Consider the following 72,089-nt stretch of genomic DNA (forward strand, 5'->3'; position numbering starts at 1 on the left):
TGGATTGTATTGGCTAAAGGTTGTCATGTAATTTATCTAGCCAATTTGAGAACTGATTAAAACCGAACCTGCGAATCTCTACTTATTACTATAACAATAACATGCTGGTGCCTAAACCATTTGTTTTAAGCTCCATATAATACACTAGTAAGCTTGCTCAAAGCAAAAGCTTTGAAAGCTAGTTTGATACGTTCTGTTTTTGTGCATGTGTGAGAAAGAGATGTAGTTTCACTCTCTGCCAGCAGATGGCAGAGTTTCGGAGACTCCTGGACACTATAGAGCAGTGATGACTAACCTTGACACTCCAGCTGTTGTTGAAAAAAAAAAATATATATATATATATATTATATTTTTTTTAACTTGCCATTAAGCCACTCAAATATGGGTGAACAAATTGGTCTGATTGTAGTGTGTGTGTTCAATTCATGTATGATCCACATTTGATTGGGCAGAATGAAAAGTCTTGTCAATGACAACAGGTGTTTCATCTAGCTGAGCTTTACAATGCCGATGCCACTCTGCATATAATCGGACTACCAGACGTTTGTTTATAAATGTATTATTTAGCTCTAGTTGTTAGCTAGTAAGCTTGCAGCAGGGCCCTCTAACCTCCATGTTTGTCTGTTACCCAGTTTTTTTTTTTTTTTTTTTTATCACTGTCTACTATTGTAAAGTGCAACGGAATCTGCTGCGCTATATAAGAGACTGTAAATAAATAGTTGTTGAGCCATAGATACGTTTATTTCAGTTTTACCTTTAGAAAGGCTAGGAACCAGTACATGATCTGTTAGCAATAGAATACCTGTCCCTTATTTATTTTTGGAGTCAATGTGATTAGTTAATGTAATTTTGTTGGTTTGAGTACTGCTTTATATTGGAAATTGGAAAATAGTATAAGCTATATTTAAATATGCTGCCTTTTTTTTTCTCTTTCAGGAGTGAGATGCGGTGTGAAGACTGAATTGAGGTATCCTAAAAAAAAGTGTTGTATTTTTATATACTGAAATGTTGTTGAAAATAAAGTCTAGAATTCTATCCCATAACATGGAGCAGGTATATACCGTGTAAAAGTGATTTTGAGATTTCAGGTGCGGTTTTTTATTTATTTTATTTTTTATTTCTTACTTTTCCCTGAAATGGGCGCTTTTTCAGAAGACCTCAGTATGCTAAAAAAATGACAACAAAAAATACATTGGTTCCTGGCCGCTTTTTACTACCATTACTAAATTAACTTTTGTATCTGACAACTTTTAAAAATACTCAATACTTTGCTTATGGCCAGTAACTGTTATGTTATTTGGCACTTGTGGGGCATTCAGGGATTTCTCCCAGAATTAACATGCGAGGACTCTTCTCTGAATAGGGCAGAAAAGAAGGTATTGGACATGGCTTGTTTAAGTATAGAAGGCTACTAATGCTGAAGATACACCAGACAAATTTCTGTGTGCAGTTCAGTGACAGCTGTGAAGCTGTAGTTTGCCGCCTACCTTTCCTTAAAATAGAGATTTGGAGCCCATATACTGCTCATGCTGTTTGAGGCCAGCAGAATCTTAGATGTTACTAAAGGTGTCCATACACTGTCCAAATCTCATGCGATCGGGACCTAGTTCAAAAAGTACATGCAGCACATACTTTTTGAACTGTACGATGGCTTGTGAGCATACATTGCACCCGCGAATCAGTGTATGGGCACCTTAAGACTGAATATGCAACCCGCACCATCATTCTTGCGATTTAAGACTAGTACACAGACATTCATTCATAATGCTTGCTGCCCCAAGTTTGTGAATTAAATACCAGTTTGTAGGGAAAATTATTTTACACCCAAGTAACTTTATTTTTTACAGTTTCTTATATAGCAGCAGATTCCATTGTAGACGGTGATAAAACAAGCTGGGTAACAGACTTGGAGGTAGGAGAGCCCTGCTGCAAGCTTACAATCTATAGGGGGGAAACACAAGGACAGGCACCAGTAATAGCATAGCAGTCCCACCAAGTTGCAGGACCAGAATGGAAGCTAAATAATACATAAGTGCCTCAGAGGGTTATGCGTGTGGTACTTGTATATTATAGGCTTGCCTAAAGAGGGTTGAGTTTAGCTGTAGAACTGACAGTTCCTAATAACCAAATGTCCAGCCTGATCGGTGTACAGTGTGTTTTTGAGCCCCTTGCATTGTAAACCCCCTTGTTGGATTTGAAGAATAGTTTTTTTCTTCTTTTCATTGACAGATAAAAACATTGATATTTGACAACATATTAAGATCTAAGTTCCCCAAAAATCTGACCTAATTTATCACAGGAAAGTCCACATGAGCTTTTATGATATATTTATTACCAGTAATATAGCACACACATATTCCACAGCGCATTAGAGAATATATGGCCATTCAGATAATTCCCTGCACCAATAGAGCTTACAATCTATAATCACTACCACATGTACACAGACATTCTAGGGTACATTTTTGTTGGTTAGTTTTTTGAATTCTGGGAAATAACTGGTTGCACATAAACAGACATTCTGCACAGTTAGGACCATAATGGGAATTGATCCTATGACCTCAGTGCTGTGAGCCAGTAGTGATAACCATTACACCGTCCGTGCTGCCCCACTTCCGATTTTATGCACCCTTATTATGAAGTGAGTTAGTATAATAGTTCCCTAAGCATGGCGAGCACACCGGTACACTTAAACGGTTTCCATGTTGGCAGTTTTCGACATGGACTCATGTCGACCTTTTGGCTAACTGCGTTTTGACCTAGTATTATGATCTAGTGCTGAATAAGAATTCGGTCTCCCTCTTACAATGTGGTTCCTTAAACTACCTCCATATCTCACACAGTGATATTCTGGTGGATACTTGGCTTTCTAATATTCAGTAATCATTTTCTATTGTTTTTTCCCTATCATATTCCATGTAATTTGTAGGTATTTGGTACTACCCTGTAATAGGCTTCTTTGCATTTAATGTTATGTGACCTGTTGCAGCTCACTAACTGTTTTGTTATTTCTGCACTGTAATAATCCTGTGTAGCTTGTAATTTGCAAATATGGAACTTTTTGCAGCCCATTTATAACTGGACAGGACCTAATAATAATTTTAGTCTACTCTGAAGTTTGTATAACTACTTTACCGTCTACTCTTGAAGATGTTCTCTACTCGTATGCATAGTTCTTCATGCAGCAAACTTATGTTGATTAGGACTGCTTTTGCAGAATCTACATGAAGCACCATTTTCACTATGAAGTTCTAATTTTATACTTTTGTGCATAGCCTGAAGCCATTTGAGACACCTTAAAATTGTATCCAAATCTTACTTTTTTTTATTTTTTTGGTACTTGTTTCCTAGCACGGCGCCCACGATTTTGATCGTATTACATCTTATACAATCGCATCGCATGCAATATAGCGGCATGTGATTCGATTTTTAATTGTACAAGCACCCTGATGGGAGCTTTCAATATTAAATGCACCCCCATTGGCAATGCCACCCTCAATATCAACGCCAACAGGAAGCGTGGCGAGCCCGCGTCCTCCGACCTTTTCATACCCCCACTATCCACATTGGCGTGGAGTTGCGAGGGGACACGGATTACTTTACATGTATTACGCGTCCCCTCACTTGGCTCGCTACGCTTCCGGCTCCTATTCTGCTGGACTCGCTGCACTCGCCACGCTTCGGGCTCGGTGGCTTGCTGTGCTCGCCACACAATCTAAAATCAACTCAAAGCTGCCATAGATAGTGGGGGTATGAAAAGGTCTGAGGACGCGTACCACTGTGCTCGCCACACTTCGGGTTGGCGTTGATAGTGGGGGTGGCGTTGACGATGGGGGGTGCATTTAACATTGTAAGCACTCATCAGGGTGCTTGTACAATTAAAAATCGCATCACATGCCATTTGCTGGCATGCAATTCTATGTGATATTTCATTGTACAAGCACTCCTGTTAATTTAACATGAATATCTCTTCGCAAACCACTAAGTATGGTATGCGATGGGCGCCGTGCTTGGAAACAAGTACCACTTTTTTCATTTATGCTGGGGTATAGTACCGAAAGTACAGGTGTCTAGAATTGGATATGTGCCCATATCAGCCAAACAGATTTAAGGTATGTAAAGTGCTAAATAAATAAGTAGAATTCAATTGCTGTTGGCAACATCACTACTTTTTTCAAAAAAACTGTCAGTTAAGTAACTATACCTCCCGAGTTTTCTCATACCAAACACTAACTGGTGCTTTTTAATGACTTATTGACTATTATACGCTTTATAGAGATCCTACTGCTATTCAGGAATTACATATGTAAAACTCCCCCTCTCCTAAATTTGCGGTCTCTTTCCACGTTCACTCAGTCTTAACTGAATAAGACATTCAGTGAAGTCTGTTCTACTGCATAATAATAGGAATCTGGGATGTTGCACAGTGTTTTTTGTGTAAACAGAAAAACCGTATTCAAACTTTTGAAAGGGTATATGTGTACCAATAACCATACTGAGAAGACAAGTACTGCAAAATAATATTGCATTATGTACACTTGATAAAGTATCTAAAGTTTTCAAAAGAATGTTGTTGGTCTCTTACTACTCAATTAGCCAGAAAGGTGCTGAATACTATAGGACTGTATTTTGAGATTCTTTTGAGTTTGAAATGTTACATTTTTATTTGAAAACTATGGGGTGTTCAACTCCTTAACTAATTGTATGTAGGAAAACTAGCTGTAGTGAACATGATTGCGCAAAGTCAAACATCAATGTGGAACATGGCATTGAATTAATAATCTGTATTAATTGTATATCCTTTATCAGACTAACAAACTTTTTTTTTGTTTTTAGCATCTGTACCTTTTTTGTATATGAATTTGTCATATTTTAATAAACCTGATCTATGCTTACAAAATTGGCGGTTTCGTTTAAAATATTATTTTTTTTCCGCCATTTGCGTTAGATGATTTTTTTTTTGTGTTTTTTTTATTTTTTTAAATGGATTTAGGGGTACATTTCTGTGGATAAAAAGGAGTTATCTGGCTTTTAATGCCTGTGGCTGTTCAGTTACATTTATGGCATGGATTCATGGTTAAAGATTTTTTGTACCCTTTTTAACCAGCTGTTTTTCCAGGGAGTATTTTTTATTTTTTTTGCCTCCTGAGGTGTAAAAGTAAATCTGATAAGAGCTCCCAGTAGGGTCTAATTGATTTGCCCCAGAGAATCTATTAGCCCACTGTAAATTGTAGTAGAATTCACAAATCCATTATCAAAGTCTAAAACACAGCGCTGATATTGCATGGCTGTTATCCAAATTATGCAGTTTTTTACCACACCTAAAGGAGCTATCCAAGTGTCCCTAATATGCAGCACTTATCTGGGATTGGGCCTCAGGCCACGATAACAAGCTGCAGCAATACACTGGATTGGGAACTTATTCTGAATCCCACAATTTTAGGTGCTTTTTCAGACTAATTAAAACTGACTGTAATTGGATAACGTGATTTTTGACCAATAGTCTTAGGTACGATCTGTTTTCAGGCAATAATAAGATACTAGACTTTTTCTTTGCGTCTAATGCCACTAATTTTAAACCTGTGGCTATGCTGATCATTAATATGCTCATATATAATTTTAAAGTATTATGCAATCGCAACCATGCCCTAGATTCCTAGAACAACGGATTAGACCTAAGAAACCAAAACCAGTGTCTTCTTACAGTAGTGATTGCTCTGCTCCCAGTTTGCCAGCTCTGGATTTACTAGCCTCTGTGCTCTGGCCAACACACTCATCTTCAACTTTACACATACTTTGCATTTTATATTTAATACATTTTAGATAAGCCATTTGTGTCCAATTTTAGTCTAAATAGTAAAATAAATAAATTGGCCACTTTCAAGCAGAAGAGCAGCTACAACAGCAGAGTTCTAGCTTCCGTTTCAACAGCCTCTATCCAATGCACCAGGTCTCCTGTGATACAAAAAAATAAAATATACTACCCTTCCCCTGTAACTCTTTATGCCTCTGGAAGGAAAAAATAAAAGCTAGGGAATAAGAAGGTACTCTGTATTAGCTGGATGGGTATCTTTTATGCAGGGTTAGATTTTTGAATGAGTTACTGCCCAGTTTTGTGTCTTTCATTTGTCTGCAAAATCTGCTTGTATGTGTTTTGTTTAAAAGTGTTTTTCTTTTTGCAGCATGCAATGTTTTGGGCCCTGTGTGTGGTGGTGGTGCTGGATGCTTTGTGGTGAAGTAGCAGCACATCATGGTTTGTAGAAACACGGAGATACAGACCATTCTGAGCTGCCTCTTTATCTCAGAGAAGAGCCGACTTGCCCTCCCATTTTCCCAACACCTAAGGATACCTGACCATCCTTGAGGAGCTGTCTTGTTTAGGTGGATGATCATCCAATATGAGCTTAAATGTCATGCATATTTTAGAATTTTTAAAATGTGACCTGTACCAAATGTTAAATGAAGGTATTTGTGTTTTTGTTTAAAAAAAAAAAAAAAAAAAGTTAGCTAATTCTCATACAGTATAGTGGCATAATTCCCAAATACAACAGTTGGCTTTGATATTTGAATTAAGTTAATGCCGGTTTATTATAAATCAACAGAAGCAGACACAACATGCAGTTTGGCAGCCTAAAACCTGTGTAATTTAGAACCTTACAAAAAGCTGGGCTACTGTTGAATTCACTCTAATCTGTTACACACATGATGAAATATGACCTACATACATTGACTAGTCTATCAGTAGAAAGCATAGTACATATCGCACCGTATGTTTACAGCTTGCCCCCAGAGTCGGTATAGAAATACTTTTGGCTAGAAATTGTAAAATCTATAGTAGCGCCAACATGCACCTTAAGGGGGAAGGGATTAGATTTATTAGAGGTAAGTTACTGTGGTTGAAAAATGGAGGTAGCTGTGCACTTCAACGGCCAATGCGATTTAAATTGAATGCCCCTTTTTCACACAAGGTCCTGCTTAATGTCTTAAAGTAATACAGGTTAACAATTGGTGGCACACATTCTTCTCTGAGAATTCATGGACGTGGCACCCCTTAACTAATGGGGCGTACACATGGTTTGGACACCTTTTTTTATTATTTGATTTTGCTTCTAGAAGCAAAATAGAATCAAACATTGCCTGCCTTCAAACTAGATTTGATCCTAATGAGAGGTAACGGGATCAAAAGCAGAAATAGACTTGGCTAGGGCCTTTTTTGGGCCCCCTCCCCTAAGACTGTTGGGCCAAGTAGTTATTATTGGTCATCAAAATCTAGGGTTCGATGGTCTATCTTAGGGGCAGCCAACTCCAGTCCTCGAGAGCTGCCAACAGTTAATGTTTTCCATGTCTCCTCGCAGAATCACAAGTGAAGTATTTGGTTCCACCTGTGGATCTTTTAAAATGTGTCAGTCAGTAATGAGTGTACCTGTGAGGTGAGCTGGAAAACGTGAACTGTTGGTAGCTCTTAAGATAGACCAGGAGTAGCCAACTCCAGTCCTCATCTGCCCTTTTTTTTAACCTAGATTATCCTATAGTCCAAACTTTTTGCAATGAAGGCCAGATTTGGTAAGGCGAAAATGTGTGGGTGCCGACCATTCAGCCTGACCTTCTTTGAACCATTAATCACATCAGAATGGTCCCCCACTCTGCCCCCATTCACTCTGTCCCCCAGCCTGCCCCCATTCACTGCATGTCCCCCACTCTGCACCTACTCTGTCCCCCAGCCTGCCCCCCTTCTCTGAATATCCATCACTGCCCCTTCTTCACTGTATGTACCCCATTCACTGTATGTCCCGCAGCCTGCTCCTCCACTGTATGACTGCCATTTCATTATGTCCCCCAGCCTGCCCCTCCTGCACTGTATGTATCCCTGCCTGCCCCCACAAGTGGCCCCTTGTGTGAGCCATAGGATGGAGAGGCAAAGCAGGCACTGCAAGGACAGGAGACATGTTTGGGGTCCCACTGCTGCCCTTCTCCCCTCTACATGTCGCAGGACCAAACTTCCACCTTGCTGCCCCCTCTCCGCACACAGCTGCCACTGTGATTGCGGAAGAGGGTGATATGATTGTAGCAGCAGGGTTTCTGCCTGCTTCAGGCTAGAGGCTTCTATAATCAATCTCAACCCTTTTTTTGGAACATTCGTTCTTTGTAAGGATATTCATATGCCAATCCCAAGCATGTTTAAATTGCTGTACTGTCTTCGCTTCTGCCACCTCTGATGGGAGGCTATTCCACGTATTAACTACCCTTTTTGTCAATTTGTTCCTCAAATTTCCCCTGAACCTACCTCCCTCCCATTTTTAGTGTATGTCCTGGAGTTCTAATACGACTTTTAAATCTATTTTGTATATTTGAAGTATAGCAGGGAAACATTCTTCAATTTTTATCATGTTCCATTTTTCCCTTCTCTGCTCCAAATTATACATGTTAAGAACTTTGTAGTCTATGCACCATTTTAGTTGAGCTTCTTTGTATGCTGACTATATTTATATTCTTCTGGAGATATGGGCATATATTCAATTGATGTTGAAACTGCTGTCTTGCCAAAAAGATGTCAGTTTTCGACTAGAATGGGTTGAAAGGGGTTCTTACCTATTGACTGCTAGCTGGACATTTCTATAGGTCGAAATAGCTGAAAATCCACCGGTTTTTGATGGAAAAACAGCCAAAGCCAAATGGTTTAGGCCACATTTCCACCAATATCATTCTGACATAAAATAATGTCTGGTTGAGGCAGGGAGGACGGTGCCTGGTAAGCAGCAGCAGTTTAGTAAGCAGCAGCAGTTTACATGGTGCTATCCATCCGTCCGTTGCCTCTCGCACCCACCTGCCGTCCCGTTCACATGTCTCGCTGCCACTGCGCTTACCCGGTCCCTGTGCCGGTTGAGTGAGCATCAATCAGCGGTCAAATCCGACTTCTGGATTTGGCTGCTGCATTGAATAGACCATCTCGGATTCAATCTGACAAAATAATTTCGGAAAGGATCTTATATCAATTCAATATACCCCATGATCTTTAGGACTGGACCTAGATGATGACCTAATGCCAATGATCTATACAGTGACTTATAAAAAAAAAAATTCATGCTACTGAATCATCAATCCCTTACGGCAGGGCAACACCGGCCCTCCAGATGTTGATGAACTACACATCCCAGCATGCCTTGCATCAGTTTCAGCATGACCACATAGCAAAACTAATGCAAAGCATCCTGGGATGTGTAGTTCACTAACATCTGGAGGGCCGGTGTTGCCCAGCCCTTTCCAATCAGGCTGGTTGGAATGAAAATCTGGATATATTTTTTTTGGGGGGAGCGAATGACAATTGATCATTTAATGATACATTGAATTCTTATGTTATTTCAATTCTAATGCATGTTTTGTGATTGGATGATACCTTTTATCAATTAAGTAGCTGTTAGTATGTATACTATATGCCTTAGAGCAGGCATGTCCAAACTATGACCCTCCAGCTGTTGTGAAACTACAAGTTCCATCATGCCTTGCCACAGTTTTTCTATTAGGGAATGCTAAAACTATGGCATTGCATGCTGGGATGTGTAGTTTTACAACAGCTGGAGGGCCACGGTTTGGACATGACTGCCTTAGGTTAATGCATTGTTACATGTCTATTTACAGAATAAAACATCCATCCATCTGTAGGCTGCCCTTGTTAACCTATTTTTAGGTCCATAATAACATGAATAATCTACCTGTTCCATTGTATCTAGATGCAGGGTGAGATTTTGACCATTTTCTTTATTTGTGATAATCATGTAGATAACTCAGTGTTTTTGTACATACCTTTCCAGTAGTGATGCCTTAGCAGCACGTAAATACTGGAGTATAATTATACAGTGACCCTCCAGTATTACTCTGCTGCTGTAGCAATGCCACTGTGTTGTGCGAACGAAAACCTGCACCCCTGTGTATAAAGTCTAATTTGCTTAGCAGCTGTGAATTGTTTAAGTATAAAATGGAGACTGGTGAGATTAAATAAAATGTCAGCTAAAATTTTGAATTTTATGTGATATATCCTCACTCTAGTATCAAACTATATTAAAAGAAGGATTCTACATGGTTCAAAGCCAATCCATTTTGCAGTGTGAAAGCCTCAGACCCGGTATTTAGAACAAGACTGCCACAGAAGGTGATAGGCCGTCTTCCTGCCTGATGACACAATACTGAATCAGGAAACGAGAAATAGCAAATGAAGTAGTGGAGATGCATTGCTGGTATATTTCTACACTGCAGAGCATAAAGTTATGGCAACATGGACTGATGAGGGGAAGTGAGATGCTTTGATTAATACCCCTTTCACACCAGCCTAATTTCCCGGGTTGGGCCTGGGAAAAGCATTAAGTCGACAATGGCAAGGGCGATAGGTTTTTTTTTCGTCACCTGCCCCGTCAGGACACAGAGAACCGGTAACCTGGGTAAATATACCATACCCCCATTCACACCAACCAGGTCCCCGGGAACAACCCTGCTCCATAGCAGGGTTGAAATCCTGGCAATTTTGGCCCGGGAAACTTTCACACCTTTTATTTTGCGCTGACACGTCCTATCATGGCATAATAAAATAGTGCCCAGTGGTACATTTTGACGGTGTTCATGTCAACCTTTGGGACAAAGAAAAAAAGTGAAAAACCTCATGTTGGCCTTGCTATTGTCATGTAGTGCCCTTAATTTATAACAGAGGTTTTGGAGTACATCTAGCCTCCTTTTGTTTTAAACAGCTCATGCTGGTGTGGTGTGTTTTTTATTTTTCTTGCACCATTTTCTGTAATAGCATATTGGAAAATGGGGCTCGTGTATGTACACTGCTCAAAAAAATAAAGGCAACACTTAAACAACACAATGTAACTCCAAATCAATCACACTTATGTGAAATCCAACTGTCCACTTAGGAAGCAACACTGATTGACAATCAATTTCACATGCTGTTGTGCAAAAAGAATAGACAACAAGTAGAAATTATAGGTAATTAGCAAGACACTCTCTATAAAATAGTTGTTCTGCAGGTGTTGAGTACAGATCACTTTTCAGCTCCTATACTTTCTGGTTGATGTTTTGGTCACTTTTGAAAGCTGGCGGTGCTTTCACTCTAGTGGTAGCATGAGACAAGTGGCTCAGGTAGTGCAGCTCATCCAGGATGGTACATCAATGTGAGCTGTGGCAAGAAGGATTGCTGTGTCTGTCAGCATAGTGTCCAGAGCATGGAGGTATGAGACAGACCAGTACATCGGGAGACGTGGAGGAGGGCAACAACCCAGCAGTAGGACCGCTACCTCTGCCTTTGTGCAAGGATGAGCACTGGCAGAGTCCAGCAAAATTACCTCCAGCAGGCCACAAATGTACATGTGTCTACTAAAACGTTCAGTAAAACAGACTCCATGAGGGCCTGACCTCCACAGGTGGAGGTTGTGCTTACAGCCCAACACCATGCAGGACGTTTGCATTTGCCAGAGCACACCAAGATTGGCAAATTCACCACTGGCGCCCTGTGCTCTTCACAGATGAAAGCAGGTTCAACTGAGCTCATGTGACAGAGGGGCAGATTTATTAAGCTTGGAGAAGAGATAAACTGGAGATAAAGCGGAGAAAAGGTAAAAGGAGATAATGCGCCAGCCAATCAACTGTGTTTGAAAAAGACAGTTGGGAGTTGATTGGCTGGTGCTTTATCTCCTTTTACCTTATCTCTGCTTTATCTCCAGTTTATCTCTTCTCCAAGCTTAATAAATCTGCCCCAGAGTCTGGAGATGCCAAGGAGAACGTTCTGCCTGCAACATCCTCCAGCATGACCGGTTTGGCAGTGGGTCAGTAATGGTGTGGGGTGGCATTTCTTTGGGGAGCTGCACAGCCCTCCATGTGCTCGCCAAAGTTAGCCTGACTACCCCTTGTGAGACCATATGATGGTGCGGTTGGCCCTGGGTTCCTTCTAATGCAAGACAATGCTAGTCTTCATGTGGCTGGAGTGTGTCAGCAGTTCCTGCAAGACAAAGGCATTGATGCTATGGACTGGCGCACCCGTTCCCCAGACCTGAATCCAATTTAAGCACATTTGGGACATCATGTCTCCCTGCACCACAGACTGTCCAGGAGTTGGCAGATGCTTTAGTCCAGGTCTGGGAGGAGATTCCTCTGGAGACCATACACCACCTCATCAGGAGCATGCCCAGGCGTTGTAGGGAGGTCATACAGGCATGTGGAGGCCACACACACTACTGAGCCTCATTTTGACTTGTTTTAAGGACATTACATCAAAGTTGGATCAGCCTGTAGTGTTTTTCCACTTTCATTTTGAGTGTGACTCCAAATCCAGACCTCCATGGGTTAATAAATTTGATTTCCATTGATCATTATTGTGATTTGTTGTCAGCACATTCAGCTATGTAAAGAACGAAGTATTCATTCAGATCTAGGATGTTAGTGCTCCCTTAATTTTTTTATCCTAGAATATGTGTGTGCGCGTGACCGCCCACATGCATGCATGTGTGGTAGCTGCGTTCTATGTGTGCGCTCTATAACTGATAATAAATCTCCTTTGTCAGCAAAACAGCCTTTATTATAATTTTCCTGCATTTACTTTGTGAGCAGACAAGACAGAACCTACTAGTATCGACATAAGGTGGGATGATAGCATACATAATATACAAAGGGGGTAATCAATTGTGGCCTGTCTCTCTTGTTAGCCATCTATTGGAGCTAGTCTTATTGCTTCTAATCCAGAAGTTCCCAACCTGGGGTGTTCGTACTCCTTGGAGCACGCTGCTGACCAGTTCAGGTACTTGAAAGTAAAAGTGGTACTGGTGGAAAAGGGAGGGGAAAGTTTCCAGTTGCTGTGAAAACAAACCATGTTGCAACGCCTTAGGTTCTGTCTGCAGCCTTTAGCCCGACCAGCAATCCGCTGCCCTCATCAACACTTATCTGCCCCCTTGCTGACATGTGTAGGGGAAGAAGCAGCATTAATACTACGGGCGTTAGCCAGTGGCCAAACTGACCCAATTCCAGACCGCATATTATTCTGCTACACTTTAATATAAGACAGTGATGGCTAACCTTGACACTCCAGCTGTTGTTGAACTACACATCTTAGCATGGCCTGCTAGTTTTACTATTTGGCCATGAAAAAACAGTCGTTCAACAGCTGGTGTGTCAAGGTTATCCATCACTGATAAGGATACACATGACACTCACAAGTACTGTGGATATTTAAAATTCAGGGGAGGAGGTAGTCAATTAAAAAGTCTTATCAAGGGGTACAGGAAAGAAAAAAAGTTAGGAACCATTCCTCTAAATCAGTCATACTTCAGCATGACTAAAGCTGTGTACACATGGGGGGCGACGGGCTGAAATCGCTGGAAATATGGTCGCTGGCGACCATATTGCCAGTGATGGGAGTGTACCCCGGCGATAAATCATCGTGTGCGTGCTCCTGTTTTCAGCCCCCGTTCTAATCACTGGCCGCTGTTTCGAATTGGTTAAGATTGTGGGTTGGGGCATATTTAAGGCCTTTCTGTAACATCCTTAATTTAACATCAGACAAAATATGGGAACTTATGTTGAAGATTTTAATGGTCTCACTAGTGGTGGGTGCATCACCTGCATTGATATCCTGTCTGGTGAATATAGAGATTTTTCTCTTCTTAGCTCTATTTTTTACTTTTTTTTTCTCTATTTTTTTATTTTATTTCCCCCTCTCTTTCCCCTAAATGTTGTTTATATTGTCTGCATTGATGTGGGTACAAAGAAAGGTAGCAAGTAGAGAGCACTGAGTAAGTGCTTCTATCAGGGAGACAGGGAATGGTGATAGGTGTCCGGAGCTACGCTTCTGGGCAGGGAAGAGGTATATGTGCCTCACCGCTAGTTCTGTACCATTCATTGCAATTAACCCTTTGAGTGCCAACATTGCTTTGAGAGCCTCATAATACCCCTTAAAAAATGCCAGCGCTGTTCTTGTTTGGGTGCAATATTTAACTAAACTTTAATGAATTGACTTGGCTGTATTTGTATTTATACTAAAAGAACAGTGGCTGTGAGCGACGCTGGCATTTTTAATGGATATTTTGTGTATTGCTCACAAGAATATTGTCTCTCAATGGGTTAATAATGCATGATATTGTAACTTTTTTTTAGAATAAATATCTTAAAAGGAATTAACAGTCGTCAGTGAATTAGGGCTTCCCCCTACTGGTATTGTCATTCAGAGAATAATTACATTAGGCAACAGCCAAAAAGGATCCTACGTCAAAACAACCAATTCTAACTGATTTCAATGCGCTGAACATGAATATGATGTTTAAAATAGTTTATTAGTTCAAGTTTCAAAGATCCTTAGCGATGAACTAAATCGTAGATCAATGCTGTGGTCACGCATTGTACATAGTTTCCCATTTTTAAAATATCTTTACTGACATTTCTCATTTAAATTATGTAAATGGTTGATCATTGTTTAACTTTCTGGTTAATATATTATTATTATTATTGATGTTGATGCCCCAGAAATAGTGTACAAGCGACTTTCAAAACGAAAGCAGCATTAAAAGCAATGATTTGTATTATTGTTGATGTTGTGTATGTATATTAACCTATTTGTTTTGGAGACAACAAATGTGAAATAACTATAAAACTGCAACAAATCTTTAAATTTCATTGTCAATTTCAGCACCCTAAATTCTATTAATAAACATATGGGTACTTATGTATTAGCCAGGCCCCCTATTTGCATATGTATGGCACCGTAGTGAAAGCACCGCGGCGAGCCCTGCGAGGGGCTGCGGGATACATGCAACATAATTCGGGTCCGCTCGGCACACTATATAAAATCAATTCCGCACCGACGTGGATAGTGGGGGTATGAAATGGTCGGGAGGACGCGTTCCGCTGCACTCGCCACGCTTCGTGGTGGCATGGATAGTGGGGGGAGGGGTGCCTAAATCCCATTGTATGTCATAAGTATATACGACATCGCACTGCCCAAGGCCAGAGAGCAGTGAATAAATTACATAGGAAAAATCGCATTGCATGCAAAAAATCGCATGCGATGCGATTTCACTACGGTGCCATACGTATGCAAATTGGTATATGTATCATCCGACCGCCCAAGGCCAGAGAGCAGTATATAAATTGCAATTTTCCTATGTATAGCATGCAATGCGATTTTCTTACGCAGAATCACCCACTAAGCTATTTGCTAAGTGGGCACCCAGCTATTACATGTATCAACATATGTAATTTTTAGGATAACAAAAAATTAACAGACAACAATTAATAGTTTGTTGTCCAGGGTTATGAAATCCTAATCCTTATAAAAATGTAATTTATAAACAATTATGTTACTGGTTGAAATTGTAGATTCTGAATTCTTGGTTGCTGCTAATCTTCCAGAGTTTGAGTGACTACCATTAAACCTGGTCAGCACATTGTGGTACCTCCTCAGCCAAGCCTTCTGCTCTCATCATCTGATGCGGAATGCAGCTTGCGGAAACCTAACATTCCAGCATGTTACCCTCCCCTCGGTACTCACCATCGGAATCCCTGGAGTCTAGCATTTCAAATAATGTCATGATGCCAGTACCAGTCTAGTGAACACCACCATTGCAGTTGCCAGGATATTGAACACATCCAATTTGTACAGTAGACCGTAGTAAAGGGATGAAGCAACATTTTTATGTTCTGGAAAAAGTGATGTTTGTTATTTTCCAGACCACCTAGCAGGTGCATAGGTGTATTCATTACTCACTGACACATTTTAAAAGACCCACAGACCAGGAAAACATTAACTGTTTGTAGCTCTTGAGGACTGGGGTTGGCTAGCCCTGACATAGATGAATTACAGAGTATCGTAGGTGATCAGACATAAAACCATAATAATAAAAAACAAATGACCCAACCAATAAATACCAGAAATCCATCAAACACCAGCACCGGCATATTTCCAAAATGGAACACAAGTTCCGAGACAAACACCCCATCAAACCAGTTTTTTTTTTTTTTACCTTCCCAAGGTACAAAAAAAAAAAAAAAAAAAGTCTCAAAACCACTAGGACAACCCATCATTTCCGTGTTTAATTGCCTAACAAGCAGCGATATGTTAAAACAGGTTATATAAAAGTGACGCAAATGATATTATGAAAACTAAAGAAGACATAGAATGGAAGAACTATTGACTTTGTTGAAGTGATGCGGTCGCTATTAAAATTAATCATGAATAGCGATTAGAAGCCACAAATCATTTTCTAAAAAAAAATTAAAACACACCTACAGTAAATTACATGAGAATAAACAGTTCATTATCCAAATCATTATATTCATACTACAACACAACAGTGGTTTTGAAAAGGTTAACCACCAGACTACAGGGACAGCAATGGGGATCAGCTATGCCCCAAGCTATGCTAAAACGATTCATAGTCTGCTGAGATGGAACTAGGAACATGTGGCTGGAGCCAGAGCCTAGATGGCCACCCTCATCTACTCCTAGTCCATCACCCCTGGGTATACTTAAGGCCCATACACACTGGGCGATTTTGCCCAGTGATAACCTCTGTCATTGCTGTGGGGCAGATGGCTTTGCATAGCGCAGCGCTATGCAATCCGTCCACAAATCTGCTCATCTGCTGGTAATACAAGCAGATGAGCGGCTTTTCCGGCGATGATGCAGGAGTGTACATCGCCGCTGGGCCATACACACTGGATAGCTTGGAGCTGAAAAAAAAAAAAAAAGCTCAAAATCGGCCAGTGTGTATGGGCCTTAAGGAATACCCTGGCTTGAACACGTTGTACTTGACCTGCCTTCTGGTCACCCCTGGTTGTAATGTTCTCACAGAACTTTCAGAATACATCACACATACACACTTTATATCCCAACATAAATAAGAGTTATTGCATATACAGGAATTGTATACAGACTGTAATTTTCACCTCCAGACGAATCATCCTTTCCATTATCTCGTGGCAATCTGACACAACCAGTAAATTCAGCAGGAGTTTATTATGATTTATTGTCATGAATGGCAATTTTACATAAATTAAACAATCATCTGCTTTTCAAATGAAATATTCCAAATATTAAGAAAATAAATATCTTCAATCTGTGAAAAGATTCCATCCTTAACATTGTCTTGCAACAGTGTTCTTTTATTTCAACAAATGTATTTCATAAATCACACAAACATCACATCTTTCAGGAATTTGAAACTTAGTTTTTCTATAAACTAGTGATATTTTTCTCTCATAGCATGGACTATATTAATGACTAAAACTAAGCAATTTGGTTTTCCTTTAATCCACAATAAAAATGAGCATTGTCACTGTCCCCTATCTCTGAGAAGCAGAAAATGAAAAACAAAAATTATATATAAAAATAAATTACAGTTAAAAATAATTATATATTCTATATGTGAACACTGTGTACACATCCTTTGCACCTTTTCTGTATGAAGAAACTAGTGAACTAGTGTAACCACATAAGGGAGAAGTTACGGGACTTATACTAGTTTTGAAATAATATTAAGGAAAAACAAAACTAAATGTTACATGCATGTTCTGTGATTGCAAATCATGTTCACCCATGTAGCGTTTGGGTAGCTCAAGCTCTGTACTGCAGCAGTCTCCCCCCTAAGATAATATTCAGTGGTATTACACCATCAGGCCTGGGCTCATTTAATATTCTACCAACATAATGTTGACACCGGGCAGGATTCAGATTTGTATGGATTTGTCCACATTTTTAGCACAGTTGCTTCCGGTACGAATAAACGACAAACGCAGCAGGAGGTTCCTGTGGGAAATTGTTGCCTTCGGCATGCACCTGCGATCAGAGCGCTGCGTCCAAAGACGCAGTGTCAGATCACCATAGTGACCATCGGTCATTCTATGTAAGCCAAATCTTACTTATGATGGCTGGGTCACCTGTGCTTCGAAATGTTCAGGTCACCTATTTCCCCCCCCCCCCCCACCTACAAATGCTGCTAATAGGGAACTGCAAATAATAATGGTCATATGTATGTGCAGCTCCCCAAGCATTGGTTTATAATTATACCATCAGGTTTGCGCAGATCTGAAACCAGCCTGCTGTCCACATATGTGACTACTTAAATATTTATAGGTTTACTGGTAGCATTTTTTTTTTCAATTAAATATCATAAAAAATATTTCTGTGTATCTAATGCAAAGTAACAATTGTAAGCAATTACAAAGATCATGCAAACGGACTTCACCAACAGATCAAATCCTGCTGCTGATGTGGTGTGACCCTAAACAGGTCAGATTGGGTCCTCACCCTTTCATGTACTAAACCCAAAGAATGTTTACCAAATTCTTAAATTAAATTCTGGATTTCATAGATAAAACTTTGCTATACATTTTGTTTCTTCAATAAGAATGAGTGTATTATATAGTATTTCATTTACGTTACTTCAATAGTTTAGATTTGAAAAACACTAATTGATTGACACTACTGTATTTACTTATTCATATAACTTAAGTTATACAATTATCATAGCATACAGAGAGCTACAAACTCTAGCTCTGCTACAAACATGAAATGGTCATACAAACACGGAGGGAAATCATACAAATCACTGGCGGGGAGGAGGATAAAGGATTTAAATGATTGAAGCATCTTTTTAAAGGTTTCCTCTGATGTGAAAGCATTTGTAAGGGTTCCCAAGCCTTTGATGTCTACCCATCATCCCCTTCACATAGTACAGGCAGACATTTTGGGGGCTGAAACAATAATCAGCATATCAATTTGACGACCCCAGTGGATGCATACAACAGCAGAAGTAAAAACAATGATTTCCAAACTAAAAATATTTATTAAGTGCTGGGGTGGTTTACAGAATACTGAAGAATTCCCAGTAAGGACCACAGCCAGAGAGAGCCTTGCATCTGCCTTACATCTTAATAGATGTGCGCAGCCTAATAACAGTACAAATGAGGTATGAATAACCTCTATAGGCCGGTCACACCCCATAAACAACATGATCTGTGGCCCCTTTATACCACTGTCCGACACTACATAAACATAAGTGCTATAATGTAGGAAACCATATTAGGTCAGCAACAATGTTGCTCTTAAAAGGAACATGTAATGAGATATTCAGTAGAAGAGGAGGAAGAGAGGGGTTACATAATAGATAATGTAGTTCCCTCATACAGTTGCATATACAGGTATGAGATAATAGCAGGGTCACAGATTACAAAACACGGCCTTCGCTGGAACAATTAACATTTTTTCCTGCAATGTCTGCTAATGCTACAATAAAAACGCACTTATACAGAATAATTAGTCGTAGTATTTCTAAAAAAAAAAAAGTGTTAATTTCTAGAGGAAATATAAAAACGATAAAAATATACTTCCTTCATAAGGCACAGAAACACAAAGAACCGTATTGTATCCTAAATAAAGACTTTTGAATAGTACCTGGTATAGAACCTTCCAGAACACTTAGAATATTTTTTTTTTAGTATTGTCCAATTACCGCCATAGTAACAGTTTCAGAAACCATATGCATACAATCTATAATGCACATTATTTTTAAATCATATAGCCAATTGATTGGGATTTGCAAAAATCACCATAATTAAACTTTATGCAGGAGAAAATGGTGTATCCAGCTTTAATTACAGGTTACAGGGGCCAGATTATGTGGATGTATTAAATTCATTTGAAACATTAGTTAGCATATACCTGGATGCGTTAAACGCAAAAAATAAATAAAAAAAATACTCATTAGAACAGTGCTGCGTATACAGCAGATTTTCAAACCATCAAAAACATAGTTCTTGATAAGCACCCCCAACCCACACCACTAACTTGTTAACCGAAAGGATGATATATAGAGTTAGAGATAGTTATGGTAAATATGAAAGTATTCAATATAATAATTTTGCACATGTTCAATCACACCACCTTACTTTCAGGGAATGAAAGTGAAAAAAAAAAAAAAAGGTACAATGTCTCAGACAAATATAAGATAGAAGAAAATAAGTGCTACGTATTCAGCAAATATTGCACATATGGGGATTAATTAATGCCCAGCAGGGCTATCAGAACGTAAAGTTAATTTTAGGGCCATCTAAAGCTTCAATAACATTAGGGGAGACTTCTGAAAGCTGGTACAAAGATAAAGTTGGCTCCACTACAGAAACCAATCAGATGCTTGAGTTTTAGAACATTAAGTGTAAATTGCTTCATCATCCTGCTCATTTCAAGTATCTTACATAATCTAACATTTTACATGGGCCATGGTTCAAGAGACAGGTTGGAAACCGACTGCTTGAGGGTCTCATTGATACATATAATGGGCACACCAGGTTACACCATGGTGTGTTGCAGAAAGAAGTGACAAGGTTGCAATTTCATGCAGGAAGGAGCCTAGTGTGTGAGGTTGATGGCTTCTAGTAGCATTGCAGCAGGTAGTCCATTCCAGCCTACAGGAGCCGATGAGTGAACAATGAGGTTCTTGGGTCTTCTATGCTTTGTACTTCTCCTTTCCATCCTCACTAATCACACAGATGTGCTGAAAAACAAAGAAAGGCAAGGTGAGCATACAGGATGTCACCTAAGACAGCAGTAAGGGAAGGGGTGTAAAAGAGGGGGAATGATACAGTGAAATATTACAGGGCAGATAGGACATTGCTATCACTAGGTCTATAAAGAGTGTCCACCATTAACCCCTTCAGCTGTGTTTTTTTTGGGGGGGGGGGGTTTAATGGGAAGCGTTAAAAACTTGAAAAAAAAAAAAACCCACTACTGCCTCTCCGGGTCCGGGAAGAGCCATTGAACTGTCAATCAGCCGCTGCCCGGCCCTGCGCCCCGGCAGCCGGCTTATCGCCGGAGACTTGTATAGAAAAGCCGGAGGGGAAGGGGGAGGCGCGGCAGAGGGGAGGGAGCCAGGCAGCGCTGAAGCTGCCTGAGTTCAGGGATTGAACTCAGCAGCGCTGCCCGGCTCTAAACAGTGGCAATCCCGAGAATTTTCCGGGCTTACCAGACTGGGCACTGAGGCGCAGGCTGGAAAATTCTCGGGATTGCCACTGAAGGGGTTAAGGAAGCCCCTTCCGCTGATGCCGGCTAATTTTGAATACCAAAAATACATGGAATTCTAATAAAATTCCATGTAATACAAGATTTAAAAAAACACACTGTAGATTGAGCTAGGAGCAGTATTGACCCAATCAGTCTCCCCAGCTGCCTGCAGAATACATGGAGTCCCATGATGCAGTTGCTCCCAGTCACTGATAGGCTGGGAGCACATTGCACAGTGTCTTCACTGTACAAGCCTACTCCAAGTCACTCTGTGATTGTACAGATTCACATCAAAAGGAGTCCAACAGTTCTACTGCAGGTGAGCCACCACTGCTGTGCAACTCAGCTAAATTAAAAGGGGGTGGGGTTTCAATATCTTTGCAAAATTCAATCCCACGAATCCTAGGATTGAGATTGTTTTAATTTCAGGATTAAAACTAACAAAAAGTGGAACTTCAAACTCACCGCTTAAACAGAAACGTGCCGTTTCGGTTTAAGCAATTGAGCAAGCTCAACAAGAATTAAATGTTCAGCCCATCTATAATTATGCCAAACGCTGAGGTATGGATATTACTTGTTACCAGGAAATTCATAGGGGGGTAGTCAAAGTGCACCAATATTTCTGACATCACAACACACACCAATTAAATGTGGCCAAATTAAAAGTCCAATCTGTGGCAATTTAAATTTGACATACTCTTGTCAAAAAGTACCAATATCTCCAACGGTCAAAAATATCAACACACGTTGATTACCCCCATAGTCTGCATTCCTATATACTGGTCCTGCAACATCTTATATTGTTAAGAAATGCTGTACAAATACAATACACTTACATTCAAATCTCTAAAGTATTCATTGTAGTCTAGTGCATATCCCACAACGAACTTGTCTGGTACTTCAAAACCTACAACTGTAAAGCAAAATGTAACAATTTCACAAAAAAACAAAAACACCATTTCAAAGAAACAAAATATACTTTGTTGGAACAGTCACATACAACAATATTTTTAATATTTTGTAGAACTAATATCAAATCTACTGTGAATACCAAACAGAATTGACAGTATAATCTAGTAGCTATAGCTGTAGTCATGCAAGGAGTTAAATTCTTTGCTACAAAAGCCTGACATTACTGAGTCTGTAGCCACAGACATCCCATCTATAATTTACCAGCAGAAAATACTAAATACTCACAATCGGGCCTATATCCAACACTTCGGGGAGTTCTCTTTACAAGTAAGCTGTTAGAAAAATTAATATATTATTTAATAGACAAATATGATTTAAAAAAAATAAAGAAATTGAACATTGGATAAATGGACATTGTGAAGGCCTGATTTATTGTTGTTATATTAAAAATGATGATTTATTCTCAAGAACAGAACTAATTTTGTGGAATGCTGGAGAATGCATATTGGAATGCTTTGTTGTCCAATACGTCCCACTTTCCTTAATACAGTACACATAAAAGTGTCCCATTTCCCATTCAGTCATCTCCATGCGCCCAACACCGCTGCCGGGACCCGGACTGCTGTGCTGGGGGCAAGCCCAGCACTAAGGTAATCTGCTGGACTGCCCCCAGCCCTCGTCCGGGAGGTGAATAGATGCCGCACACAGGCATCCATTCACCTGGGCTTTTGCAAAAACCCTAACCAGATCTTTTATTTCTTTAAAATGAGCAAAAAAAATAATGGCTTCAAACATGCATGTTATGCTAAACATGCATGTTAGTCAAAAACATGTGTGTCCTTATTAACAGGGACATATGTGGTCAGGGAATAAACACTATGGGCGGAATATAATAAAGTCCAAGTTTGGTAGCCGTGCAGAATGCCACTAATTTGGACTTTTTTTTTTCTAAAAAGGGGCAATCATTTACCAGGCATTGTCTTGCCATGTAAACAAATTTTCCCTTTAAAAATAAAAAAAAAAATTTTTTTAATTTCATTCCACCTGCTGAAACAAATAGCCATGCACTGTAGAAGCCTCCCAGAGAGTTGCAAGAGATCGACACTGCCATAAAATCCACCCAATAAACATATAAAATTCAAAGGAAAATTTGTTACGTCTTTACAGCCTTAGGTATGTTATACAGTACACCCATAGCCGGACCATATTTCCCCTTCCCTGCTTAATTACGAAGCTAGAACAGCTTAATTGTACTCTATTTCATGTCACAGGTTCTAGATTCAGAATCCTGATGTATAGTGCAGGCAGATCACCAGATACTGCTTCCTTGCAGTTCTAAGGAGCTCCCTACACAAGTGGGAATTTCACGGTTCCATCAATGAATATTCATGGAGTTCAGTGTACAGTGATTATGTGGTTGCTACGGGTTACTTTTTCAAACTTTAAAAAGCAACATGTAGGCATCAAGGTAAAATAATATTCAATATTGGCGCAATTTTCTCTTTAACACAATACTGCCAGGCTTTAGTGCTCATTACTTATAATTACCTGGCTACTTTCACCATTTTGGGATTGTACTGCTGCAACATAGCAAGCAATGTCTTCATGGTCTTTCCCGTGTCAATGATGTCCTGGGGATAACATAAATACAAGTTACCACTATTTAGCAAGGCACAACTGTGTAACACAGACATTTAAACCTTAGCAAACATTTACGAATGAAAAGCGGCTATAACTGTATTTCATACAACTATGTATACATTTTATGTGGTTTCCCACTCTAAATAGTCCTTGTACTAAATCTCTCAACAAATATTAATTTGGTGAAGGTCCTCCTCCCATGGCACTCAAAAAGGCTATCCAGTTGAATGGTCATCAGTAACCATGTTAACCCGTGTTTATAAAGGTCGACACCCCAATGACAACATGAGATAAACAATATGGTTTCAACAGTCAACGTGTTCACAATGTTAAGAAAAGAGATGGGAAGACCCGCACCATAAAAATATTGATAATTAATGTATAGAAAAAATATGTGGAAAAATGTGCTCTTTTATGCTGGAAATTTTATAAAATACTTTTCCTGGCAAGTAAGGGTGCTGATCCCCTGATTCAAAGATATACAATGACGATAGAGAGAAAAAAAGGTGAATCAGTTAGCAGTGGGATGCACTCCTCGTCCACAATCTAGAATTAATACCCACAGTTGGGTGTATATTTTATTTTATTAAATAACTTTATTTTTTATTATTTTTAGATTTTTATTAGGTTTTTCAGCTAGCAGGTCATAATGATGTAGTGGTATTCTACAAATGATTCCACAGTGATGTGGGACCTTCAAGATAAGTAGCGAAATTATTAATACAAAGTATAAAGATAAAGAGAAAAAGAAATGTTAAAGATTAAAAATCACTCTGTGAATTTGTAGCCAATTATAATTGTCTTAGTTACTGCTTATAATAACAAATACGCTAGTAACTCTGTTTTGTGCCTGAAATCTTTACTTTAATAATGGAGTTGGTATTCTTTCTGTCTGTTTTTTCGTTGACAAATATTACTCTTGTGTCAGTTATATTGGATAATTTAATAGCTGTGTATTGTTCACATACGTGTCATGATCTAAAACCATCAGAAACATGCATGTGAGGCAGTCCTCAAATTGGGTCTACCTCCACAAGACTGGTGATTATTGCATAAGTGGATGGTTTGGCGTCCACATAGGGCGATTCAGAGATTCAATCCCCTCAGGTCTGGGTGGTACGTGCTTGTGGAATACATATATCAGGGCATATAACCCCGTGGGTAATTATCAGGAGTCTCTTTGTCTAGGTGGGTTTGTGACCATGAATATATAAGGATGGGATCGTCCCTTACACAATCTTATACGTTTAATATCTGTTCGCAGCTTAGCGTGTGTGTCGGGCGATCTAAGTGTCAGGTCTGAGTTATTGCACTCGATGCTGTTGATCTGTGTCCTACTAGTCATACATAATAATCCTGGAATTGGATTAGTCCAGACAGATTCTAGATCACACTTTACCAATTCATTGGCTGTTGTACATTTGTGGTCTGCTCCTAATTGGGCGTGTAGCCATATAGTTTAATTATCAGGAGCCTCTCTGTCTGGATATATTATGACACTAAATATGTAGGGAAGGGATCGTTCTTCTCACATTAGTACATTTCTTGTATAAATATTCGCAGCTTAGCGTGTGTGTAGAACGGTCCTGCATCAGATCTGAGTTATCTGTCACTTTCCATCCACATGGGGCAATCTTAAAATTGGATTGACCTGGACAGATTATAGTCCCCACTATGCCAGTTCGCTGGCTGTTATTAGTCACTTTCCACCCACATGGGGCAATCTTAAAATTGGATTGACCTGGACAGATTCTGATCTCCAAATTACCAGTTTACTGGCTATTATACATATGTGGATTAACCTAGACAGATTATAATCCCCAATTTACCAGTTTTACTGGTTATTATACATATGTGGGTTGCTCCTGTCTGTTATGTTGTATTCCTTCTTAAGCGTGTTCCCCTTTACACAGATGATATAATGCGCAGTGATCTGGGGCATCCACACCATACAATCCTAAGATTGGGTCCGCCAAACCTAATATGTGCTCACTTATACCAAGGACACAAGAGAATATATAATTTTTCTCATATATATGAGTAGCCTAGCGTCCTCATGGGGCGATTGGTAAATTCCGTCCCATAGGCGCTGAATTTGTACACTCTGATTGATTCCTACGCAACAAGTATACATGAATTAATATAAACCATATAGTGGGTTACTAGGAGTTTGTGGTATGTAATAGGTGATATCTGCCAGTTGGCATCCACATATAATACTCTAGTAGCCAGGTGTTCTCAGATCTTTTAACATTTAATGGTGCATAACATGTTTATTAGAGAACGTAACTTGTATGCTTGTCTGATAGGCACACAGAGCAGTCCCGTGCTGGGATCTCCCTGCGTGCGGCCAGCAGCACTGTGTACAGGTTGTTGCTACACGGCTGTGCTCCTTGATACTCGTGAGCTGCCGCAAGTATAGTACGAGTGAATGCCTTATTGATATTGCAGCGTCTGTGCGCCCGTTAGGGCAGAGACAATCACTTGTACTGTGGACGTCTGTCGCTAGGGATGTAAACCCCTTAGCCGCTATCCACTGTTGCGCCTAAGCGCTGATCACATAGGAATCGCTAGGCTAATATAACACATGAAATTTTTCTAACAAACAGACATTTAGATTATTTAAACAGGCTATATTGCTACAATTAGCACAGAGGAGGGTTGCCAATGCGCATTTCGCTGTCTAGCTTTTTCAAGGCTATCACCTAAGTGCCTGACCCCCCCATGATTGGTAGTATTTAAAGGATCAGCCTCATATGGGCGTTTTTTACTTTGGGCCAATGATGGTCTGTTTTTTACTTTTTCAAACTGACTCTAATGTGTTCATTGGCCACTCATTATCAATTGGATTGTAGGAGAATGTGTATGGAGTTTTTTTTGTTTAGTCTGGGTGACATCTGTCACAGATGGCAACCTTGTATGCCAAGCTATTTTAGTCACTTGTTTATTTACAATGGTCTAATTACATTGTCGCTGTGAGATACTTGCTTTTTCTATTATATAAAATATTACTACTCAATGGTGATACTTGATTGGAAGGTAGTTTACATTGCTGGTCCATTTCATGATCCCTATTTATATTATTGGATTATACTGTAATGCACGGGGATTTTTTATTCTTATGGTAATATTGGTTATTGGTGTCATAATTTATAAGACTGTATTCAAAATAATTATAGTGCTGCCGCTGGTGTATTGTGTATAAAAAAAAAAAAAAAAAAAAAAAAAAAAAAACCAAACTTTGTGCACAAACAAAAACAAATAAACATGTGAGAAACGGAATTATTGAATTAACTGTGCGCAGTGTAATAATGCAAATTGTTAATTTTAATAAAAGTGAGATCAATTAATTACTAAAGACGTGAGTATCCGATATATTCGTGTTGGTCTTAATATATCTGTTTAGGTGCTACATTTTATTGTGGTAAAACAGCTGGAGAGTGATCCAGATGTTGGTGCAAATAGTGACAAGGGAGAATTTTGGACACAGTTTCTCAACTGGGCCCGTGCTATATACGGATATTAAATGTTTTTAGGTAGCTTATTATTATTCATGCAGCACATTTGTGCTGATTATCCGACTTCTTACAGTGCTCTCTCTTAGGCAAGTCCAATGCTTATGTCTCATTATTGGACTGCCTTGTTCTTATATTTGACCATGTCAGTAATTTTGTGTCTCATTTAATGGACAGTAAGTATCCGTGGTATTATGAACCAGGAATTTCACGTATGATATCTGGTGGTGGTTCCGTTTTAACTATTTTTGCTGTAGGGAAAATTTGAGTTTGTTCAATATAATTTAAGATATTAATGTACTGGTATTTTTGTCACAGGTTTCCAGTGACTTAATATCTGACTTTGATGGAGGTGGGTCTTATGCAGAGAACGTTGGGGTTATTCTGGGGATTTGCAACTGACCGGTCACCCTTCACGTCTCATTCTGCCCGGTGTCAATCACAGATTTGTTTCGGAGAGTGGTGTTTGCATACATTCCTTCAGAGGTAGGCAGAATAGTGAATTTCTTCGTTCAGACCATGTGGTCTGAGACTGTCCATGAGGAAGATGTATCTGGATTCCTTTTTCAGAAGTTCCAGTGTGATGTCCCCCCCTCTGATCCCCAGTATTATTTTCTCCAAGGCGATGGCCTTCAAACCTTTCGGGTTACTTTGATGGTATTTTCTAAAGTGCCTCGCCACACTTGTGATTTTCTTCATTTTCTCCCAGTCTTTCTCTGCATTTTTAATATTCCCCACATGTTCCAAGATTCTTTTCTTCCACGGTCTTTTTGTCATTCCTATATATTTTTGTCCGCATGGGCAAATCAAACAGTAGATTACTCCCAGTGATTCACAGTTGATGAAGTCCTTTATCTTCATGGTTTGATCGTACCTGTTCTTCATTTCTTTGGTATTGCATACATACTCGCAGGCTTTACATCTGCCGCACTTGTAGCAGCCAACTGTCACAGGTGTCTTTTTTCTTTTGCGTGTGAAGTGACTCCTTGTTAGTTGGTTCCTTAGATTGGGTGATCTTCTCCAACTACTTTGGATACGGTCTCCAATGGTGTTTTTGAGATCCTCATCTGTGGTGAGTATATGTTGGTGTTTCGCTAAGATCTTGTTTATTTCTTTCCAGTCAGTGCAATACGTGCTGATAAATCTAGGGGTGGAGTCTGTACTTCTTTTCACCTTTGGTGTGAGTAATGTACTTCTGGGCAATTTTTTAGCTGTTAGATATGCCTGTTTCAGTAATTTATTACTGTATCCCCTTAATAGGAGTCTTTCTCTTAGTTCCTTAGCCCTTAGTTCGAATGTACTGTCCTCTGAGCAGTTGCGTCTCAGACGTATGTACTCCCCTTTTGGAATACCTCTCAGTGTTGCTGGAAAGTGCGAACTGGTTTCATGTAGAATACTGTTGGTTGCTGTGGTCTTGCGGAAAATATCAGTTATTAACTTATTTTCGTCTGTTTTTTGTATTTTTAGGTCGAGGAAGGTGATTTCTGTGTTGCTGATGCAGGAGGTAAGTTTCAGATTTAATGTATTGGTATTTAGGATGTTGATCATCTCTTTGAGTAGGTCCATGCTCCCTTCCCATATTATTAGGATATCGTCTATGAACCTGTACCAACCAACTATACAGTTGGTGTATCTCTCATTTTCGATTTAAACACCCACTCCTTTTCCCACCAGCCAAGATATATATTGGCATACGTCGGGGCACAGGTACTGCCCATTGCAGTCCCACGGACCTGCAGGTAGTACCTGTCATCAAACGTGAAACAATTGTGGGTTAGAACAAATTCCAAAAGGTTCACTACAAATTCATCTATTTCCTCAAATTTTCTCATTCTGAGGAAATATTCTGTGGCTGTGATCCCCCTCTCATGGCTGATACTCGTATATAACGATTCAACGTCCAGTGTACAGAGTAGTGTGTTTTCTAGGACATGTACCCCTTCTAGTTTCCTCAGGATGTCCATAGAGTCTCTAATGTAGGAGGGTAACTCGACTACAAAGCTTCTTAGATGGTGGTCTACAAAGGTACTGGCTTTTTCTGTTAAGTTAAATAATCTAAATGTCTGTTTGTTAGAAAAATTTCATGTGTTATATTAGCCTAGCGATTCCTATGTGATCAGCGCTTAGGCGCAACAGTGGATAGCGGCTAAGGGGTTTACATCCCTAGCGACAGACGTCCACAGTACAAGTGATTGTCTCTGCCCTAACGGGCGCACAGACGCTGCAATATCAATAAGGCATTCACTCGTACTATACTTGCGGCAGCTCACGAGTATCAAGGAGCACAGCCGTGTAGCAACAACCTGTACACAGTGCTGCTGGCCGCACGCAGGGAGATCCCAGCACGGGACTGCTCTGTGTGCCTATCAGACAAGCATACAAGTTACGTTCTCTAATAAACATGTTATGCACCATTAAATGTTAAAAGATCTGAGAACACCTGGCTACTAGAGTATTATATGTGGATGCCAACTGGCAGATATCACCTATTACATACCACAAACTCCTAGTAACCCACTATATGGTTTATATTAATTCATGTATACTTGTTGCGTAGGAATCAATCAGAGTGTACAAATTCAGCGCCTATGGGACGGAATTTACCAATCGCCCCATGAGGACGCTAGGCTACTCATATATATGAGAAAAATTATATATTCTCTTGTGTCCTTGGTATAAGTGAGCACATATTAGGTTTGGCGGACCCAATCTTAGGATTGTATGGTGTGGATGCCCCAGATCACTGCGCATTATATCATCTGTGTAAAGGGGAACACGCTTAAGAAGGAATACAACATAACAGACAGGAGCAACCCACATATGTATAATAACCAGTAAAACTGGTAAATTGGGGATTATAATCTGTCTAGGTTAATCCACATATGTATAATAGCCAGTAAACTGGTAATTTGGAGATCAGAATCTGTCCAGGTCAATCCAATTTTAAGATTGCCCCATGTGGGTGGAAAGTGACTAATAACAGCCAGCGAACTGGCATAGTGGGGACTATAATCTGTCCAGGTCAATCCAATTTTAAGATTGCCCCATGTGGATGGAAAGTGACAGATAACTCAGATCTGATGCAGGACCGTTCTACACACACGCTAAGCTGCGAATATTTATACAAGAAATGTACTAATGTGAGAAGAACGATCCCTTCCCTACATATTTAGTGTCATAATATATCCAGACAGAGAGGCTCCTGATAATTAAACTATATGGCTACACGCCCAATTAGGAGCAGACCACAAATGTACAACAGCCAATGAATTGGTAAAGTGTGATCTAGAATCTGTCTGGACTAATCCAATTCCAGGATTATTATGTATGACTAGTAGGACACAGATCAACAGCATCGAGTGCAATAACTCAGACCTGACACTTAGATCGCCCGACACACACGCTAAGCTGCGAACAGATATTAAACGTATAAGATTGTGTAAGGGACGATCCCATCCTTATATATTCATGGTCACAAACCCACCTAGACAAAGAGACTCCTGATAATTACCCACGGGGTTATATGCCCTGATATATGTATTCCACAAGCACGTACCACCCAGACCTGAGGGGATTGAATCTCTGAATCGCCCTATGTGGACGCCAAACCATCCACTTATGCAATAATCACCAGTCTTGTGGAGGTAGACCCAATTTGAGGACTGCCTCACATGCATGTTTCTGATGGTTTTAGATCATGACACGTATGCGAACAATACACAGCTATTAAATTATCCAATATAACTGACACAAGAGTAATATTTGTCAACGAAAAAACAGACAGAAAGAATACCAACTCCATTATTAAAGTAAAGATTTCAGGCACAAAACAGAGTTACTAGCGTATTTGTTATTATAAGCAGTAACTAAGACAATTATAATTGGCTACAAATTCACAGAGTGATTTTTAATCTTTAACATTTCTTTTTCTCTTTATCTTTATACTTTGTTTTAATAATTTCGCTACTTATCTTGAAGGTCCCACATCACTGTGGAATCATTTGTAGAATACCACTACATCATTATGACCTGCTAGCTGAAAAACCTAATAAAAATCTAAAAATAATAAAAAATAAAGTTATTTAATAAAATAAAATATACACCCAACTGTGGGTATTAATTCTAGATTGTGGACGAGGAGTGCATCCCACTGCTAACTGATTCACCTTTTTTTCTCTCTATCGTCAGTGTTCACAATGTTGCCATGTGAAATGATTAGAGTTAAGGTGGCCATACATCTACAGATCGATTGTCAGATTGGGCTGGTTGGAGCAAAAACCTGGTATTATCTGAATGACAGTTTTTGGCAGTTTTCCAGCATTTCAAAGAAAATGGTCAACTATCATTTGGTCTCATCCATTACCAGGATTTTGTTCCAACCAGCCCAATCTGACAATCGATCTGTAGATGTATGGGGCCCATTAGGCTGCAGGGCATGAGAAGATTAGAATGCAGGACAGTTTGAACGATTAGAGGGAAATACCAGAACACCACAGAATCATAGGATCCAGAAGATGACATTGGAGCCACTGGGAGAAGTTATGAGCCATCAAACCACCTGGTTTGGTTTGTCGGCAGTTTGGGTATACATGCTAAGCAGGATGACATGCTTTCTGTCAACAGTTAATCATGTCGACCTGATGAATGCTAACACCCCTACTAAAGTTTATTTGATTTGCAGGGTCCCAGCCCTCAGACATAGCCGGGACCTTTACCAATCACCATTGGTGCTGCGTAGCTTTCCACTGGAGGAGCTCTAGTTCACCCTACTAAGTAGAGCAAATGTTGAGATCCCAGGAGAGGAACACTAAAGATGAGTGCACACAGGCAGTTCTGTGCTCCCGTGTTTGTCCTCCTGAACAAGGCTACCTTCTGTCTCTGCTTCATCCAGAAAAGATTAAATGGATTGGCTCTATGGGACGTCATATGGAATATCTGCAGGAATATCCTGGGGTGGTTTGTGCCGGCTTGGGTACACCCGTGCCCTGAACTTGGGCCTTTGCGTTAGGGACCCACCAGATGAGAACACCTGGTAATGGTTGGTGGGCTTGATAATTATTCTGATTAGCAGTGTTTACTATTTAGCTTATGCACCTGCATTTTCTCTATTCTCTGTGTGGAATTACAAGCAGCATCAGCATGGTATCACCTCTTACGTTTAGAATTATGCTTGATACACACGAGGGTCGTCACAGGAATGTACGACCCGCTCACGAGCTGACGGAGCGCTGACCGGCACAGAAAAATCCCCTGATGTGATCGCGATCCAATTGCGACCCGCACCCACTACAATGGTCATTTCTGAGATCCTACCTGCAGCAGGTAGGATCTCAGAAAAGGCCGACCGACCTGCGGGCAGCGAAATGGCCCAAAACATGGCCGATTTACATGCAATCGGTCTTGATTTTATCTAAATTGACTCATTTTTAGCCATACTGTCCTGATGTGTACCCCACATTAGGGTGTGCAGTCCAAGGCCCCGCCACCATACACTAGGTAGATGCATCAAGGCCATATTTCAGCTTCCAGACCAATATTCAGAAGAATTTCTATATACTTAATATCAGTTGAGTGACAAATCAATTGCGTCTATATATATTTAAAAACAAATTAATATTCCTAAACAGCCAAATGCCAATAAACATAAAAAAAAAAATTGAACTTACCTCAACAATCAAAACATTCTACAGAGAAAAAAAAAATGAATTCATGTTATTTATGCACCGAGTAAAACCAAATATTCAGGTATGTGTGAAATATTAACCCTTTGGGCAGTATTCAAAGCTCTTTTGCGAGCTGTGACGGCGAGCAGTGCTGATTGCTCACCGTCACAGGTTGTGGGTCAGTATTCAACTGGGTTCTTTCAGCGAGGTGGAAACAGCGTGTGCGGCCGCCAGAACAGCGAGGCTCGCAGCTAAATGCAGTGGGCTCCCTGTATTAGCCGTGAAACTCACCATTTGGGGGAATCCTCGCCGTCCTCTGACAGTGAAGTCCCCCGGAACGTCGAATAGGGTGAGCGGCCAGCGGGGGTTAAACGGCAAAGGTTGGCTTTCGGCGATCCTCACCGTTTAACCCCCGTGCCGGCCGCATTGAATATGGCCCTTTGAGTGCCAAGTGAATGTGTAAAAATTGCCAAACAAACATTTTTATTCATCATAATGACCTGTAATGTTTACCTTATATAGGAAATTGGCTTTTTTTGGTTTTAAAGGTGGAGACCAGAGGTCTCTGGATGGACACATGGGATATAAACCTTATCACTGAATATTAAAGCTAGAAGGGTACATATATTACTATATGTTAATATGTTTGGGTAGCACTTGTGGTGCTGTGACATTGAATGCAGGGTTATCACACAAAAGGTTTTCTAGAGCTCTGGATCTATAGAGCTGCACCCACCGTGTCTGTGTCCCACCCACTAACCCCCCAAAATGGCCTTTGGGAGAACTACATCTCCTACCAGCCTAAGAGTCTAGCAGCAGCCGCCTACCAGTGAAAAGATGGAGGGGAGAACAACGGGACCAGTAGAGACCACCGGGCATGAGGTTGTTTTTTTTTTTTTCATGCCTCGTGGGGGGTTTTCAGCGCTGAAAACTCAACCATCATTTTTTTTAACAATTGGATACCTTGTGTATCGGGAGAGCACATACCCACAGTAATCTAAAATAGGGCACCTGGTGTGCAAGAACCCTGCCCCCAAGCGATTCTCCAGTTTGTCTGTTACCGGTATAAAAGGATCCCTTGCTGTAACATACCTTTCCTGTCAATGTGGAAAGATCATCCCCTCCTATAACTTTTATGTCACCAGTAGATTGATCATTCTAAAAGAGGAAATAAAAATGTTTTTATATTTGAAAGGATATTGTGAACATTTTATTTTTATACAGAAAAAATCCACATCTCTCACTTTGTATCAGTCTTTATGCACAGACTATACTGTATATGGTTATAGGAGATCCCACTTCTAAATGAAGCTCAGTTCTCCTATAAATGGTGTACCCAGTTTGTTATTATCCATCTTACTACAACACCCATGATCCATTTTCAACCGAAGTCTGTCAGGGCAGAGTGTCAGCAGCACAGAGGTGCACATAAAAATGAGCAACATAGGGCTCTCCTAACAGGCACTCATTCCGAATATCGACAGGAGAACTATAAAATGCCACTTCCAGAATAAAGAGTCTACTAAGCCCTGCTTTTAATTGGTAACACGCAATAAATAGATCTAAAACCAAAATATATGTATCACATAGTTCTTGTACATGGTAACACTAGTCCAAGGATGGGGAACCTTTGGCACTTCAACTGCTGAACTACACATCCCAGAATGCCTTGTAAATGGTTATCATGGCCAAAAAGTAAAACTGTAGCAGGGCGTGCTGGGAATAATAATAATAATGATGGTGTGGATCGTTTTATCGACCATAGTTAGGTCGACAGTCATTGGGTCGACAGGTGTCTAGGTCGACATATGGGTTTAGGTAGTTAGGTTGACTCACCTGCATTTTCCCACTACTCAGAATTCTTTTAAAATGTCTATCCCCATATCTCAGCCACATTCACCATCAACTGCAACGCTAGTAGCAATACATGCGGAACTTGGTTTCTAAAATATCATAATCTACTTACATTTAACATTAAAAAGATAAACTATAGAACATTTCCATTAGTATAGAACAGAGATTTGCACTGAATTTCTTTATTAGGGGGAGAAAGGATTTGATCTCTACATTTGAGATTGCAATTCCTTTTTTAGTCACTAGATGGCAGTAACAGGTGCAATTCTTCACAATACTTACATAGTAACTTTTAAGCCTAATAAAATCTACAGTCATAGGGATAGACCGGTCGCTGTTCCGATTCAGTGCCTTGATATAGTCTAACAGGTCAGCAAAGAACTTGTAGCCGCCCTTGAGAACGCAGAGTGCGACTATGTGGTGGCCTCCCATATCTTTCATGATATCTCGGGCTAACCTTTCTGTCCTGTTTAATAAAAAGCAAGAAAAGCAATAGAAAGTAGTTATGGTTTTTCTACTGGAATGAAATCAACGGTACAAAATGCACACAAAGTATCACAACACAAATATAATGCTGTTAGCACTTACAGTATATACACAACTACATCTATCGGTTATGGCTCAATACACGGCTACAGTTTTCAGTTTATTATCCACTAGGGAAGTATAACTGTTACAGGTGCCCGAAAGTATGTCCTAAAGCAATTACGTCTCCGACAATGTCTAGGTTGACACCAAAAAAGGTTGTCATGGTCGAAACATGGAAAGTTCGACATGATTATTTTACATTTTTGGCACTTTCTTAATTTACCATCCACATGGACTGATTGGGAACAGTAAACCAGCCCCAAAGCCCAGGCAAGGAGACAGTAATTGGGGTTACCACATGCACAGGTGTCAACATTGACACAAAACAAAGAAAACATGAAAACCCATCATCCCTTTGTCAAAGTCTACCTGTTGCTTTAGACCAGGGGTGGGGAACGGCCCCCCGTAGGCACTTTGTGTGGCCCACCCTCCCACCTGGCGGTTTGCATGGGAGACATATAAGGGAGTCTCGCGTGAGGTGATGATGTGGGCGGGAGCGAATTCTCGCGACAGGAGTCCGGCAGCAGTTAACCTGCAGAGGCCGGAGCTTGGGACGGGGGAATCGAGGTACTTTTAAAAGGTGCAACATTTGATATGGCCCCCGGAAGGATTTCATCCATTTAAAATAGCCTGTGTAACAAAAAAGGTTCTCCACCCCTGCTTTAGACATTGTTTGTGCGCTATACCACAATCGATTCAGCCTATGGGGAAGGGTCTGAAAAATAAATCTCGATAGTAGATATCTTGCCATCACATACTAAGAGACTTCGGATCAGTGTTATTTATGAAGTGCTAGATGTATCCCAGAATTCTGCACTGTAACAGTCTAAAAAGAGATAATTCGCTCAATAGCGGTGATTGACTTATTTATGAAAACCGCGCATCAGAATCCTCTGGATGTGCCTTCAGTTATTGTGCAAAAAATAGCAGCATTCTAGGGGCACATAAATACTGAAATAATTTAATCCATTGTCTACAAAAGCAGATCGTTAGAGTCCAATACATTCTGTGAATACAGTATGAAGAACACAACATCACATGCAATTAGATGCTAGGGTTATCAGTTCAGACATTTTCTTTGTAATATCTGGAAAGTGATGCATTTTTTTCTTTGTATTAAATCTACCACCGTCTAAAATACAATAAAAACACGGTCTCAACCAAAACTTTATAAAAATCGATCGGGTGTAATGGTTAGCATTACGGCCTCACTGAGGTCATGGGTTCGATTCCCACCACGGCCCTAACTGTGCAGAGTTTGTATATTCTCCCAGTGCTTGCGTGGGTTTCTTTCGGGTACTCCGGTTTTCTCCCACATTCCAAAATTATACTGGTAGGTTATTTGGCTCCCAACAAAATTATCCCTTGAATGTCTGTATGTGCGTGTACATGTGGTAGGGAATATAGATTGTAAGCTCCACTGGGGCAGGGACTGAAGTGAGTGTTCAAATAATCTCTGTAAAGCGCTGCGGAATATGTGTGCGCTATATAAGAAACTGTTAATACTAATAATCTTGCTGGATCCCTTCCACTACTCTTGGGATCTGATATTACACTTAGAATAGGTTAAAAACCATGTTCAATAATGCTTTTTTAAATTTTTTATAAGATTATTAAGCATCACACCCACGGTCAGGATACTGATGCTACAATACTACAGGAGAACAACCAGTATAACACCTATACCCCTTTTCCATCTGCAAGCCGGGTCGCACCCAGGATTTTGTACCCGGCTACAACCTGGGTGCGACCCGGCTTGCAAAACCGTTCACACTAGAGTCCCCACCCGGCATAATGCCGGGCGGGTGACGTCACCGGGAAGCAGGGTCGGGGAGGCGCTGGGAGATGAAAGCATCTCCAGCGCCGGCTTTTGCACTGTAGTGAACGGGACCCGGGTCGCATCGACCCCGGTTACACTACACAGTGACCCAGGTTGAACCCGTGTTCAACCCTGGTCGCTACCTGGGTAGAAATGCCGGGTCTCATGACCCGGGTTATTTCTACAGGGAGCGTTTCCACCTGCCTAAAATCCCGGGTTTTGCACGCTCCCGTGCAAAAACCCGGGTTATTTTAGGCTAGTGGAAAAGGGGTACTAGACTCTAAATCCACCACCAACCCACTAGGCTGTCATACTTCTAGATAATTAAATAATAGTGTGCAAAACTTTTATCTAGTCTCTATGTCCCTCCTCTTTAGCCTGGGGACCGCAACAGGGAATTCATTTACTGGTGCACAAAGCAACCTAACTATTCAGGTCAGTCACTGTTCCTAACCAGAACGCTCCAGCAACTAGGAATTTAACCCCATGCTCTGCACAATGAATCAATCAGTAACACAGAATATAGCTACAATTCTAACAAGCAGGTCAAAGTCGCAATTGCTTAACAGTGAGAGTAAAAGATCACAAGGACTTTAGCAGAATGAAATATGCTGCAGGTAATTATCAAGCAACATATTAAACAAAAAAATATGTATGACCTAGATTTGTAGGGTGCAATACGGGCTGACAGAAGCAGCACACAAGTGCGATTATGAAATATTAAGCATATATTCACAGCATTATGAAGAAACGAGATCATACTTTTTTATATTTATACTATATACACAAAAGCAGGTAACCTAGCCACATGCAACTGAATCCCCTCCAGCTATCTCTGTGTGGATTCTTGTTTGCAGCTGGTACAAACAAAGGGACATAGAGAACTGAATCCACAAATTATTTCCAGAGGACCAAGAGCACCACATACAGTAAAACAGAATGTAGCAATCCAAGAAATGTACACCGAAAAAGAACAAGCCAAACTTTATTAAGGCCATGGAGTCGGAACATGTACAGATTAAAGACAAATTTATACCATACAATGGGGCAGATGTATTAAGCTTTAACAAGAGAAAAATCAAAGGGTGAGAAGGAGAGATAAACGTCCAGCCAATCACCTGCTAACTGCCATGTTACAGCCTGTGTTTAAAAAAGACATTAAAGAGCTGATTGGCTGGACGTTTATCTCTCCTGATCATCCTTGGATTTATCTCTTGTTAAGGCTTAATACATCTGCCCCAATGGCCCTTATTCAGATCTGATGGCAGTACAAATTTGTTCTCAAAATGGGCAAAACCATGTGCACTGCAAGTGGGGCAGATGTAACACGTGCAGAGAATTAATTTTCGGTGGGGTGTGTTGAAACGGAAATCTAAATTGCAGTGTAAAAATAATGCAGCCAGTATTTACCCTGCACAGAAACAAAGTAACTCACACAAATCTAACTCTCTGCACATATTACATCTGCCGTGCACATGGTTTTGCTAATTTTGAGAACAAATTTGTACTGTGATCAGATCTGAATAAGAGCTAATGTGTGGACATCAGACTTTTTGCAATGTGTTGTAACCAAACAAAAGAAGTCCCTTGGAGCATGCACAGCACAAAGGGCCTGATCCAGCTTCAGTTGCTGAACAGCAAAAGCCACTATTATGCTATGCATGCTGCAGCACGCATGCACAAGTCCTCAAAATGCAGTCGCTTTCAGGAAAACGTGGCCACAGTCTGAATGGCTGCGAAGCAGCGTTGGGTGGTCCAGACAACAGAGGGGTGTCCGAATAGTTTTTGCGGCTGCATGCAATCACACACAGCGATGCGAGACAGAAAATGGGAACAAAGGGGGCAATGCCATTGTTAGCGATTGTTTAACCACAAGGACAGATTTTCATTCACATCCCATAGTGGTGCGAATGGAAATCGCTAATGTTACGGATCTGTAATTATCGCAGATAACTGGACAACTATAAGAGTCCAAATAACGCATCTACGCGATTCATTCAGAAACCCACCCACGGGAAGGTTTTGGAATAAGCATTTCCACTTTTGGAATTCTGATTTATCTGGCCCATATATACTGCACACAGATACAGATAATGTTGATATTTTCTGAATATCTGGGATATGCTCAGGTTGTAACGTCAGACTGTGGATCCCTTTATATGGAAATATTAATGGTGTAAAACTTTATACAGAAATGATGATTAAACACATCTATAGAGCTGGTGACAATGAATGTGTCTGCTAATGAGTTTGATGTATTCAGTGGTAATACTCAGTCTATTTTATAAAAGCACATGTGAATGCACTGCAGATGCTAACATAGGGATCATCAATCCCTACTGTGCCCGGTTTTATCAGAGTACAATTTGAATCAAACCACAGGAGAGAACACACTGGTGATTAAAGCCCAGGGAAACCTTAGAGCGTATTTGCCTAGTGTTTAGAAAGTATAAAGTGGGAGACAGAAAAGGCAATGTAGACTATGGACTAGTAACCTTTATACTCTATTGCAAACTGTCAGTCCACATGTAATCACATAGTTTGTGCGGTGTGTGGTCCTTAATTCCCAGTAGCACATTACTTCCCTTTACTCTATGGGGGAAGAAAACAGATATATTACAAACCCGGGTACTGAGGTCAACGTTTCAAGGGTTTAATGAGATATATATATTGGATCCCCATTAGTGCATGGTCTGGGCCTTGATACATAGTAAATGCTGCTAGTGCATTCATGATAAAGTACCTGATTAATAAGAGCAATGAACCCGATTTCTGTGCAGTAGAAGGTAATATAAGTATGCATAATATATCTTGAACCCTAGAAGAGGGGGTGGGCCCTCAGACAGTGGGGCCTACTAGTTTTCCCCGTTCCCCTCTGGGCCAGTCTGTCCCTGCTTACACTATATTCTCTACCACATGTACATACACATAAACACTCCCAGGTTTGGGGAGTGGCTTGGCCGAGCGTGAGTGGCTGCACGGTGAGAGCGCTCCGTGCGGAATTCAACTAAATATCTTGTACACGGCAACACGGGCGACTCTATCCTGCTTATACCCACCTATCTTCCAGTGCTGATTGCAGTTAGCTGTTTGGTGTCTGGTGTGGCCGCGGATCATACAACCTGATCCCGGTCATCTCCCTGGCCTCAAGGTGCTCGTGACCTGGCGCCATCTTCGATGACCCTGCCTTGTGGTGCGCTCCGCTGGCTGATATCCAGATGCTTCCTGCCTCCGTTATCGGGCATTTGGTAAGATAGATCATAGAGTCACTATTCCATTCAGCTGTGCCCGGCGACGCCTCGTTTTAGCAAGTGGGACACCCCATGACTAGTTTCTGCACTGCCTGATATTATAGCAGGTGTTGACATGGACATCCATATTTCACCTGCTGTTAGCACCAACACCATTACCTCCACGTGGGCGCCTGGACTCACTAAATTCTGCTGGAACCTTGTGTGCCACAGAGATCTCCAGATTTTGTTTATACTGTTGGAGCTTCAGACTTATATTTACAGTGAATTGTGGGGTCTGACTACAACCTCAGTATCCCCCAGATTGCACTCTATTCCCTGTGCTTATTAAATATCAGGCACTGGTGGTCTGCTAGCCGCCACCATCCTGCTTATACTTTACGTCTGGAGTGCTAATCCCATTTACAGCACTATGTCAAATCTGTCTGGCTCTCTGCAACAAATTCTTCAGGCCATCAGCGCCTCTACTGAAAGGATCCTTACTAGACTTCTCCATCTATGACCTACTTCAATATTTCTTCTGGATTCACCCAAATTGGGACGGTTTACACTGGAGAAGATACGTTTAAGGGGGGACATGCTCAACATGTACAAATATAGTATGGGTCAATATAAGGAACTGTCAAGTGCCCTTTTTACTGCAAGGAAGGACTCTAGGACACAAGTTGAGATTAGAAGAAAGAAGATTTCCTTCCCTTAGAAGGTAAAAATTTCTGTAGTCAGGGCAGCCAAACTATGGAACTCTCTTCCTGGTGAGGTGGTGTTGGCTGACACAATAAATACATTTAAAATAAGGTTGGACAAACATTTATTGGTTAAACCCATCCAGGGGTACAAATAAGAGACATAATCAGTCTTTAAAAAAATAAGCTATTAAAACCTAGGTTGAACTCGATGGACGCAAGTCTTTATTCAGCCTTATCTACTATGTAACCCCTCTGTATAAAGGCTTCTTCTACTGGCTCTGCCGCTGTTTTAGCTCTTTCTACAGAGGACTCTCCACAAATCAGTTTTGTAGATCCAGCGGCGGAATTAAAGTTTCAGAACCCTCTGCTTCCATGGTCTTTATACCTACCTACACGGAAGGCTGGGAAATGACTGAGACTTGTTGCAGTTCTGGCTGTTAATTTATCCACAAAAGGAGGGACTGTTGTTTTTATATCTGTGGCTCTACAGATGAGAAGTGCCTGGCCAGATCAAGGTTTCTTGCACCCGTGCCCACAATTCTGGTTTCCTGTTTATTACTTATCTGTTGGCTGGTTTGATATTGCCTGAGCACTCTTTCTATATACACTAACGCTTGTTAGGATATCCTTTGTGTACTATCTAAATAATATAACCTGATGTTGATGGGAGATATAGACTTGATACTGTTTAATGATTTTATTCTACTTTGCCACTTTATGCTGTCATTATTTAGCTAAAGTGTTGCTTGATCTTTAAATCCAAACATTGGTGGAAAGGTAGGGTTTGTCCTAGCTATGGATGCTAATTTACCGCCCGAGCCAGTCCATGTTCTTCTTTCTCCTTTATTTCAGGAGTGGGAGGGGAAGGTTAGTGTAGTTATAGTGAGGTTAAGGGTTTTGGGATCCAGGCATTTCCTAGATTGGGGTTAGGTTATACAGGGTAGGGGGGTTATATGGAGGTACGCTTTGGGAATATTTTTGGGGTGGTTTGTTTTGTTTCTTTAGATATAAATTATTGCCATATTGTTGCCATATTACATAGAATTTGACGGCAGATAAGAACCATTTGGCCAATCTAGTCTGCCCCTTTTTTTACCCTTCAGGTAAACTCAACCCTTTTTAATCCTTATTTCTTTGTAAGGATATTCATATGCCTATCCCAAGCATGTTTAAATTGTTCTACTGTCTTAGCCTCTACCACCTCTGATGGGAGGCTATTCCACTTATCCACTACCCTTTCTGTGAAGTAATTCTTTCTAACATTTCCCCTGAACCTACCTCCCTCCAGTTTCAGTGCATGTCCTTGTGTTTTATTACTTCTTTTCCTTTGAAGAAAATTTCCCTCCTGTACTAGGTTGTTAAAACCCTTGATATATTTGAAGATTTCGATCATGTCCCCCTTTTCCCTTCTCTGCTCCAAACTATACATGTTTAGATCTTTTAGTCTATCCAGGTAAGTTTTGTGATGTAGGCCATGCACCATTTTAGTTGCCCTTCTTTGTACACTCTCCAATGTATTTATATCCTTCTGAAGATATGGTCTCCAGAACTGGACACAGTATTCCAGATGAGGTCGTACCAATGACCTATAAAGTGGCATTATTACGTCTTTTTTTCTGCTACCGATTCCTCTCCCTATGTAACCAAGCATCTGATTAGCCTTCCTCATTGCTTTGTTACATTGCCTCCCTGCCTTTAAGTCACTTGAAATAGTGACTCCTAGATCCCTTTCCTCCTCAGTAGTTTCCATTATAGTACCCTTGATACTATATTGAGCCTTTGGGTTTTTGAGTCCCAAGTGCATAATTTTGCATTTTTTAGCATTAAACTGTAGTTGCCATTCTCTTGACCAATTCTCAAGTTTACTTAGATCATCAGTCATTTGATTTACCCCTCCTGGTGTGTCTACTCTGTTGCATATCTTTGTGTCATCTGCAAAAAGGCATACTTTCCCTTCAATACCATCTGCAATGTCACTAACAAAGATATTAAAGAGCACTGGTCCAAGTACAGATCCCTGGGGTACTCCACTGATAACATGTCCCTCCATAGAATGCACTCAATTTACTACAACTGTCGGTTTCCTTTCCTGCAACCAGGTTCTTATCCATTTAATTGTTTTATAATCCAATCCCACACTTTCAAGTTTATTTAGCAGCTTGTGATGTGGGACAGTGTCAAATGCCTTACTAAAGTCTAGATATGCCACATCTACAGCCCCCCCCTTCATCTAGTATTTTGGTCACGGAGTCAAAAAAAGTCAATGAGACTTGTTTGACATGATCTCCCTGCAGTAAAACCATGCTGTTTTGGATCCTGTAAATTGTTTAATTTAAGATATTCCACTATTCTTTCTTTTAATAGTGTTTCCATTAATTTCCCTATTACTGATGTAAGGCTCACTGGTCTGTAGTTACTTGCTTCTTCTTTGCTTCCGCTTTTGTGCAGTGGAACTACATTTGCTTTTCTGCAGTCCTCTGGAACTGCACCTGTATCTAGTGACTGGTTGAATAAATCTGTTAATGGCGCTACCAACACATTTTAGTTATTTTAGTATCCTTGGATGCACTCCGTCTGGCCCCATTGATTTATCCACTTTCAGTCTTGAAAGTTCTGTTATGACTTTCTCCCTAGTAAATTTACTTCCATCTACCTTATTTTTATGAATGTCCTTGCAACTTAACTGTGGTCCCTTCCCTTCTCCTTCTATAGTGAATACAGAGCAAAAGTAATTATTTAGATGATCTGCAATTGCCTTGTCTCCCTCCACCAAATTCTCAGTGTCTGTCCGCAGTCTTATTATTCCTCCATTTGATTTTCTCCTTTTAATTATATACTTAAAAAAAGTTTTGTTTCCTTTGTCTACCGACTGAGCCATTTTCTCCTCAGCTTGTGCCTTGGCACGCCTGATCACTTTCTTAGCCTCTTTGCGTCTGGCAAGATACACTTCTTTGTCATTATTATTTTGAGTCTGCTTGTATGTCCTAAAGGCCATCTCTTTTGCTTTTACACTAGTGGATACCTCTTTAGTAAACCACACTGGCTTCCTTTTCCTAGTACTTTTCTTAACCCTTTTGATACAAAGGTCAGTTGCCTTTAGTATTGAACTTTTTAATTTTTTCCACCTCTCCTGCACGCCTTTCAAGTTCTTCCAATCCGCCAATGAGTCGATTAAACATCTCCCCATTTTTGCAAAGTCAGCTTTCCTAAAATCCAACACCTTAGTTTTTGTGTGACTGGAGTTGGACCCTGCCTTGATACTAAACCATACTGCTTGATGATCACTGGATCCCAGGTTCTCACCCACATATAGGTCTGATATCCTGTCACCATTTGTGAGTATTAAATCTAATATTGAGTCTTTGCGAGTAGGCTCCCTCACCAATTGCTTGAGAGAGGCTCCCTGTAGGGAATTTAGAAATGTGCCACTTGTAGATGATCTTGCAAAAGACTCCTCCCAATTCACATCAGGTAGATTAAAGTCTCCCATGATTATGACTTCTCCCTTTAAAGCCATTTTAGTGACATCAAGTAATAGGCTCCTGTCCAAATCCTGCCCCTGGCCTGGTGGCCTATAGATGACCCCAGTACGAATAATGTCCTTCTCCCCCATTTCTATGGTCACCCAAAGGGCATCATTTTTTTCTTCAATCAATGTTTTGTATTAACGTAGCATTTATGCTTTTCTTTAAATACATTGCTACCCCTCCTCCGATTCTTCCCATTCGGTCCTTCCTAAATAAATTGTATCCTGGTATAGCCATGTCCCAGACCTGGTTCTCATTACACCATGTATCTGTGATAGCCACAATGTCTAGGTCATCCCTTGTCATTATTGCAATTAGATCAGGAATTTTGTCCCCTAGGCTTCTAGCGTTTGCACACATAGTTTTAAAAATTTTGCCTGTGCATCTGTTATTCCTAGCCATGTTCATACAGTACAAAATCAAAGTCTAAAGTTGAAATTACCTGTTTGATGATGTTGTTCAATGTCTGTTTTTTTTTTTTTTACTGTTCAAAAAAGCTGCAGGTCACTAATTCTGAGAATATAGTGAGTCTGTTCAGGTCAGGCTACACCTGAACACTAACGGCCAAATGAGATCATTTGCACTGTGTTTGAGTAGACATCAGGCAGAATGCAACACTAAACTATGCTTCACGGAACAACATCCCCAAACAAGTAATAACAATTACAATCAATTCATTACATCAGAACTTTTCAAATCATACAAGAGTTTGCATAACACAGAAATAAAGAGAGCATATTGGAGATGAATTACATACTCTTGTTGTTAAATTATGATTTGATGTGCTGCTATCTTACCTGACCCACTGTAATGCACAGTTGATCCCCAACGATATACCTCTGTATATCTCTACCCTGTCCATCTTGAATGGTGCCTTCAGGTGGATGGACTATTACTTTCCTGTCTTAGATGTATTCTCTATATCCTAATTGTACTATATGTCTTTTGACTATGTGTGTTGGCATACAATGTTGAGTAGTTGCTTATCACTTATTTGTAAGAGGTCGGTCTAAAATCAGTTCTTGCAAAAATTAAATATATAAAAAACAAAAAAATAAACAACCACACTCCCAGGTTTACTTTGTTAGAAATCAGTTAACCTACTAGTATATTTTTGGATTGTGGAAGGAAAACAGAGTACCCAAAGGAAACTCATGCAAGCACAGGGAGAATGTACAAACTCCACACAGTTAGGGCCATGGTGGGAATCAAACCCATGACCTCAGAGCTGTTTAAAGATTTTGAACAATTGAGTTAATATGTGCTGACATTTTCATTGCATTGTGAATAAGATCTTTCATCATTTTAGCCACCTTCAGGTTGCCTGTCTCTGTGGTGGAAGTAAACAGCTACCATAGTTAACTATTTAAGTAAATAGATTTTGGGTCTGATTCAGAGTTGATATCTGCTGTGCAAAAACGCAATCCGTTTGATATCAAATACCTGCATGCACAAAAATATCTCATTGCAAGTCCCTTGCAGTTTGACGGACAGGAAGTCTGCATTTGTGGGTGGTAACCTGCCGAGTGTCAAAAAAAAAAACCTGCCCAGGAGTTTTAAGGGAGGGTCTGTGACATCAGCACTGGCCTCAATCAGCAGCGTTAGGGAAGGGTCAGACTTACTTTCATTTACACAAACTGGAAAATCATTTGATGGTTTGTGAATGGTGTATGGATGTGCGACGGGATAATGGATCGGGAAACTTTCGTAATTCACTCGCAGATTTACACATGGCGGGTTTTCACTGTCTGGGCTGTGGCTAACCCCTCACAGTCATCTACAAATTTGCAGATCAGCAAAAGAGTCCTTTCTGATGCAGAGAGTGACAGAAAAAGCTGCCATGGAGTGAGGGCTAATCAGGAGACTTCTGCAACATCAGGATTGCAACCCACCTGTCCATTATTAGTCCATGTGGAATGTAGACTTTTTCTAAATCTGCTGCATAGTGCTTAGGGATACAGAACAGGTCAAGGTCGTAGCCTTGTTCATCATCAGCCAGCTGCAAAACAAGAGAGAAAACGATTTGAATAAGCAAAATTGCAAATTTAGTAAACAAATATCCGCGCTCTGTGAAATTCAAATGCTCTAAACCAGCAACCATATCATATGCAAAGGACGTCTATACCCTAGGTTTACGTATCAAATAGACAAATATGACTTTTTATTTCTCTAAATTTGGAATTCTTGAAAACACATCCCTGTCTAAAAAAAATAAAAAGTAAATATATATTTTAAATATTTTTTTTTTTTTAACTATTACTGTTAATAGGGTAAAACATTTTCTTAGCCTTAAAGGGCATACACATGGGGAGATTTCAGCCACATTTCTAAGCGATCTGATTAGATCCCTTAGAAATGGAGCACTTACAGCTCCATGTGTACAGCCCCCGGCATAGGTGATGCGCGGTCCTGTGCATTGCTATCGCCTAATGGATTTTGTCTACATGAAGTCAAAACCTAGTCATTAGCCATTTTCTCTTTATTGATAAAAACACAGGCAGTAACAAATCGCTCAGCACACATCACTTGTGCATCGCTGAGATCGCTCACCACAAACCTCCCATCTCCCCATGTGCAAGCTGGCAAAGGGGGAGGGTCAAGGGGGACAGCCGTCCCGGGCCCCGTATGCTCGCCAGTCACTCAGATCCCTCCTTCCCCTCCTCTCGCTCAGATGTCCAGCCTCGGATCAGAAGAAGCCTGGCCTGGCCGCTCATTCAGTCACCCCTACCACACACACACTCAGGAAATAACAGGTGGTGGAGCTATATGGGTCTCGGCAGGGGTGAGCCTGGTTAGGTAGAAGAGAGCTGCTGCCACTCCAAGGCCACCCAGAAAGTGAGATTGCACTCTGTTGGTGTTTCTAAAGCTGTGTACACACGGGGGCGATAGGGGCTGAAATCGCTGGAAATATGGTTGCAGGTGACCATATTGCCAGTGATGGGAGTGTGCCCTTGCGATAAATCGCCGGGTGCGCGCTCCCGTTTTCAGCCCGTTCTAATCGCTGGTCGCAGGAGCTTGCCAGCTGATTACCTCTGCGGCACCGCCGGCAGAGGTTCCCTTTCATCAGCGACCATCTCTGGTCGCTGATGAAAAGGAGAAACTGAGCAATATATCTCCCCCGTGTGTACGGGGCTTAAGGTAAGAGTAAGTGCTTAGTGTGTGTGTGTATATAGGGTGGGGAGGGTGCAGGATACAAGGGATGCAAGATGCAGGGGGTAGGGAGGGTTACAGACCACGTCAGCGTGATAGAGCGCAGGCTGTGGGTGAGGGAGAGCGTCAGTGTGATAGAGTGTAGACAGCAGGGTAAGGGGGCATTTCAGTGTGATTAGAGCGTAGACCGCAGGTTGCAGGGTGAGGGAGGGCGTCCGTGTGATAGAGCGCAGGGTAAGGGAGCGCATTGGTGTTACAGTATAGAGTGAAGGACACGGGGTAAGGGAGTAAGCCAGTGTGATAGAGCCCAAGCTGTGGAGTGAGGGAGCACATCAGTGGGAAAGAACGCAGGCCGCAGTGTGTATTCCAACAAAGGGGAGGTTCATAGCATTTGAGTTGGTGGGGGCCTACAGATAGATCAGTGTATGGGGCCCTAAATTCTGTTGCCAGCCCTGCCCATGTGTACATGGCTTAATACATATTACAAAAAAAGTTTAGCATGTCTTGAAGAAAGAAAAAAATCATGTACATGAACATCCCGGCATGTTGCCTGCCCACATTTTAATATTCACATCATAGGGTGGTATTCAAAGCCGGACGATATTTCCGATCATCGGTAATATTGTCTGTTCTTTACAAGAATAAGTTGAAAGTACATTCGACATAATCAACATCTTTTCCGCTCTTACGACATTCAAAAACATTCTGTAAGTCGGAAAAGATGTGGATCTACGAATCTGCATTTTTTTGGTCAGGAGCCGCTAATGCGAAAATTTAGCGTCCATTACAGACAATGCAGATCCAACTTTTAAACTGTTGGAAGATCAGTCAGCATTGAATATCCCCATATCTTTCAACATTGTTGTCATTATAAATGTTGGCACTGTAAACCTTTTTGACAACATCCTATTTCGTAGCTAGCAAGTTACATTCAACACAGTGTGTCCAGACCAGGGCTGGGCAATAAGTGGCCCTCCAGCTGTTTATGAACTACACATCCCAGCATGCCTTGCCTTAGTTTGCTATTTGGCCATGCTGAAACTGATGCAAGGCATGCTGGGATATTATTGCAAACTAACCATTTCCTAGCATTTGTTCCCTTTTTAGAAATGCAGTCTAAAATGGGAACAAATGTTCTTCGTTACTTTTCCATCCGTGCCATTTTTACTCAATATTATACATTATTTTTATTTTATACATTTGAATTGCTAACCTGAATTTTACAATCTAGGGACATCTGTCCTGTAATTATATTCCCACTCCTGCACCTTCTACTCACGTTCTTAGCTCCCTCTGGCCCAACACTAAAACTGTACCTCACTTCAACACTGATCTAATGTCAGCATTGTTAAAATGTCAACAGTTCTTTAAATCTACTTCTATTTCCTCACTAACAAATGTCGACACAGCCCAACTTATAATTTTGCAGTTATGGCTGACTGCATACCATGCTAGGCTCCTAAATACAATCCCCAACAGTTATTTTACTAGTATTTTTTCTGCATACACTCATCTAACTATACAAGGCTCTTTTCCTGGCACACTACATTTAATAATGTATACCTTTTCACCATCTCTTGTCCTTAAACACCACCTCTTTGTAGAGGACATTAAAACGTACCTGTCCTAAGCACTCCATTTGCTTACTGCCTCATGTCACGTCTAATTCCACAAGAATGTCCCAAAGTAACCTAAAGCTTATCATACCCAACATAAAGCTCCCTACTCCCAGATTATAACCTTTATTTCCTCAGTCTGGTGGGTAGCAAAGGATGTAGAAGTCAAATATCAAATCTGAAGGGATTATGGGGAAGCCGGAAGTAGCACACTGCCCAGGAATGACAGGGATCAGAGCAACAGAGGAAGATTGGCCAGTGTAGACAGACTAGGAAAACCGACGGTAGTGCAGGTAGTTTTACGTGGTAAGAGGTAATATCATGCAAATGTTTCACATAAATGGACATATCGCAAAATAAATTGGGAGACATAACTGGCAAGAAAGTTAGTAGTAAGAGCTCAATAGGGAATGCCCAGGCACCGTGGGAATAGGGAATGCCCAGGCACCGTGGGAATAGGGAATGCCCAGGCACCATAACATGTAAAAAATAAAAACAGGACTTTGGTAAAGCACTGCAGGAACTTTTAAGTGGTGAAACCAGAATATAAAAACTATGTAGCATAACAATCAATGGTGCTATCATTTTAATTCCAGTGAGTGAAGTATTGAATAACTAATACAGTGGTAATAATAAAAGGCTTAGGGGGGTATTCAAGCTGCGATATTTCCCCTAACAGGAAGTATCAGCACTCAACGATTCAATGCTGCTGTTAACAACAGATTAAACTTGTTAAAAGTCATTTTTTTCCAGAGAAAGGCAGCGGATTGTCGAATTCATGGCCATTTTTACTCACCCGCAGAGTTTCGGACCGGATGAAAACGGATCGGGGTTTCGACAGGCTAGTAACTAGTTTATTAATAATACTGTACTGATTTAAAGTCCAATTTTTCTGTGTGAATTTGTTTTTAGCCACTATTTCAATCATCACAGAAAACACCGCTATCTAAGGTAAACCCCAAATAAGCAACCTTCAAAACCCAGAATAAAAGCCCCTCACTATCCCTCTATTGGTAGAGACCACTAAAATGAAAGTAGATCTGCTCACTGCAGAACATACATGTATTTACGGAGCCTTTCAGAAGAGCAAGCAAGGACTAAATTTGTACTTGTTGATCTGCTCTCTGCGATGGAAGACATTGCTTTAAAGTTTGTTGAATGTGCCGATTGCATGGCTATTTACAGTAAGCATGCCCTACATTTACACATGTGTAATACATATGGCATGAATGCTATTGGTTTACCAACAGCTACTGTTTTAACACAGGCTGATGGAAAAACCGGAACCAACAACAGATGATGCTGGAAAATTAAATTTATCAAATGCTTTTCAAACATTGCTCTCCATAGCATAGCAATGTACTATGGGAAATACACAACCTTGAATGTTTCTACAGTGAAACACCTACACTCACTATCTCAAAAGAATGCAGCAAACACAAGAGGTTTGGTTACATAATATCACATGAAAAGTCAAACTAAAGCCTGTCAACCATTTCTGTCCAGTGTTATATCCCTAAACTCATTTGTTTAATCCACTTCGAAAACGTGTGCACAATATAAATAACTGGTAATAAATAATCCTATGTTTCGTTACAGGAGCCTGGGAAACATTCTACAATGTGGTATTCACCACCTGATGAGCTAGAAGCTCTGTCAATGCATACACCAAAGGGGTTGTACCACTACTTTCTGCTAGCGAAGATCCTAGAAAAGGGTAGAGGGCATCCATTACCATAAAGTGTGGCAGGTGATTGGCAGTAAGCAGGCTGGTGTTTACAGAGCAGCATGTGTGCAACTCCTTTAAACAGATCTAATCACTTACTTCACTTCTGCATTAGGGAAGAGCTTGAGAAGTTCCAGTGACCATGTAACAATAGGACCTGCTGATTAGTCAATCTCGAAAACATTGATTTTGAGACCTAGAGTCTTTAAAATTGCAAAAGCTCCTTGCAAAATTAATTTATCCTACCCTGCATTAGGCACTCATTCGCAAGGGCAAATCGCTTGCATTATAGTGACAGTATGTACTACTAACTGTTATTTATACAGAAAGGTAAATTACTAATCTTGAAGCATGTAACAAAAGAGACAAAAGGGTCCATACATTTGGTTGCATTACCCATGTTCCAAATTAAAAACAACACCAGTCACCGGGACCCCCCGAACATGCAGGACGCTTAGCTATATAACCCAATTGACCTGCATGTTTAGCAGACATCAGTCATCATTAACAATGCATGGCAGTGCCCAAGGATATTGAGTGTACACACTAGACCAGGCATTCCCAACCACGGTCCTCAAGGCACACCAACAGTGCAGGTTTTAGTGATATCCAGGCTTCAGCACAGTTGGTTTAATCAGAATCCCTCAGATACTAATTAAGTCACCTGTGCTCAAGCCTGGATATCTACAAAACCTGCACTGTTGGTGTGCCTTGAGGACCATGGTTGGGATTGCCTGCACTAGAAGATAGCCTTTTCTAAGCGATATTGTTCACTATATCCTCCAGTGTGTATGAGGTTGTGCTGATGCAAAAACATGTTTTGCATCAAAAAGTGCTGCCTAAATATTCAGAAGACCACTGAGAGATTAGCAAAAACAAATTCAAAAATTTAAATCTTTGTGTGACCAACAGTTTCATGTGCACACAATGATAAAATAGCCAGCATGAAAACACCAGAGGTGCCCACAGCGTTGCCTCAAACATCAGTGAAATTAAGTGTCAAAGGACACTTCAGTGATGCCGCCGTTACTGACCAAAGGCAGGTAACGATGGGGTAAATGGCCTTATTAAACATTTGGTATAGAAAGGTATTGCGCTCCCCCCCCCCCCAAATATTATTCTGGAATATATATATATATATATATATATATATATATATATATATATATATATATATATATATATAGTACTCTTTACTTAGATGGGCGCCCGTCGTGGTGATCGCGGGTACATTTATGTGTGGCCGCGACCGACGCGATGCCCGCGATTTCCCATTGAAACCCTTGTTAAACATGGAAATCTTGTCGGTCGCGTTGCGGCCGGCCATAAATGTACCCGCGATGCGATGCTCCCGATTTGCCATAGGAATCAATGTTAAAAGGCCCGATGGACACGATTTTACTGTTAAATGCCTCAATGGACCCGATTTGTCCATAGGAATCAATGTTAAATGGGCCACAGAGCCCAAATAAGCACAATTAACCCTTAAATGTCCCCCCAAATTTTTAACGCCACCCCACGATCCACGCCAACCCGAAGCGTGGCGAGCGCAGCGAGCCCGCGAGGGGCGGCGGTACGCGTCCTCCGACCTTTTCATGCCCTACTATCCACTAGGGCGTGGAGTGAGAATAGAATAGTGTGGCGAGCGCAGCGAGCCACCGAGCCCGAAGCGTGGCGAGCGCAGCGAGGACGCGGATACCTTCACAGTTATACGCGTCCCCTCGCGGGCTTCACATGTGTCCGTGGCGACGCGGACACCTGTGAAGCCCGCGAGGGGACGCGTCTACCTGTCAAGGTATCCGCGTGCGCTCGCCACGCTTCGGGTTCGGTGGCTCGCTGCGCTCGCCACACTATTCTATTCTCACTCCACGCCCTAGTGGATAGTAGGGCATGAAAAGGTCGGAGGACGCGTACCGCCGCCCCTCGCGGGCTCGCTGCGCTCGCCACGCTTCGGGTTGGCGTGGATCGTGGGGTGGCGTTAAAAATTTGGGGGGACATTTAATTGTGCCTATTTGGGCTCTGTAGCCCATTTAACATTGATTCCTATGGCCAAATCGCGGGCATTGAGGCATTTTACATGAAAATCGCGCTCAATCAGCCTTTTTAACATTGTTCCCTATGGGAAAATCGCGGTCATCGCGGGTAGCAGATTTTTATGTACCCGCGATGCCCGCGATTTCAATCGCGGGCGCCCATCTAGGTAAAGAGTAATTATATATATATATATATATATATATATATATATATATATATATATATATATATATATATATATATATATATCTGAAAAGAGGAAATTGAAGTTAAACAGAACCCAAATTTAGCCATGACGAGTCAGTCTGTTCGTTCAGCCCATGCAATCTAAAGAGGATCTGCAGCATTTTTTCCATTAATAGTTCTCTGTACATGGCTGACTAAACAGGTTACCAGTCTTAGCACACTGTATGTGTATAGAGCGTTCTTACAGAGGCTTAATTACAACTTCCTTTTTTGAGACGGTTCAATATGAACACACAGCCAAGTGAAATAGAAAGTACACCTCTTTCAATTAGTCATCTGCAAGTTTTACACATCTAATCCAAGCCTACTATTCATACATGAATCTCCATGAGCAGCTTGAAGAGAGTTTTGCATGGCTTCTTAAAGACTTACACCATGTGGGCATCAAGTCTTCCTTCAGACACTGGATGCCCCCCTTATCTTATCGCAGTTATGACATGCACTCTTCATGCCCAGCAAGTCTTTCCTACACCAAAGCATACACTACTTATACCCAGTAAGTCTTCCCTTTTGCAGCAGCCTTCTTTCCTCCACGCCATGCACCAATTATAACTAGTAATACTTCCCTCATGCACTCCTTATACCTAGCAAGCCTTTCTTCCTCCACAAAATGCACCCCATATGCCTAGCAATTCTATCCACGGCATGTCATCTCCCGACCTGATCCACAGGACAACCCCCCCCCACACACACACACACCTCCCAACCTGATCGACAGGAAGCACCCCCACCTCCCAACCTGATCCACAGGACAACCCCCCCATCTCCCAACCTGATCCACAGGACGCACCCCCCCCCCCCCCCCATCTCCCAACCTGATCCACAGGGAGCACCCCCCACACACACACACACCTCCCAACCTGATCCACAGGGAGCACCCCCACCTCCCAACCTGATCCACAGGGAGCCCCCCCACCTCCCAACCTGATCCACAGGGAGCACCCCCCACACACACACACACACCTCCCAACCTGATCCACAGGGAGCACCCCCACCTCCCAACCTGATCCACAGGGAGCACCCCCACCTCCCAACCTGATCCACAGGGAGCACCCCCACCTCCCAACCTGATCCACAGGGAGCACCCCCACCTCCCAACCTGATCCACAGGGAGCACCCCCACCTCCCAACCTGATCCACAGGGAGCACCCCCACCTCCCAACCTGATCCACAGGGAGCACTCCCCCCCCCCCCCCCCTCAACCTGATCCACAGGACGCCCGGCCCCCCCCCCCCCCTCCATCTATCAACCGGATCCACAGGAAGCAACCCCCCATTTCTCGCCCTGATCCACAGGAAGCACCCCCACACACACCTCCCAACCTGATCCACAGGAAGAACCACCCCCTCCTGATCCAAAGGACGACGCCCCCCCCCCCCCCCCCCCCAACCTGATCCACAGGAAGCACCCCCCTTCATCTCCCAAGCTGATCCACAGCACTCATCCCCGACCTAATCCACAGGACGCACCCCCCCCCCCCCCCCCCATCTCTCGACCTGATCCTGTTGCCACTGTTTTTCCCTATCATCCACTGCCATGTTGCATAGTGTGCTTTTTGGGTTGGGGGGCCCAATTATATTTTTACATCTTTGCCCACAACTTCCTCCACTGCTGCACCCCTTATCACCCACGCCTTCCATGAGATACAGCATGCCACGTTATCCCCATTACTAACACATGACGTCCCCCATTAATCAAATGCCTTCCCTTAGCTATTAGATGCACATGCGTTCCGTGAGCCATGGCATGTCTCCCTACTGCCCCCTGTCACATGCCTTCCAAAAGCCATCACGTCGTACATCCTTCACCCCCCTCACGCCGCACCATAGCCCCGAATCCGTCATCTCAGGACTACACAGCGATCTCCTTCCTCCATGGTGAGCCGGTTACCGGAGCCCTCATGCAGTAGTCCCAGAGATGTGACTGAAGCTGCGCTGCCACCGGTTACCATGGCGCCGGCTACACCCAGCAAGGCGAGGCCAGCAGCTCGTCCCGCTACTATGCGCCCGCCATCCGGTCACCTTCCCACACACCCGGGGCACAGGGACCCACACCCGCAGGGAGAAAGCTGCTTCCGGCGTCACTCACCACCACACAGGGGCTCGCCATGGCTGCTGCACCGGGATGGACGCTCGTCCCGAGCTCAGTGTGTGTCCTCCGCTTGGCCCGGCTCACCGCACAGTCACAGACACACAACACAAGGCCGCAGCTCACACATGGCCTACGGGCCCGCCTGCTGGGTGGAGCTGAGCCCTACCCAATAACCCTCCAGCAGCGGCTTATGATGACTGTGACACTTCTATGTATAGGCTGCTGCTGTCACACAGGGCACGACCACGTACTGCATGTGTCTTCCTAGCACCAGGCTGCTCACCCTCTGCAGCACTGCCTCGCCTGGTTATCCAGCCATTTTAGGAAATGTTGTCCAATATTTGAGAGAAATACCCCCCGCCCTCTACGGTGATAAGATAGTCACTCGGTTAACCCCATATGATTGACAGAAACAAATGGTTAACATGGAAATAGTTGACAGAAAAATGGACAATTAATTTTTTTTTTTTTTGTCTCTGTTTCATTATATTTGACCACAGGAAAAGTTATAATCCTACGGGCTTGCTTCGTTTGCAACCCTTTAGGCAAGGAGCCTTGTTCGGCTTCTGCACAAGTAACTTCCTGATAGTAGTGCACATTCATGGTAAAAACTCCCCAAAAGCTCCACAACATTTGTTGACCATTGTCATGTCGATCTTTGGAACATGGGACCCTTTTGCACCTGTTTCCCTTAAGCATCGTCTTCCTATTGTCCTTTTAATCCTGTTGACCTTTTGAACATGGCAACCTAATGCAAGTCGACCATATGGTTTTGACAGGGCTGCCATGAAAATTGTGGGGCCAGGGACTGACAAAAATAGGCAGGGCCCCCCTTCTCTTTCTTGGACACCTGGAATGATTGGGGAAACCTTTGCATGCACCACTGGAATCACTACTCAACTCAGTGGCGTAACTATAAATTTTGCTCCCCCAAGCCAAACTATTTTTAGGCGCCCCCCCAGTTGCTCCCAGTGCCGTGGAGTTACCTTATATCCAGCAGCTGGCAGGCAATTAAGCTGCAACAAGTCCTCACTCACTGGAGGGAGGGGCTGGAAAATTGGTCCTGGGGAGCCACGGCCGCGGTGCAGGCTTGTGAAATGGCGCAGGCTTGTGAAATGCCGACTGCTGGGTACTTGGTAGCAGCGGCAGCACTCACACAAATAAACACGCCACTATAGCAGACAGCGTCAGCGGCTGACAGCTTGTAGCATTGTAGCGCTGTGTGCCGTCGGGGCAGGAAGCGCTGCTGATATGAAAAGACCGGCCGGACACTGACTGGTTGAATTCTCTAAGCTAGTCAGTGTCCAGCCGGCCTTTTCATATCAGCAGCGCTTCCTGCCCCGACGGCACATAGCGCTACAATGCTACAAGCTGTCCGCATCCTCGCTGCTGCACAGAAGTGAGGGGGGAGTCCTGCGGGCTGCGGCAGCCTTATGTCAGTGACGGGTGCCGCTGATTCATGACTCTGACATAGTGGCGGTAGCTATCATGTGCCGGGCGCCCACCACAGACCCGCTCCCCCAAGCGGCTGCGGGGGCTGCCACACGATAGCTACGCCACTGACTCAACTTCTACATTACTTAGGGAAATGTGAACTTTGTTTATGACAAATTACACTTTATAACCTCCAGTCTGCGCACGCCTATGATGGGGACTTTTAGAATAATTAGCTATTTACAGCACAGCTGCCGTGGTGCCCTCCTTAACCCCTTCCCGACATATGACGTACATTTACGTCATATGTCGGTTGCGGGGGAATCAAGCCAGCTCACGGAGTGAGCTGGCTTGAAAGAGAGCAGGTAATGGCTGTATATTACAGCCAGGTACCTGCTCTCACGGCCACGAGCGGCGAGTTCGCCGATCGTGGCCGTTTAACCCTTTAAGCACCGCGGGCAAAGCGCCCGCAGTGCTTAAATAGCTGATCGGAGGGGGGGCGCCCCCCTCCGGCGCCGATCGGGGCCCCCCGCGGCGAGATCGGAGGGTGCCGATCGGTTGCCATGGCAGCCAGGGGTCTAATGTAGACCCCTGTGCTGGCCGTGTCAGCATTCCTATTACATCCTGCCTGAGGCAGGATGTAATAGGAAGTGCTGAAAATCACTATGTTCAGCCATAGAGCTCTATGGCTGAACCTAGTACAGGCGATCGCGCCCCCTAGTGGTCAAGTACACTAGGGGGCCTTGTAGTAAAAGTAAAAAAAAAAAAAAAATAAGTTTAAAAAAAAAAAAAAAAAAAAAATATTAAAAGTTCAAATCACCCCCCTTTCCCCATTTCACAAATAAAAATAAATAAAAAATAAAAAAATAAACATATTTGGTATCGCCGCGTTCCTAAAAGTCCGATCTATTAAAATATAACATTAGTTATCCCGCACGGTTAAAGGCGTAAACGAAAAATAATTCCCAACGCCAAAACTACGTTTTTTGGTCGCATCGCCTACCCAAAAAAAAATAACTAAAAGAGATCAGAAAGTCGCCCATATCCCATAATGGTATTAATTAAAAAGTACACTTCAGCCCGCAAAAAATGAGCCCTCACCCAGGTCCGTAGGTGGAAAAATAAAAAAGTTATAAGCCGCAGAACATGGCGACGCGACGCAAATTAGAAAAACCGTAAAAGTTTCTATTTTTTTTTTTAGTGGTAAAACATAACGAAAACTATATAAGTTTGGTATCACCGGAATCGTAACGACCCATAGAGTAAAGATAACCCATCATTTTAAACGAACTATGAACTCCAAAAAAACCGTAACCAGCGCAAAATTGTGGAATTGCGTTTTTTTTCTTTTTTACCCCACATTGAATTATTTCCTGATTCCCCAGAATATTATACGGTATAGTAAATGGTACCATTAAAAAGTACAACTTGTCCCGCAAAAAAAAAGCCCTCATGTGTCTATATAGCCGGAAAATTAAAAAAGTTACGCTTATTTGAACGCGAGGAGGAAAAAAAAAAATTAACAAAAAAGGCCTCGTCGGGAAGGGGTTAAATGCAGTATACATACAGTGATTCCTGCACTCCAGATGCACAGCCCGGAGCGAGCGAGGCGGCACTCTCCGGACTTGGATCAACAAGTAATTATATTGGATATATACAAAATAGTGCTGTCCACGTTTCAACGTTGCATAGGATCTTTTTCTCAAGGCTCTATGTTAACATATAACTACTTTTTGGTCCAAGTTCGGAGAGTGAGGTCTCGTTCCTGTCTGTATGGGCTGTGCGTCTGGAGTTTGCACACATCAAACACAGGAATCACTGTATGTATCTATCTCAGAGAGCTGGCCATGCCCCCACAGTGACAAAACTGGGGGGCGTGGCTCCTGATTGTGGCATCCCTGTGAAGCAACACCCATTTTCAATAGACCACATCCTTTTTTGGAGCATGCGACTGACACCAAACTAGGGATAATCATTGGTGGGCTTGCCATTGATGGTGAAACTGTGAGTGTTCATCGATGGTCACCAACTATGCTAAGGTAGACCATGACTTAATTTAATCTGTTCAATATTAAAATAAATAAGTATATTTTAGAGTAAGTCTTTTGTTGTTTGTTGAAGAAGGCTAAATGTTAATCAGGACTATATCCCCATGGACCATAAATCAACGTGTTTCATGTGGACTTCCGGTTCCGCCCTGGGATGAAGTGGTAGCAAGAGAGGAGAGCTCCGCTGACAGGACACCCAAACCCCCGCTTTTTACGGCGTTAAGCCTCCCTGCAGCCCGTTTGCCACCCTCCGCTACATCCCTGACCTTCAGCGCTGTATGAAGCGCTACTTCTGCGCCATGCCCAGTACTAACAGCAAGCAGAAACGAGAGAGAGAGCTCTGGGCCCCTGGATCAAAGATGGCGCAGGACGCTCCCTCCCGCCGCGCAACACCAGATTCTCCGCATGCAGCCTCCCGGAGCCTGACTCCTCCACTATCCACAACACAGCCATCGAGGGACTGGGTCCCTCACAGTGAGTACCCTAAAACTGACAATCCGCTACCCCCTTTGAACTCTCCAGTCACATATGGAGATATGGTCACAGCAATTAGAGGGACCATAGGACATTTGCTTAAAGAGCAGACTGCAGACATAAATAGGCAGATTGCAAACCTGCAGCAAAGTGTATTTATCACTGAGCAGACTGTGGGTGCGAATTTTGCAGTTGTGGCGGACCTAAAGAAGTCTCTTCATTTCTCATAAAGAAATCGATTACTTACATAATAAGGTCCAAGAGCTTGAAAATCGATCCAGGAGATTTAACTTACGTATAATTGGACTGCCTGAAACTGTAAAAAGTCAAGACCTAGTTTGACTTTGTTAGGTTAACCCTCCCTGAACTACTACAGGTGGGAATAAATCTAGCAAACTGGCCTTACCCCAGAATTCTACAAACTTCTAGCCCCTAAGATAGCCCCAATATTAGTGGCGATCTACAACTCCATTCTACATGAAGATATAGCCCCTCCATTTTTTAATGCAGCCACCATCTAAGTAATTCCAAAACCGGGCCGAGATCTTTCTGACCCGGGTTCTTACCGCCCTATTTCTCTACTATTGATTACAAAATACTCCCAAAAATCATAGCTGAGAGACTGGAAGTACTTCTCCCCTCTCTCATTCATAGTGACCAGACGGGCTTTGTGATGGGCAGAAACCCCGTTACTAACATTCAAAGAGTCTTGTCAGTATTGCACCAGTCCCAGTTGGCCGTGTCGCATTAGAAATGCAATATGGTCCACTGGGGCCACTTGAACTCCGTTCTATGCAGGTTCCCCCCCCCCCCCCCCCCCCCAAATTCATCACCCTGCTAGACACACTGTACACAGACTCAGCGTCTAGAATACTATGTAATAGCACCCTATCGGATCCTTTCCCTATATTACGAGGAACCAAGCAGGGCTGCCCCTTGTCACCCCTGCTCATTGCCCTAGACCTAGAGCCCCTGGCCATAGCCCTTTGCCAATCCCCAACATTTCAGGGTATCCAAATAGGCAGAGTTGACCTCAGAGTATCCCTGTTTGCAGATGATATGCTGCTGTTCCTCACCTCACCTGAACACTCATTACCAGCTGCCTTCAATGTAATCCAACAATTTAGCTCCTTTTCCGTTTACATTAATTAATGTTCGTGAATCAGAATTAATGACCCTGAATGGACCAGCCCCGCTCTTCCCTGATGGAGCAGACCTGAGATCGATCAAACTACAAAAACTCCAAATCAAATATCTTGGAGTACAAATCCCAGCAACCATGTCCAGAGTTTACTCGTCCAACTTTGACCCACTACTCGCATCGCTATTTAAATCCATGGACACATGGGAAGACTTGCCCCTGTCTCTGTTGGGGAGAGTGGAGGTAGTTAGATCCATGCTCTTACCTAGACTATTATATGTTATGCAGATGCTCCCGGTGAGATTGTCTAACAAAGACATCCTAAAGCTAAACTCCCGAATATCAAAATTTCTGCGGAACGATAAAAAGCCTAAAATTGCTTTACACAAGTTACAACGGCCCAAGCCCATAGGAGGAGGCCTGGGGATACCTGACTTAAAACAATACTCAAAATCTTTACTGTGACACTTCGCTTTAGGCTGGATAATGGAACTCAGCAACTACTCAGACTATGAGATAGATTGTGCCATGTTCGCTCCTTATTCCCCTGGGGCCCTCTTACACACTTCCCGGCTCCCACATTCCCCCACATATCCTACATAACAGACTATTTAGTGACACACAAACAGCGTGCTGGTCTGTCTCGAAGGCTCTGGGTTGCGACCCCGGAAACTTCCCTTGGCTGCCGATATAGGGCAACCCAATGTTCACTCCAGGTGTGGACAGCTCCATGCTCCACAGACTCTGCCAAAAGAGTCTGAAAATCATATCACAGGTGTTTGATCCAGGAGGGCGTTTATATTCTATTTCAGAACTCCAATCCATGTTCAACCTTCCCAGCAGCAGCACGTTCTCACTTTTTCAGCTGCGACATTATGCCAAATCCCTTCCTTCACTTATCCCACACACATCATCAACGCTGACATTAATGAGATACGTTTCTAAACTTCAGGCAGTAACATTCAAAACAAAATCCATCTATGAAATACTAGCCTCCCTGACAGCGAAAAATAATTGAAAACATATCACACTGAAGTGGGCAACTGATATCCCTTTATTGTCAGATGGCACTTCATTACAAACACATCACCATAATACCCCCCGCATAATAAGATCATCCATACTCCAAGAAGTTCACATTAAAATGCTCCATAGAGCTTATATCTCACAGCACAGCAGAAGCTTCTTTGTCCCGGAGGAAACAGGTGTGTGCCCGAAATGACAGTATCATATGGCCTCCTACTTCCATATTTCTGGACCTGCAGACACATACAGAGATTTTGGTTTAAGCTTGTTTATTACATCAACTTCAACTTGAAGGTTGGTTTAGACCCTCTTCCATTGCTATTCGCAAATTTTGAATCTTGGTCTCTCCTTCCCAACTGTAACCACTTCATTCCGCTCTTAACATTGACAGTTACCATAGCCAAAAAAGTAATCTTGTGGATTTCCTCCCACATCCCCACTGTCACTGAAGTCTAATTGTTACTCCTGAAATACATGTATGCTTTTTAGTAGGAATGTTTATTTCCGAACTTAAGTTAGGTTCTTTAAAAAATCCTTTTTTGGAGGGCGAAGCACGTTAGTCACAACTTCCCAGCCAACTTCCCTTTGCATCTACCAGTCCGGAACCACCTGATGTCAACTGCTATTTGACTTTTTATTAATTTTTACCTCCACCTGCAAACAAGGTGTCAGCCATCCAGCCGATCCAGCCATGTCTCCCAGGAGAACACCGGTGACAGCGTGAGTGTGAGACCGCTGCCGCACCACATGACCGACAGCCACCGGCAGCGCAAGTGAGAGAAGCGCTGACCCCATCCATGGGCTTGGTCCTCCTGTCAATCTTCCACCAGCGGGACACTCCACTGCAAATTCCCTATCCAGGACAGTTGCTCCATGGTAGCACAGGTGAGAGACGTGCTTTCTGTGTATTCATTCACTTACCAGCATTTACAACAGAGACTCCCCGAGGTGTGTGCCGTGGCCCGGCAGCACTGCAGGTACAGTTTGGCTGACCATTCGTCATATGGAATACAATTACATAGGGCAAGTGTTGGTGTATACCTTTTAATGTTGACACATTGTGGTTATGTTTATTAGAAACCAGACTAAAAGTGCAATATTCTGTCTGATACAAAGTTTTATATTGATTTTCTATTATAGAAATATATTTTATATCAGGGCCGTAACTAGGGGGGGGCTGGGGGGTCACGCGCACCGGGCGCTGGAGGTGAGGGGCGCTGTGAGGTCCGGTGACAGGTGTGTGGACGCTGTAGCGGCATGTTACTGTGACTCCGTCCATCTCCTACTAGCGCGGCTGCAGGAAGCACTGATGACTTCGAAAAGACTTGCCTGCCAGACGCTGATTGGCTGAATTCAGCCAATCAGCGTCCGGCAAGTCTTTTTGAAGTCATCAGCGCTTCCCGCCGCAGCGCTAGTAGGAGACGGACGAAGTCAAAGTAAGATGCGGTGAGAGGACTGTGCGGGGAGGGGGGGGTCTCCGGCGCCAGGGACAAGGCGTCATTTGGTCCGGTCCCCCCTGTCAGCTGCTAACTAAGCAGCGGGGAATAAACGCTGTGCGCATGCGCACAGCGTCTATTCCCGCAGCCAGGGGGCTGGGGGTATGGCTAGAGGCTCACAGAGCCTCTGGGTCATGCCCCCATAGCGGCAAAATGGGGGCGTGGCCTCGCGGGGGGAGCAGCGATTATAGGCCACGCCCCCACATTAGGCCACGCCCTGTTTATATACATGTATTGTTAGTTATATTCTATTTAGGCCTAGGCAGCCCACTAGTTTCATTTATTTACCATTGCAAAAATAAAATATTTGTTACTTTTACAAATGGAAACAGTCTCCATTCAGTCATTTTGCATGTGTATCCATCCATGGTGTGTACAAATACTTTCAACTAGCGCAGTCTGTCCACCTTTTGGTTTATTGCAATTTCCGAAAGTAGCCAATATTGATAATTTAGCCAAAACTGCCCTCTAATGCTGTGATTTTCCTAATATATATGTTATTTTTGGAACTTGACACATGAGCACTTTCAAAATCACGTAAGAAACAAAAGCATATTTACTCTTTGAACACAATAAACAGATCAGAACGATTCTGAAAGCATCCAACTCTTGTTGTGTTGATTTGCTCTTTATGGTCACTGCCATATATTGATCTGAAGGTCATCCATGTACTTTCAGTGAATTAGCCCATGGGCAAATCACAGCCTGGGGGTGGGGCTATACTCCCGTGTCCTGGCACCTTGAAAAAAAAAATTTATTCTGTTCCATTGATGGAGGTAAACCATCCGGTTCTATCTATCTATCTATCTATCTATCTATCTATCTCCATTCTCCATCTATCTATTCTCCATCTATTGGCAGCGAGTGAAACTCTCTCTCTCTTTCTCTCTCACACATGCACAAACACAGTGGCAATCACAAGGTAGCAAACTAGCTTTCGAAACCAAAAGTCCTGCACTCTCACCTTTAATCCATGCATCCGCTGGGGTGCCGTTTAGAGAGTACTGTAATGAGTCAGCACTCCCAATTACATACCCAGAAATCCCAAAAGAGGGAAAAACAGCACTCACCAGTATTCTCATGAAAGTATAAGTCAAGAGTTTAATCAAATCAAAACAATAGCCTGCCAATGTTTCGACCTTTATGGCAAAATAAGAAGCAGTCTCTTCCGGTGGGGGCCAGGGGTGGACTCCCAATTTGTGGCCCCCCCAGTGGTGGAGGCAGAGGAGGTAGGCAGAGATGTATGGAGAAGGTGAGCGGAGGGGGAGGAGGTTGGAGGAGGTTGGAGGACAAAGAGTGCCCAGTGTCCCTGGTGCAGGACGTGGCAACCTCGGGCGGCGCCATGGCACCCAGGCATGGAGATGCAACGAGCACCATCGGCCCGGGGGGGACCCCCTGATGAAGAGCACCAGGTACGTCATGGCCGGCAGGACCCCCAGCCGCGACACTCATCTGTTATTGCAGAGATTCTTGCCTGCAGACCCCTGGCCGAGGACTGAGTGAGCCCACACCCCCAGGGAGGACCCCCAAGGGAGAAGGTAACAACTCCAGTAATGGGGGGGGGGGCAGCGGCAGGGGGCCTCAGCCTAGAATGGCACAACTCACTGACTCCCCTCTTCACTGAATCCCCCCCCCCCATCCTACGCTGGCTCTCCCTTCAGCCACAGCTCCAGCCAGGGCCCCTGACATGCTGGCCTACCCCCAGCTCCATAGCAGGACAGCCTCTTGAACCATCCATGCTGGCCATGGTGTGCTGAAGGGGAGATCGCCTGTTGCGCCCTTCCACTGCTGCCCTGTGAGTAGCGAAGTCAAGATGGCGCCGCTGATGGCTGCCTAGGATCTGTGCCACCAAGTCAAAAACGGACCCTGTGTCCCCTCGTCGTTTTTCCATAACTTTACTGTTTTTCTTACTTGTTTACCTAGCTGGCTGTTGCAAATGACCAAATGGCAATGCTGAATAGCTGCCTGGGTGCTGTGCAGCTCAGCAACTATATATATATATTTATATATATATATATATATATATATATATATATGTGTATATATATATATATATATATATATATATATATATATATAGTTGCTGAGCTGCACAGCACCCAGGCAGCTATAAGTAAGCAGTGACAGTACAGACATACATGTGACACGTACAGAAATGCACTAGACATGTCCTGTTGCAGGTGATAATGGACACGGACATGGGGTATATATATATATATACCCCATGTCCGTGTCCATTATCACCTGCAATAGGACATTTCTAGTGCATTTCTGTACGTGTCACATGTATGTCTGTACTGTCACTGTTTACTTGTTACCTATCTGGCTGTTGCACAGCAATCTAAATCTAATTTCTGGTATTCATTCTTTTACATTTTTTTGCCTAAGGCTGAAGTACAGTCTGTAATCTAACAACTAGGATTTATTATGATATTGTATATTAGCAATAATAATACTGATATTGTTAAGTATATAAATACTATTGTATTATTCATAATTGCTAGCAACTTTATGATGTACCCTTGTGACCTGGACTAAAATATTCCCTAGCAGCCAACTTGGGTAAATACAACAAATACACAAGAGGGCGAGTACACTTGCGCTGTCTGAATATGATAATCTACTAATTATATGTAGATGTCCACCTGATGGAATAATCAGAGGGCTTGGGCGAAGGGTCAGAGAAATGCCAACAATGGGGGTATAGCCCCCTGTAACTGACCTCTCTGCCGTGCCCTATGGGCATATAAAGGTATCTTTAATCCAAAGGGTATTCAGCCTCAATGTTTTCAATTGGATCAGAGCTCACCTTGGGTCAATGCCCTATATGCATGGAAAGGTTTCTTTTCCCTGTCGTCTTGCTTCAGAAGGGTCCAATTATCACCAATCACGAGTCAGTGAAAAAAGGTGCTTTTATTCCAATCACGACAGGTAATGACAATAAAAAATATATATATAAAAAAGAGATAAAAAGGCACTTAGATGGGATCCACCGGAACTGCGTCCGACCACCCTCACCTCACCCGGGTAACGAGGAAAAGGTAGGTGTCTTCAAGATGAAAAAAAGTGACACTGGAATCCCAAACAGGTGCCTAGGCTCAGTTCCTCCAGCCAACGCGTTTCGGGCCTCACCTAGGGCCCTTTTTCAAGGTATGGAGGAAGGAGAGTGGGACCAGGTATATATACCTGTCCTCATTGGCATAAAACAGAAACATAGTAAAAACCAGTCATGGATTTCATTAAAAATTCCCTGTATAATACAATAAGACAATGCTATTCACTAATATTCAAGATAAGACAATGATAAAAAACAGATGAACATGCGTATAAGCAGAGCAACTGAGTCCTTTTTGATATATAATGATCACAGAATACGTATCCAGAGCCGGTTTTTCCGGTTATCCTTAATGGTAGTGGTACACGGTTACCGGATATGACGTTATCGCCATTATCCTACGTCCTGTTTGGTAGCCGGATGTGACGTTCCGCTCTGTATGGAACGCAAAGCGGAAGACGGGAGATGTGTAGCGCTGTTCTTCTATGAGGCGCCCCTTTCCTTTGGAACGCAAACGGAAGCGAAACACACCTTCCCCTTGAGATGCAGACGGAAGTGATGTATTACTACTCTTCCGTTGTTGTGAAGCGCACCTTTCATCTTGGAACGCAAACGGAAGTGATGTATCGCTGTTATAAGACTCAATCTGCTCGTATTCTGTTGGATGCATTTCAATCACCATGGTAACGCTTCCGCGTTGATTTTTAGTGAATTTGATCACAGACAAACATAGAAGAAAGAGGCAATGATTAGTATTAAATCAAAACACGCAAGAGTAAATTCATATGTATATATAAGTATATTGGCAGCAAAACAGAGAACAGATAATCACAAAAAAACACTTCAGTTCAAAATCTACGTTGATCCCCCTGGGTTCAAGGGTTTTCAACTCATAGATAGATCTCATTTCAAGCTGTGACAATCTTTGATCCCTATTATTGACACGCCAATGTGTCTTTACTGTGCGTATCCCACAGAATGATCTTAATTGTGAAATATCACATCCATGAAGTTGCTTGAAATGGGCCGATACATTGTGGGATTCAAGACCCTTTTTAATGTTACGGACGTGTTCGGCCATCCTCACTTTTAATACCCGTTTGGTCTTGCCCACATACTGTTTTGAACAGTTACATTCCAATAAGTAAATGCAGTAGTTACTGTTGCAGGAAATAAATTCATCTATATTATAAATCCTGCCCGTTGCTTTAGATTGATATTCATGAATCACAGATGCTGGACTTTTACATAGGCGACAAAGGCTGCAAGTGCCGCACCGATAAAATCCCTTTGATTTGATAGGATTATAGGGTGCTGGAGTGTTTATGGCACTGCTGACTATTTTATCCTTAATATTTTTCGCCCTTCTGTAAACAAATTTGGGATTGCTGTTTACATATTTTTTCAAGAGGGGATCATTTGTAAGGATTTGCCAATGTTTTTTAATTATATTTTCTAATTGTTTATATTGGCTAGTATACTGGGTGATGAAGGCTACATCCATATTTTTTTCTTTAGGTCTTACAGAAATCGGATGTCCATCTCTCCCAGAGAGGAGGGTCCTTCCTCTATTTTTAGCTTTAGCAACCATAGATCCATCATAACCTTTACTCAAAAATTGATTTTCCAGGCCCTCTGCCTGTATATCATACACTTCCAGATCTGTGCAGTTGCGACTGATCCGCTGAAATTGGCTATTGGGCACACTCTTTAGCCAATTTAGATGGTGGTTGCTATCAGCCCCTATGAAGGAATTGCAATCTGTTGCTTTGATAAAATTCTTAGATTTTAGCATATCACCTTCTACATAGAATGTAACGTCCAAGAAATCAATGGATTGTTTACTGATATTAAATGACAATTTAATGTTGTATTGGTTGTCATTAAGATGGTCACAAAAAAGTTTTAGCGATTCATCATCACCCTGCCACACCATCACCACATCGTCAATATAGCGACGCCAGAGCACCAGACTGGCACCATATGGGTGTCCTGCCCATACCGATTCTGCCTCCCACCATGCCATAAATAAGTTGGCATAGCTAGGTGCCAGTCTGGTGCCCATAGCGGTGCCTGTGAGTTGCAGGTAATAAGTCCCCTCAAACCAAAAATAGTTGTTGGTAAGAATGAGAGTGATCCCCTCCAACACAAATTTCTTTTTATCGTCAGGGACTTCTTCTTTTTCAAGGAAATAAGACACAGCTTTTAATCCTAATTCGTGGCTAATAATTGTGTACAATGAAGTCACATCTGAAGTGACTAGGGTGAAGTCTGGTTGCCACACCACCTCTTTCATAATATCAAGTGTGGCTATGGTATCCTTCAGATATGACTTATTAGCCTGTGCCAGGGGTTGCAGTATGTTATCAAGATAATGGGATAAATTAGACAGTATGGAGTTGGTGCCCGCCACAATAGGGCGGCCTGGTGGCTTTTCTTGGCACTTGTGCACCTTCGGTAAGATGTATATCACCGGCTTAGATGGATTATCAATCCGAATATACTCCTTTACCTTTTCATCAATAACTCCTTTATTGGTATACAGTTGCAAGAATACATCAAGTTTTTTAGCTATTGTTTCGGTAGGGTCTCCCCTTAGTTTTTTATATGTTGATCTATCCTCCAACTGTCTAATGATTTCACCATTATAGTCTGTAGTATTGAGAATAACAATACTGCCCCCTTTGTCAGCGGGTTTTATTACAATATCCACATTTTCTTTGAGGGCTTTTATGGCCATTCTCTCGTTTTTGGTGGTATTCGTTCTCTTATTGAATTTAAATTCACTCTTTTCAAGATCTTCCTTTACTAAACGCTCAAAGGTTTCAACGAAGCATCCCTTTTTATGCTTCGGAAAAAATGTGGATTTCTTCCGAAAAACTGAAAAATTCTCACCGTTAGGTTCTGAAATTGGGGGATCTATAGTTTCTTTATCCTCAAAAAATCTTTTTAATGTCAGTTTCCTGATGAATTTTTGAAGATCAATAAAGACTTCAAAATCATTTATTTTGTTGTCCGGGGCAAACTTAAGTCCCTTTTCAAGGACCTTTCTCTCATCCTCACTGAGGGTGTAATCACTAAGGTTATAAATTTTATTTTTCCCTAGGGAATCCTCTAGTTGGATAGTCTCAGTTGCCATGGATTGTCCTATTTTCTTTTTCTTTTTTTCTTTTCTAGTAATTTTAGAGGCCTCCGATTTACCAGAACCTCTTTTACCCCTTTTTCTTTTTTTAATGGGGGGTACTACCATCTGTTTGATGGATGCTCTCCCCTCCCTAAAAAATGATGTTGGTCTTCATTTCTATTTTGTGGGGTTTCTGGATGATAATAGGGCTTCCTCCTATTTATAGGGTATTCCCCCCGATTATTAGGGCGCCAATCATTAGTTTCACCCCTTTCTTGATAAGGGCGGTATCTCCCCCTATTTTTTGGTGTATAAGGGCCATCTCTCTCTGATTCATTGTGTCTGGGAGGTGCTCCTTGGTTCCTCACCTGATATGGGGGGGCTCTATAATTTGGTCTAGGATGATACGTGGTTTTTATCACCTTCCTTCTGTTATCAAGTTTAGGAGTTGATTTATTGGCCTCTATGGGAGTTTCCTTCTGGATAATAAGTTTTTTTGAGTGGTTATGTTGGATACCAGCTTTATAATCCTCCACATCCCTCAAATATTTTTTCTTTTTCTTATTCCTAAGGTCTCTTTCATTCTTTTCAATCTTATTGGTGATCCTCTCTTCTATCTCCTTATATTCTTTGGTTTTAGAGTGGGGGTCTACCAATGTTTTATAGGCTGAAATTTCCTCCTCATTTATTTTGAGTTCCTTATTTTTATGTTTAATTATTAATTCCATAAGTTTTAGGGAACATGAGTCAAGAATATTTAGCCATTCCTTTTTAAAGTCTTCCGACTCAGTCTCAAAGGAAGGGGATTTATCAATACGTAAACCTCTAGGTACCAATTTCTCAGAGCAATACTTTTCTAGAGAGGTGATCTCCCACCATAGTCGCCCTTCTTTCAACAGGGCCTTCTCCAATTTAAACATTGCTCCTTCCATATTTTCATCCATCAAATCACAACTTTCATTGACATTGAAAATATCTTTAACCAGAATACATCTTTGTCCCCTGTGGGCAAACATTTTTAGGCAGCAGGTATCCCAACAATGGTAACAGCAATTTTATACAAAAAAAGGGGGTATAGGATAATCTGCGCTCACAGACTGCAACACTGTACACGCCAGGGATTACCAATCCCAAATCCACAATACAACAAATACACAAGAGGGCGAGTACACTTGCGCTGTCTGAATATGATAATCTACTAATTATATGTAGATGTCCACCTGATGGAATAATCAGAGGGCTTGGGCGAAGGGTCAGAGAAATGCCAACAATGGGGGTATAGCCCCCTGTAACTGACCTCTCTGCCGTGCCCTATGGGCATATAAAGGTATCTTTAATCCAAAGGGTATTCAGCCTCAATGTTTTCAATTGGATCAGAGCTCACCTTGGGTCAATGCCCTATATGCATGGAAAGGTTTCTTTTCCCTGTCGTCTTGCTTCAGAAGGGTCCAATTATCACCAATCACGAGTCAGTGAAAAAAGGTGCTTTTATTCCAATCACGACAGGTAATGACAATAAAAAATATATATATAAAAAAGAGATAAAAAGGCACTTAGATGGGATCCACCGGAACTGCGTCCGACCACCCTCACCTCACCCGGGTAACGAGGAAAAGGTAGGTGTCTTCAAGATGAAAAAAAGTGACACTGGAATCCCAAACAGGTGCCTAGGCTCAGTTCCTCCAGCCAACGCGTTTCGGGCCTCACCTAGGGCCCTTTTTCAAGGTATGGAGGAAGGAGAGTGGGACCAGGTATATATACCTGTCCTCATTGGCATAAAACAGAAACATAGTAAAAACCAGTCATGGATTTCATTAAAAATTCCCTGTATAATACAATAAGACAATGCTATTCACTAATATTCAAGATAAGACAATGATAAAAAACAGAATAGCATTGTCTTATTGTATTATACAGGGAATTTTTAATGAAATCCATGACTGGTTTTTACTATGTTTCTGTTTTATGCCAATGAGGACAGGTATATATACCTGGTCCCACTCTCCTTCCTCCATACCTTGAAAAAGGGCCCTAGGTGAGGCCCGAAACGCGTTGGCTGGAGGAACTGAGCCTAGGCACCTGTTTGGGATTCCAGTGTCACTTTTTTTCATCTTGAAGACACCTACCTTTTCCTCGTTACCCGGGTGAGGTGAGGGTGGTCGGACGCAGTTCCGGTGGATCCCATCTAAGTGCCTTTTTATCTCTTTTTTATATATATATTTTTTATTGTCATTACCTGTCGTGATTGGAATAAAAGCACCTTTTTTCACTGACTCGTGATTGGTGATAATTGGACCCTTCTGAAGCAAGACGACAGGGAAAAGAAACCTTTCCATGCATATAGGGCATTGACCCAAGGTGAGCTCTGATCCAATTGAAAACATTGAGGCTGAATACCCTTTGGATTAAAGATACCTTTATATGCCCATAGGGCACGGCAGAGAGGTCAGTTACAGGGGGCTATACCCCCATTGTTGGCATTTCTCTGACCCTTCGCCCAAGCCCTCTGATTATTCCATCAGGTGGACATCTACATATAATTAGTAGATTATCATATTCAGACAGCGCAAGTGTACTCGCCCTCTTGTGTATTTGTTGTATTGTGGATTTGGGATTGGTAATCCCTGGCGTGTACAGTGTTGCAGTCTGTGAGCGCAGATTATCCTATACCCCCTTTTTTTGTATAAAATTGCTGTTACCATTGTTGGGATACCTGCTGCCTAAAAATGTTTGCCCACAGGGGACAAAGATGTGTTCTGGTTAAAGATATTTTCAATGTCAATGAAAGTTGTGATTTGATGGATGAAAATATGGAAGGAGCAATGTTTAAATTGGAGAAGGCCCTGTTGAAAGAAGGGCGACTATGGTGGGAGATCACCTCTCTAGAAAAGTATTGCTCTGAGAAATTGGTACCTAGAGGTTTACGTATTGATAAATC

The 72,089-nt window shown here is 42.0% G+C and overlaps 1 protein-coding gene and 1 long non-coding RNA gene across 5 annotated transcripts in view; one reads left to right on the plus strand and one right to left on the minus strand.

Annotated features, from left to right (window-relative positions):
- The window catches only part of LOC146035848 (uncharacterized), a 9,817-nt gene extending 3,357 nt beyond the window's left edge, over positions 1-6,460 (plus strand). For both annotated transcript variants that reach the window (XR_014460729.1, XR_014460730.1), the window contains exons 3-4: positions 937-967; positions 6,183-6,460. This is a non-coding gene — a long non-coding RNA (uncharacterized LOC146035848). The remainder of the gene's footprint in view (positions 1-936; positions 968-6,182) is intronic.
- Positions 6,461-19,537: 13,077 nt separating this feature from the next.
- Positions 19,538-55,605, minus strand: HPRT1 (hypoxanthine phosphoribosyltransferase 1). 3 transcript variants are annotated; one of them, XM_083159524.1, is made up of 9 exons: positions 55,351-55,605; positions 46,383-46,489; positions 34,902-35,085; positions 33,858-33,923; positions 32,769-32,786; positions 23,495-23,577; positions 22,232-22,278; positions 21,871-21,947; positions 19,538-20,528 (listed from the first exon to the last, which is right to left on the minus strand). In XM_083159524.1, the coding sequence occupies exons 1-9, from the start codon at positions 55,369-55,371 to the stop codon at positions 20,481-20,483; spliced, it is 651 nt and encodes a 216-aa protein (XP_083015650.1). In that variant the 5' UTR covers positions 55,372-55,605; the 3' UTR covers positions 19,538-20,480. The 3 variants fall into 3 exon arrangements, with proteins under 3 accessions (XP_083015650.1, XP_083015651.1, XP_083015649.1); XM_083159525.1 differs by lacking the exon at positions 55,351-55,605 and adding an exon at positions 55,087-55,198; XM_083159523.1 differs by lacking the exon at positions 55,351-55,605 and adding an exon at positions 55,038-55,164.
- Between the last annotated feature and the right edge of the window lie 16,484 nt (positions 55,606-72,089).

Source organism: Crinia signifera, chromosome 9, assembly GCF_055691185.1.
Source record: "Crinia signifera chromosome 9, ASM5569118v1, whole genome shotgun sequence".
Classification (NCBI taxonomy): domain Eukaryota; kingdom Metazoa; phylum Chordata; class Amphibia; order Anura; family Myobatrachidae; genus Crinia; species Crinia signifera.

Excerpts from the sequence above, each read along its gene's own strand:
- HPRT1 (XM_083159523.1), bottom strand. The coding sequence starts at position 55,106 with ATGACGGATTCGGGGCTATGGTGCGGCGTGAGGGGGGTGAAGGATGTA. Across the intron at positions 46,490-55,037 it reads GACGTGATGGCTTTTGGAAG|CTGGCTGATGATGAACAAGG; the intron begins GCATGTGACAGG and ends CTTGTTTTGCAG. Across the intron at positions 22,279-23,494 it reads AAAATGGTGAAAGTAGCCAG|CTTACTTGTAAAGAGAACTC; the intron begins GTAATTATAAGT and ends TTTTTCTAACAG.